Genomic DNA, 72,089 nt, shown 5'->3' on the forward strand with positions numbered 1-72,089 from the left:
AAAATCTAAAATTTTATTGTTATTAGGGATTTGAAATTAAACCCACACAAACAAATGATGAAATAAGTTAAGTATGTTTGAAAATAATGAATAAAGTGATATAAATTTTTTTATTAATTAAAAAAGTGAAGATGAAAAGTTGTGTGAAGTGTGGGCTTTATAAATACATAATATATTTATTGTGATGACATTGTACGATATTAATTTAATTTATTTTTAATATTAATATATATAGTCGATTTCACAAATCGGGTTCATTCCCGATTACCCACCTTCTCTTCTCAAAAAACATTACCTAATCTAAATACATTAATTAACCCACTAATTACACATTTCTCTATCTAAACACATATTATTTTATAAATATATATAATTAAAATTAATAATACTTAATTAAAATAATTTTAAATAAAATACATTATATAAATATTAAAATAACACAAATATTTTATCTTGATTTAATTTAATAAATATAATATAGATAATTAAAATTAAAAATATTAAATTAAATAATTTAAATAAATATTATAAACTAAATAAAATATCATACACAAAAATTAAATAATATATAAAATAATGTCAAAGTTTATCAATACATTTTGAAATGTGGAAATATAATTTTAACTATATTTTTAATCAAGCATAGTAGAGTACTCATAAATAATTGGGAAAAAATGGTGTTTTCATTCTGGATGAAAACATGAAGAAGACGAAAAAAACACGATGAGGGATCAAAGTTAGCGTATTCAAACTGAATTTAACCTTCTTAAAAAAAGTGAATTTGTGATGAAAAGACATACGAAACCAAAACGGAGTTCGTGATATACTTCTTATTTATTTTATTTTCTGTATGTTGTATTTCATTATAAGTGACATTTTGGTCTTTTTATGCCTACTCATGTTATTTTAATATTTATGAAATATATTTTATTTTAATATTTATATAATTGATTTGATTTTAATTATTTAATTTATTATTATTAATTTAAATTAAATATAATTTATATTTATAAAATGAGGTAATTAATGAGTGTAAACGATAAATGTGTAATTAATAACTTAATTAATGAATTTACAAAAAGATTTGGATATTTTGGAAAAATGAATGAGAAGATGGGTATGTTGGGAAGAAGTGTATGAAAAGTGGGTAGACATGGAAATGATTCTCGCATATTTTTCATCTTCGATCTCGAATCCGATTTTGTAACCATCTCTCCACCTCATCCAAACTCCAAATCTGAATCCGAACACAATTTAAAATACTCATATCCGACCATTAGATACCTATAAATATAGTGTACAAAGGTCCCAATTGTCATCCCCATTAACTAAATTGGAATTTTTTATATTATTTAAAACTCTGAAAACAAGATCAATTTCTTTAGCCAAAGTAGTAAAAGAAAAAAAGATTTGTGATAATATGATACATATTCTTCTTCTCTTTGCCATTTAGATAGAATTTTTTTTGAGTAATTAGGAACATAATCGTATCCAGGGAAGGTTGTTTTTTAAATATGCACATTATTCAAATAAGTTAAAGAGGTACAAACCCTAAATTGGGACGTTATTACCTCTTTTATTGTAGGATGTTAAAATAAACTCAATTACCATTTCATATTATTCAATATTAAAATATTAAAAGTAACTTATAAATTTTTTTTTCTTGAGGAAAAACGACTTAGCGTCATTTCATTAAAAATTTCCAAAAATGAAAATACCACGAGTTTAAGAGATTATTCTAGACGAGTTTAAGAGATTTTCTCCACGTTTCCGCGAGGGCGCTGTAATCCGATACAATATATTTCCATAACTCTTCAACGCTTCTACGGGTTCTTCCATATACCATTGCATTCAGTTCTTGCCAAATGTTATACACCACTGCTCCAAAGCCGCACTTAAACACGCTTGTTGCAAATCTATTTCTCTTGGCTTTGATTAGTGTTGCATCTTTGATTTCATTCCATTCGCTCGGGAAACTGATCAGCTCCGGGATTTAACAGAATCTGTCCCAAAACTCTGAAGCAATACTTCAGCTCCCGAATAGGTGATCTATGGTTTATTCATTTCTTCTACATAGAAGACAGCTCGCGTCCGGGATGCTCATATACTTGCTGATACAATCACGAGTGCTAGTCTTTCCTATAAGGCGAGCCATATGATGAATTGGTGTCTAGGAATAATCTTCGTTGACCATACAAGAGGAGCTCATTCTACTTTATGCGTTTTTTCCCGGGTTACCTCTCATATTTTCTTCGATACCAGTTTCCCATTGTCCTCAGCTTTCCATTCATGAATATCCGGTCTGTCGTGTAGTTGTATGTTATTTATATGATCAAGTATCCTCTGTCCTTTTGGATTTTTCTGAGGAGTGGGTCACAATTCCCGTCTTTAATGTCTCTGATTTTCACTTTTGTGCAGTCCCTTCTGATGCGGGTATTTTGAAACTCCTCTTTGTGGATGATAGGCTGATTTTTGAACTAGGAGTCGTGCCAGAATAGAGTGCCTTTCCCGTCCCCTAGCTGGATGTCATAAAAATCTGCAATATCGCTTCTTAGTTTAAGAATCTTTTTCAGAGACCAGCTCATACCTTCATGAATTTTGCAGGTCCAGATGCTGGTTTCATATTTCATAAACCTCGTGTGTACCCAATTAAGAATACAAAATTCTAACTCATATTAATGAATTTCAATTTGGGATTTTTCTTTATTTATGTTGTTTCAATACAATTCAACAATAAAGATGTTGAAGTAATCTTATGTTAAACATCTTTATTTATAAAAGTACATTAAAAATATAAATACTAAATTACCACTACTCCTAAGCTCATATATACAATATAAACTCAAATAAATATGAGCTCAAAACTAATTAGCAAGAAGCTTATTAATGAATGACATTATTTGAAAGTAGGTAAATAGATCTTAAGGCAAAGTGAAATCCCCTATATTGCCTCCAAGTAAAGTATACAATGCTTATTATGTAGATTGAAGATATTTTCTACTCACACATATTTGATTATCCACTCTTTATTAATAATATAATTAATTACTCAACTGTTTTAATATCTCAACCTTTAGACTTTATGTTTGTCATCTTTTGTAATCTTATTATCAACCAAAAGTAGTGAAAAGGTAATAATAAAACATGTTATGAATATTTTTATAATCAAGGACAAATAAGTAACACAATAATTCAATTGTATATATATATATTAGTAGGTTATTAGATGCCAATAAGAAAGAAGAAACAAGAGATCCATCACCATGGCCAAATTCTCTTCATTCACCATCATCACGGTCATTGTTGTATCATGTAAGTATGTACATACACATCCTCAATTACTTCCTCTTCCTCTTAATAGCATGTTTGACTAATAATAACAACATTGACCATGATCATTATTTTGTAATAGTACTTGGATTAATCCTGATAAAGGCTCAAACTTTACCCTATCGGAAGTCTTATATAAGTAAAGTGTCTAATGATAAATGTTCGACAATCAAGTGTTTAAAAGATTGTAGAAACATGGGCAAGGGTGCAATTGGAACATGTTCTCGTATTGCTACAGGTGAACACAACTTCAGGTGTGCATCTGCAGACTGTTCTAATTTGATTATCGATAATCCCAAGTGGGCATCTGAAAAGTTTATTACTATGATTATCGATAAACCCATCTGTGCATCTGGAAAATGTTCTCATATCATTAGTCCCATCATCACGTGTACATGCCTGATAAAAGATAAATCTATTTGACGAACTGTCTAATTTATTTATTTGTTTCTCTCTTAAACATTATTAATAATGTAACTTTGACCATCAAATAATAAATTTATAAAACTATCCAACGGTGGTAAAAAAAATGTTATCTATGCAAGCAAAATAATATGAGATATTATTGAGATTTACTTATTTGTTTTCCTATATTCCAACAAATAAACTATTAAAGATATAATATTATCAATGTTTAAGGACTAAAAGCCAAGACCATCATTTTTCAATCATCACTGTAGAGACTTGAATTTTTTTCTAAACACAAACCTTTTAAATTTAATATATTTGATAAACCTAAGAATCCATTATTAATCTTTTACTATTTTGTCTTATATAAATAATGTTATATTTAAATGTTGGTCATCAACAATACTAGTAAATCTGATAAAAAAAAATGTAAAGTTGAATTTATTATCAATTTGAGTAAATATTATTTAGTAATTATGTATTAGTTGTTATTATATTTAACACAATTAATGTGATTTATTAAAATATAAAGGTTATAAGTTTATTTGAAAATTCATAAACTCGTTAGAGCTTCAGTACGAGTCGAGCTAATAAATACTTAATCGAGTAGAACTCGAACACAAGTTGATTTGAGCTCGACTACGCTCATTTTCATCCCTAACTACGTGTATCCGACTATAAAAGCTGATGACAACATCAATGTAGAGAAAATAAATAATTAATATAAAAGTGGATGTCAATGATAAAAATCGATCATGAATGTAAAAATAAATGACGAAGGTTAAAGTTGAATAAATAAATACAAATTATAATTTTGATGCCCACAATAAAAATGAAGAAAATAATTACCAACTATAATTTTCAATTGTAAAAGTCGATGTCAAATCTAAAGGACGAGAATAATTACCAACGGTAAAGATGAATAAAATAATTAGAAAATAAAAATTCGAAGCCAACTATGAGCTCTTCATTCGTACCACACCATCACTTGGTCAGTCTAAATATCTCATCATTATATATATATATGGATGATTAACTAACTATTTTGTCTTATAAACCCATACATTAGGCCAAACTCCAAAACAAACAAATTTATCCAAATTTGACGTAGCTTATTTGAAAATGTAACTTAAACCAAAACTGAAATTCAGAAATCAGAAATTAAAGTATGGATCAACTAGTAGAAAAAGAGGTATCAGTAAAGGCGAAAACCTTTACTGAAAGCATCGAATGCCGTTACTGAAACATAATTGTAACGGCAAATAAATCCGTTACCAATCGTTACTAAAAAAATACGTTATAGAAACTTCACAGATATCAGTAACGGCTTTCGAAAGCCGTTACTGATAGTCAATGGACAACAACAACGGTTCTAGTCGACTTAAAACCATCACAGAAACTTCACAAGTATCAGTAACGGTTTTCGAAAACCGTTACTGATAGTAAAGGAACAACAGTATCTGTTCTAGCCGACTTAAAACCATTACCGAAAGGCATTAACATCAGTAACGGTTTTCGAAAACCGTTACTGATACCTGTGATGTTTCTGTGACGGTTTTTTATTTGTTAAACCGTTACAGAAAATTTTATTGTAACGGTTTTTTATTTCATTAAACCGTTATTAAACTATAATCATTTTTTTTAATCCAAATTTTTACCTATATAAAATCACAATCATCAATAACCAAAAAGCACAATCATCAATAACCAAAAACCCAAAACCACAATCATTAATTCAAAACAGTAATCATCCACAAACTACAATCCATCCACAAATTACAATCATATCACAAACTGCAATCATCTCACAAATCCACAAAAACCATTAATTAACATACTTCAAATAACATTTCAACTAACCAGAATTCAAGTGGGAAAGCGACAATCAAGTGGAAGGGGCATCATCTCTAGTGGGAGGGGCATCATCTCTAGTGGGAGGGGCAGGTGGACGTTGAGCACCGGGAATCATGGATAATAAGAAGTTCATCGTCTCCCTCATCTCAAGCATCTCATCCCGCATTCTATCACGCTCTACAAATGATTGTTGTCTCTCCCTTCGAGCTTCTTCACGTTCCTCTTCACGCTGCATTTGTAATTCTTCGCGCTCAATTTCACGCTGCCTTTGTGCTTCCTCACGCTCCATCTGACGCTCGAGTAAGGCTTCTTCGCGCTCTCTCCGTGACTGAAGCTTCTCCGCTTCACGCTCCTCTCGCATCCTCTACATCTCCTCAAGTAAAACTCGGTTTTCTTCACGAAAATGTTGCGTGTCACTGCGCAGTGTGCTAGAACCCCCCACGAGCATCTACTCTAAAACATGTAGGTGTGACACCTGAGCCCATACCCACGACTCGCCCATGTTCCTGAGACCCGAATACATACTCAGCCAACTACAGGTCATTCCTAGTCGGGTCTTCTTCTATAGCAGTTCGCAAGGCAGTCTACAAACACAAATTACATTTGATTACATACATAAAATAAATAAAATAAATAAAACTAATAAACACGACTTACCACTTTTTCTTTAATAATAGGGGGAACCTCTGGATTTGGATCTTGTAGAGTTGGTTTCTTTGTATGAGTGTGTAGAAATAATTCCGCAAAATTAGGCGACGTACCGATAGTCTTCTCCTGTACAAATTTAATAATTAATAAAAACGTAATTACATTATTAAATTTGTTATTCAATGATAAAACAAACCATTTGCTTCTCCACTTGGGAAAATGAGATGCTGCCCGCATGATTCTTGTACACAACACGCGACCTATTTTGCGCATTCACAGTACTTGTTTTCTGCAAATAAGAAAACATTTGTGTTTAATGAATTATTAATGTAAGATCTCTTTATAAAAAACTTTAATTTACCTTGAATTCCGGAGTGAGAAAGCGACGATCAAGAAGATAATGTCAATCACTTATTTCGATCTCGGGAGGGGGATTTGCCCTAATCGCTTACTCGTTACCTTCACGAGCTTTAATGTACATGGTGTTCCAATGACATCTCCATCTATCCCATAATTTGTTTGCTTGAAATAAACTTTGTCTTCGATAGTTGTTGATGTCCTCCCCCACAGCCACGAAAGGATCCTAAATAGTCAACATTAAAATACGATTATAGATTGTGATGAATACATAATGGACTTAATAATATAAAAAGTTACCGTGATAGCCATCCATATGTGATATAGTTGTGTAGAGCTCAGGTCCGACCAACGCAAAGTCCTGTGAGGTAGTGCATTAGAGTCTCGAATGACACTCCCAATATGCCTCGACCAAGCCGTCCTATTCTCGCACATTGGTTTACCATCTACCGGGTTAAATTGAAGAGTCATCTTTTGCCCCGCTTGCAATCTCCCAACTGCCATATTTTTTTTCTTGCCCCGTCTCCTCCTCGAAATAGATCCTAAAAATAAACACAATTATATAGGATCATAACAAAATACTTAAGCAAACACCAGTACCTCCATCTTGCTCCTCAGACGGGGGTTGTATCTCATCATCATCTTCGAGGTTAGTGTTTGATACACTATCAACATTCATCAAATCATCAAGGTCCAAATAAATTTCCCCGATAGAGTTAAGTAATTGCAAAGGATCTTCTAAATGTTCCTCGGTCCTCTATACAAGGTCGTTTAGCTGGCTGCTTAAACCCTTACCTTGCATTCTTTTAGGTGCCATGATAGCTGCAAATATTGAATGTAATGTTTATAAGAAAAATTTACAAGTAACCCTTCATAGAAAATAATTCAACTTTAATTAGAGTAACGGGGATTTATTGGTTTCAGAATTTTCCATTCAAGCCTTGATGCCATATCTGTAGAGTAAAATACTTGTTGTGCTTGGCTTGCCATTATGAATGGTTCATTTAATTGAGTCTGTAGAATCCTGTTAATATTTATACTAACATAACCATACTAATCAACTTTAATGCCCCGATCTTTGTGATAAACATCAAACCATTTGCATTTGAAGAAAATCACTCGTCTTCCACAAAAGAATATCACTTCTATTATTTCAATGATCACTCCATAGTAGTTAATAGTCTCGGCCCCATTATTACCAACAACCAAAACCCCGCTATTTTGGGTAGTCAAGCTCTCGTCATGTTTTTCAGTGTTAAACTTGTACTCATTTATTTTGCACAAGTTATATTTCTTTGCATATAATGTAGGCCCACGTCCTAAAATCTTAAGATTCGTTGTCCTATCAGATTGATCGGTTAATTGCTCCACCTATTAATTAAAAATTATTGTTAAAATAATTGTCATATACTAAAAAAGGAAATTGTTGAGACGATTACATACTCTTTCTTGGAAATATCTAAAATATTGTTTATCCCGAGCCTCATTGGAAATATTAGGAGGGCATGATTGAACGAAATCACTGCGCAAATGATAGATTAAATTATTACTTAAATCATACCTCATAATGAAATTAATGGACTTATTTATAATATTCTTCAGCTTCGCGACAATTTTTTAAAATGTACCAATGAGCACGCTCACGATCACCCGGTGATATGTGTAGGCTGTGCCATTAGATAAGTCTTCCATAGCGATGAATATGGAGAATGTTGTACTTGTATTTATCGATTCATCTTCTGACTCTTGATCGTCCAAATATCGGGCACACATGATCATACTCTCATTCAAAAGGTAACTCTCGCTGATTGAACCTTCTGGAAAGTTCCTGTTCCTAAGGTATTTCTTGAGTGTGCTCATATATTGTTCAACTGGATACATCCATCGATACTGAACCGGCCCTCCAAGACAAGCTTCAAAAGCTAAATGAACTAGCAAATGCACCATTATATCAAAGAAAGAAGGTGGAAAGATCTTCTCCAATTTGCAAAGTGTCAAGACAATGTCGTCATGTAATGTTTCCAATTGCCCGCGTTGTAAACTTTTTTGGCAAAGCAACCGAAAGAAACTTGCTAAATTCACCACAGCATCGTACACATATCGGGAAGTAGGCCACGTGTAGCTAGTGGAAGGAGATATTGTAATAGAATGTGACAATCATGACTCTTCAATCCTGAAATTTTTTTCTCCTCCATGTTTACACACACCCCAATATTTGAACAAAAACCGTCGGGCATTTTAATATCTTTCAAAAACTGGCATAAATGTTTCTTGTGTTCCGATGACAATGCATAAGGGGCCGGCGGACACCGAAGAACACCATCAACTTCAACCGGATGTAAGGAATGTTTTATGTTCAATATGACCAAATCTTTCCTTGCTTTAATTCCATCCTTGGTCTTTTCTTTGAAATTCATTAAAGTTCCCAACAAACTATCACATATATTCTTCTCAATATGTATTACATCCAAATTATGTCTCAACATCAAAGATTTCCAGTAAGGTAATTGAAAGAATATACTGACTTTATTCCAATTATCACCTCGGAATTCATGTATAACTTTCGTTTTCTTAGGCAGGTACTTTGTCAAACAAATTTCATTTAGATCTCGCGCCTGCAATTAAATTTCGGAACCCGATAATAGTACATGAGGACCTCTATGCTCAGTATGCCCGTCAAACGTATCGGTCTCTTTGCGCCATCGATGATTAGACGGGAGGATCGTCGATGATTCATGTAACACTCCTTTTGACAATTTGTTAACCTCAAAGACGCGGTGTTCTGATTACAAGACGGACATTCCAATTTCCCCTTTGTACTACATCCAGACAAATTTACATATGCCGGGAAATCATTAATAGTCCACATAAGAGCTGCCCGTAAATTAAAATATTGTTTTCTGCTTGCATCGTATGTCTTCACACCGGTATTCCACAATTCTGTCAACTCTTCAATAAGTGACTCAAGAAATACGTCAATACAATCACCGGGACTTTTTGGTCCTGGAATGAGCATTGAAAGAAGAAAATTGTTTTTGTCCATACATGAGGTAGGAGAGACGTTGTAAGGGATGAGAATAACTGGCCAAATGCTGTACGATGTTTTTCCGCTAGCAAAAGGTTAAAAACCATCACTTGCCAAACCAAGTCGCACATTTCGAGGTTCTGTTGAGAAATTTGGGTACAAGTTATCAAAGATCTTCCATGTCATTGAATTAGCATGATGCCTCAACACATCGTCTTCGAGAATGTTATCTTTATGCCAAGTCATGCGTGGAGCAGTTTTGGAACACATGTATAATCTTTGCAACCTCGGTTTTAATGGAAAATAGCGCAGCGACTTATTGGGTATATACTTACCATTCACCTTCGTTCGAATTGCACCATTAGATTTATTGACATTCCACCTAGAAAGCCCACAAACTTTACATTGCTGCAAATCCTTATCCTCTTTACGAAAAAGCATGCAATCATTCTTACATGCGTCAATTGTTTCGTACGATAGGTCCATGTCTATAATGAATTTCTTGCACACATAATACGAATTCGGTAGTTGATTATGAATTGGCAGTATTTTCTCCTTCAATAAACTCAACAATAAATCAAATGACGTGTTTGTCCACTGACCTACATTTTTTATGTGAAGAAGTTTAAGAAGAGTTGAGGCTTTGGAAATGCGAGAACCTTCATACAAAGGTAGTTTCGAATCGTCCAACAATTTTTAAAATGTAGCATCATCAACGAAAGGCTCATTTTCACTCGGATGTTCATTATAATTGTTGACATTAGGGTACAAATCAGCAATAATATCTTTCATTAGATGATCCTCAGCAATAATATCTTCCATTAGATGATCCTCACAAACTTCAACAGGTTCGTCTTCCATTATATTAGTCTCGTTATTTGGTGGTTCATTGATCGGTTCGTCTTCAATTTCATCATCTGATTCATCTTCCTCCACATTCTCGGTAACAACATTTACAAGTTGACGTCCAATTGATCTCTTTTCACCGTGAAATACCAAAAACCATAATTTTGTCTTATTCCGTATACAATTAGATGAGATCTAACCACACTCTTATTCTCATATACTCGATTTGCACACCTTACACAAGGACACGCAATCGATGATCTACCCGTAGACCTTTAAGCAAATTCTATGAATTTGTCAACCCCCTCACTATATTTAGGATCGGTACGAAGTATATAGTCATCCATGTTTTGTTTGGGATTTCCATCTAACCTAACATACAAATTAATAATTCAACAACCTAACATCAATAATCAAACATACATACAATTCATTTATTAATCTAATAATCTAAACATGCAATAATCTATCATACAAATAATCTAACTTAATATATTAATCCAATAATCTAACATACAATTAATCTAATAATCCAAACATGCAATAATCTAACATACAAATAATCTAACTTAATCTAATAATCCAAACATGCAATAATCTAACATCAAATAATCTAACTTAGCATTCAATATTATCTAACCTAACATACAAATTATCCACTAACCTAACATCAATAATCTACTTAGCATTCAATATTACAAATCTAACATACAAATAACAATCTAACTTTAGCATTCAATATTACTAATCTAACATACAAATAATATTGATTATAAATAAGAACTAACATGAACCTGAAAGGGAAAACTTCAAGCAGCGACAGGAAATACAAGGGCAAACGGTGAAAATTGAATTTTCTGCAAAATAGAATGAAAAAGAGTATTGATAAATAATGCACACAGTCCTATTTCAAATTACTCTTCAGCCAAACTATAAATAGAATACACGGTCCTCTTTTCTAATAAAAGAGTTGTAAAAAATCTATGATTGAATCAAATAAACAATCAATAGTAGCAACAATTTTGATAACCCATCAAACACCAAACTGAATCTATGATTACATACTAGCAGCAGTATTTCTTTCTAAGACAAAACTATAATAATCCATCAAACACCAAACTGAAATCTCAACTAGCAGCAATATTTCTTTCTAAGACATAACTAATAACCTATCAAACACCAAACTGAAATCTCAACTAGCAGTAGTATTTCCTTCTAAGACAGAACTAATATATAACTCATCAAACACCAAACTGATATCTCAATGTATTACCTACAAGATTGCAAAACAGTCCAAATTCAAACTTCAATTACCTCGAGGTACGCGCGCAGGATTGCAAAACAGTCCAAATTCAATCAGATCTTTGTGCTATTACCTATAGGATTGCATCTGCCAACAAACGAAATAAAAATTATTCACTTCAAGTTATTATAATTATCAGAGAAATTTTTGTGATTTAAAAACTGTTCTTAGCACTTAAAGAGTTATCCATATGTATAAACAAAGTAATGACTCAAAATCTACTGGGTAACATTAAACAACCTACCTGATAGATTGTAGACAGCGGCGTTGATGGTAGATAGCATTGCCGGAAATTGTGCGGATTGCGGACATGAACAGAAAGTCGCGATCGGGAGAAGAGGAGAAAAGAGAAGAGGGAGAAGACGGAACTTACCTGATGGCGGCGGATGATCGGCGTCTTCTACCGGCGGCGGATGATGGCGTCTTCAACCTGCGACGAATTGTTAATGAAGAACGGGAGCGTGGAACAAAACGGAAGAAGAAAGAAAGAAAGAAAGAAAGAAAGAGAAAGAAAAGAACTCGCGAGAGTTATTATATACTATCAGTAACGGTTATTCATAAAACCGTTACAGATAGATTATCTGTAACGGTTATTTAGAAAATCGTTACTGAAAACACTCATCAAAATCGTTAATTGAGGCGTTATCTGTAACGATTTAAATAACCGTTACTAAGGTACTTATAATAGTAACGGTTTAGTATAGCCTTTACTGATAAATAATATTAGTAAGGGCGTCCGACCGCCGTTACTATCAGTCGTTAAAAAAGAAGTTATTTTTATCCATACAAATTGTAAGAGAAATGTTGTAAGGGATAATAACAACATGTCAAATGTTATAAGAAGTCTTTAAATTTGCAAAAGGATGGAACCTGTCACTTGCAAGAGAAAATCTTACATTTCGAGGCTCGAAGGAGAAATCTTTAAGCTTTTCATTGAAGGACGTCCATGTCATTGAATTAACTAGATGCATTAAGACTTCATCTTCAACATTAATATTAACTTTATGCCAAGTCATATGAGATATCGGTGCAAGTGGTAAATATCATAAAATTTTATTTGGAATGAACTTCCCATTCACCTTTTTCCAAAGCGTACCACTTGATTGGTTGATCTTCGATCTAGACACACCACAAAATTTACACTCTTCCAAATCTTTATCTTTTTTATAGAATAGCATACAATCATTCTTACAATCATCAATTTTGTTATACGTCAAGCCGATGTCTATAATAAATTTATTGCACTCATAGTACGAACTAGGCAACTTATAATTAGCTAGTAATATTTCCTCTTTGAGCAATTTGAATAAAAAATCGAAAGACATGTTGGTCCATTGACCAACATTTTTTATGTGGAGTAATTTAAGAATGGTGGAGACTTTTGAAATTCAGGATTCTTCGTACAATGAAAGTTTTGAATCATCTAGAACTTGTAGAATACCTTAGCATCGTCAATAGGGTGTTCATTATTTAAAGTTTCAGCGGTTGGATACAAATCATTTATGATTTCTTCCAAAAATTGATCATTATTTTAATTAGTTTCTTCAGTCATTTCATCATTAACAGAATTATCTTCTACTCCACCCTAATTTTCATCTCTAAGTTCATCTAATTCATCATCCTCATCATCACCGTCGACCCTTACATTCAAAGATCTTCTTTCTCCATGACAGTACAAAAAAATTGTAATTTTGAAGGATTCCAAACAAATTAGATGATCCCTCACCACTGTTCTATTTTCGTAGGTTTGATTTGCATATTTTATACACGGACAAGCAATTGAAGTTCTGTTGGTAGACATAATCGCGAAGTCTATGAATATTTCAACCTCTTCGATATATTTTGGATCATGTCGGCGTAGAGTCATCCAATGTTTATTAGGGACTTCCATTTTAACTAGAAATGAACAACTAATTATAACGAAATTGACATCTACTTAAGTCATTTCTCTAAACATGCAATTCTAACAATCCAAAAAAAAGTCATTTCTCTAAACATGCAACCCTAATAATCTAAATAAGTCATTTCTCTAAAAATGCAACCCTAACAATCCAAATAAGTCATTTCTCTAAATATATGACTCTAATCACAACCAAATTTTTAGAACATACAAAATGGAGAATGACGACGAAGATTAAATGTCGAATACTTAGTTGATTCCGACCGGTAAAACTGAAAAAAAAAACAACAATCAATCATCAAACATTGATCAAAACAACCTAAATAAACCAAAATCAAACATATTTAACTTATCAAACATAATCAAACAACCTAAATATATCAATAAATCAAACATATCTAACTTATCAAACCTAATCAAACAACCTAAATCTATCAATAAATCAAACATATCTAACTTATAAAACTTAAATCAAACCTAAAACAAACCCAAATCAAACATATATCAAAACTAAATCAAAATCACAATGACATCCTAAATAAACCAAAATCAATCAACTTAAATTAAACAAATTAAAAAACAAACTTAAAACAAACCAAATCAAACATATATTGAAACTAAATAAAATCAAAACTACAATGGCATCCTAAATAAACCAAAATCAAATCAACTTAAATAAAAAAAATAAAAAATAAACCTAAAAAATATCAAATTAAACCGATATAAAAAATAAAACAGAACTAACCTCGCGGACGAACGGCGACGACGGCAAGCTGACGAACGACAGCGACAAACTAACGAACGACGAGAGCGGCAACGAGGAAGAATGAAGTAAAAAGAGAAAGAAAAGGTGTTTCAGTTTATTTAAGAAGATAATTAACGTCAGAATTATCGTGTTCCGACGTTAATATTCATTTAATGATTATTAACCACGACATTAAGGTAAAACCGTGGTTAATAAATAAACACATTAACCACGACTTTACCTAACGCCAATGTTAATGTGTAAAACATTTCGTTTTCCAATATGTTCACATTATTAACCACGACGTTAGGGTAAAACCCTTGTTAATAAATAATCACATTAACCACGGCTTTACCTAACGCCGACGTTAATGTGTATTAACCATGAAAATGTTTCGTTTTGTAGTAGGTTTACATTATTAACCACGTTGTTAGGGTAAACTATGGTTAATAAATAAACATAACCATAGTTTTACCTAGCGTCGTGGTTAATATGTATTCACCAAAACACATTAACCACGACATTAGGGATAGCCGACGTTAATAAATATTTGATTAAGGAAATATTTTCATCATACAAAGTCTAATGAGAATTTAATTAATTCTAACTATAGAAATTTGATAAATATTAAAAACTTGTGACAACATATAATTTTTATTATTTGTAAATGGTTACATCTTATTAATCAACAAAAGAATCATTGAATCTAACACCATATCATATCATATTTTTATTATCTTGTTAATTATGTGTTTTACAAAAAAATCAACCTGCTCCAAACATGTAACACCACATTCTTCAACAACATTCCTCAAAATCAAATATATAATCAAAGTAATTAAATAATTAAATTACATTGATATATATTGAACATCTTGAATAGACAATCAGGCTCATCTAAGATATCTTCATCTTTAATGTTTTTAAAGAACTAAAGATGGAGATATCTCAGATAAGATTAATGATCATTGAGTTAATTCTTTAAGGGGAATTGGTTTAATCAATAGACAATCAGACTCTTCTTGGAAGTCTCCATCTATAATTAATCATTCTAACTAATTAAAGATGATGGAAATTTAGAAGAAGAGATTGATGATCATTGTGAAAATTCTGTAAGGAACGTGCTAAGTGACTACAGGGTTTCTCCATGTGATCTTCAACCAATTAACTTCTAACCAATATGCAATCGGGTTCTTCTTAGATATCTTCAATTTCTTTATAACAAATTGAAGAATATCTCAAATGAATCTAGATTGCAAATTCGTTTGAAGAAAATCGCTAGTTTAAGAGAAGTGGTTTCATCAACAAAAAATCAGACACTTCTTGGAAATCTCCATCTTTAATTAAACATTCTAACTAATTAAAGATGATGGAAATTTCGAAGAAGAGATTGATGATCGTTGAGAAAATTCTATAAGAAACGTGCTAAGTTATTGTAGGAATTAAATTTTCCTTATGATCTTCGACCAATATGCAATCGAGTCCGTTCTTAGATATCTTCAATTTCCTACCAGGGATGAATGCAGATTGGTTAAGATTTATAATTTTTCCTATTACATTTTTAAATCGTTTAGAATTACTTTTGAAATTATTTTATAAATCACATTGCAGCAGGAAATTGGTCTAAAATCTTGTACTTTCTCGGATACCGTAGTTTTGGGGATTAAGGTTAGGACCGCTGTATTCCATTGCTTTAACATTTTCATATTCTTGAAAAACTCAAGAACCCCATTAGTAACGTCTTTACCCACAACCGACCAATTGTCTTTGAAGAACTGTGCATTAAACCCATCAGGACCCGGGCTTTTATCCCCATCAATACTAAATAGAGCTTCTTTAACCTCAACCCTCGTGACCACACTTATCAGCTCGCGATTTTCTTCTACAGAGATTTTCCGATCAATAACCTGATACAAGGTATTCATGTGACTTTGATGTTGCTTTCTTGTACCCATAAGCTGCTTATAGAAATCGATAGTCAAATCTTGTACACTCTTTTGACCATCAACATATTCACCATCATCATTCTTTAGCCTGTATACATTATTTTTCATTTTTTTAGCCTTACATTTTCTGTAGAAGAAAGCTGTGTTTTTGTCACCAACGAGAGTCAGCTCTGTCTTGATTTATGTCTAACAAAATTCTCTTCAAGCTGACTCAGCTTCCTGAAGTTTTGAAGCGCATCCTTTTCTGTTTAATTGAGTTGTTCATCACTATCATCCCTTAATATAAATAAATTTTAAAAAATAATAAAATAGAGCAGAAATGAGAGAGTGGAGAAAATAACCCATTATTACTTTATTTCTTCAATAAATATAATTAGATGAAAAATTAAATGAACCAAATTTTAATAACAATTACGTCCAGGTTAATTTTTAATAGTTAATTGAGGTGAATGAAATAATTATACAAGTACATTTAAAAAAAAATCCGCTAAATTAAATGTGAGTTCAGGTGGAAATATTGATTTTAGACTCATTCCAACTTTTCATATTAAAAATAATAATCTATATAAATTTGTCAGTTTAATTTATTTTATAATTTCTAAAAACAAAATATATATATTTAGTCCTTTTTTTTATCTCAACTAAAGTGCATAGGTAGATTATATAGATTTGATATAGGTAGATTATATAGATTTGATATATTTTTACTCACACTCATTTGATCATGAACTATTTTAATAATATGAATAATTACTTAACTATTTTTATTTCTCAAACTTCAAATTATAAACTTTTTTAATTTCTCAAACATTAAATTATAAATAAAATATAATATATTTTTTTAATTAAGGAGAACTAACACGAAACCCACCTCAATTATTACCTCGCTTCACAGTAAAAATGTAATAATATATAAAAAAAAAATCAGTAAACGGTAATAAATAATTAGCTTTTTTATATAAAAAAAAAGTAAAAGGTAATAAATAATTAGCTTTTTATATTTTGAAATTTTAGGTTTTATTAAAACATTTAATTAAAATTTAACAATAATATATATATATATATAATAATAATAATAATAATAATAATAATAATAATAATAATAATGCTAAAGATTTAAACTTATAACAATCTTTCATGTCATCAAAATAAATTACATATATATATAGAGAGGAGTGATAGAGTGAGGGAATTTAGTGATGAAATGACATGGCATCACCTTCATTGGTTAAAAATGTAAAAGTGAGAAGAAAGAGAAAAAAATAGAGAAATTATTTGATTTTTTCAGGATTATGCCACGTCATTCCCTTACCAAATTCCCTCACCTAATCATTTCTCATATATATATATATATATATAATTTTTATAAATAATAAATAAAAATAACTAATTTCACTTTCCTAATTATTTATTTTTCTCATTCTAATTAATTATATAATAAAAAAAATTATATATAATATATATTTACATATGAAGATTGAGAAATTAAAAAATATAATTTTTTTTTATCTTATATTATTTTTTCACTAATCATATAAAATAAATATTGTCTTATCAATAATTATATATTTAATAACACTAATATATATATATATATATTTATATATTTTTATTAAATAGTAAATAATAATAATTATTTTGTTTTTCTAATTATTTTTTCTCTTATTATTATTATTATTATTATTATTATTATATATATATATATATATAAATTAAAAAATATTTAAAAACAATTATCTTACATTTTTCTCTTTTTATATATATATATATATATATATATATATATATATATATATTATTTTCTTCATGAGTATAAATAGTTTTTTAGTTATTATAAAAATTAATAAATAAGTAATAAATATTAAATATATAATATATATATATATACAAAATAATAAAATTATTTCAACAATTTCAAGTGGTCTAGGTTCACATTTCAATATTAAGACAAGGGTTCGAATTCCAAAACATGCCAATTTAGATTTTCAAGAATACATATTTGACTAAAATATATGGTGGTATAACTTTTAAACAAATGATTCGAGTCATCTGAAATTCTGAAGTCGGAGTTAGTGGTTTGTTCAGTGAGCATTTAAAAGTGTGAGATCACGAGATTAGGTCGGGTGTTGGGTGATTTGTCGAGTGTGAGATCGGAATTATTGGTTGGTTTGGCGAGCATTTGAAAGTGTGTGGTCACGAGATGAAGGTCGGGGGTGGGTAATTTTTCAAGTGTGAGGTCGGAATTAGTAATTGGTTTGGCGAGATTTGAAAGTGTGAGGTCACGAGATAGAGGTCGGGTGGTAGGTGGTTTGTCGGCCGAGGGATAAAGAGGCATATGAAAAAATGTGAGTCACAAGATAAGGGTCAATTTGAGGTTAGTGGTTTATTTGACTTTGGATAAGAGGTTTGTGATCAATTCGGATTGGTTGTTGATTTGTTAAAGTGGGAGTAAAAGAGAGGTCAACTAAGATATGTGAGTGGTTTGTCAAGGGATAAAAAAACCTATGAAAAAGTGTGAGTCACAAAATTATGATTAGTGGGTGGTTTGTCGAGGGGATAAAGAGGAATATGAGGGGATAAAGAGACATGAAAAACTGTGAGTCACAAGATGAAAGTTAGTTGGGGGGTTAGTGGTTGTGTTTTTACGATGAATAAGAGGTGTGTGATCAATTGAGATTAGTTATTTATTTGTTGAAGTGAGAGAGTAAAAGAGAGATCGACTAAGATTGGTGAGTTGTTTGTAGAGAAATAAATAGGCATATGAAAAAGTGTGAGTCGTAAGATTAAGGTCATTAGGTGATTTGCCGAGAGGATAAAGAGACATATGAAAAAATGTGAGTCACAATATGATGGTCAATTGGGAGTTAGTGATTGAGTTTGACGAGAGATAAAATATGTGTCAGTAATTGAGATCGACTAAGATAAGTGGTTAATTGAGGTCGACTAAGATTGGTGGGTGATTTGCCGAGGGGATAAAAGATGCATATGAAAAAGTGTAAAACATAAGATGATGGTCAACTGAGAGTTAAGTGTGTGCCAAGGGGATAAAATATATGTTAACATTAAGTTTATATTAAATTTAATTTATACAAACCAAAAACCAATTTTAAATTAATTAGATTTGAATAATATTAATTTTATCTAAAATATTTATAGATAAACAATATTTTTTATATATTTTTTATCCGTACAAATACACATAATTTATTCTAGTTTCACAAATCAGGTTCATTCCCGATTGACCCACATTCTCTTCTAAAAAACATTACCTAAATCTAAATACATTAATTAACCCACTAGTTACACATTTCTATATCTAACTAAACACATATTATTTTATAAATATATAATTAAAATTAATAATACTTAATTAAAATAATTTTAAATATTAAAATAACACAAATATTTTATCTTTATTTAATTTTCTAAATATAATATAAATAATTAAAATTAAACGTATTAAATTAAATAATTCAAATTAATATTATGAACTAAATAAAATATCATACACAAAAATTAAAACAATATATATATATGAAATGATGTCAAAAGTTTATCAATACTTTTTGAAATGTGGAAATATGATTTTAATTATATTTTTAATCAAGCATATTAGACTACTCACAAATAATTAGGAAAACAATGGTGTTCTCAATCCGGATGAAAACATGAAAATGATGAAAAAAACAAGTTTGTGTATTCAAACTGAATTTAACCATCTTAACAAAAGTGAGAGTTTGTAATGAAACAGAGTTCATGATATACTTATTATTTATTTTATTTTCTGTATGATGTATTTGATTATAAGTGACATTTTGGTCTTTTTATACCTACTCGTGTTATTTTAATATTTATGAAATATATTTGATTTTAATATTTATATAATGTATTTAATTTTAATATTTTAATTATTTAATTTGGTATTATTAATTTAAATTAAATATATTTTATATTTATAAAATGAGGTAATTAATGAGTGTAAACGATAAATGTGTAATTAATAACTTAATTAATGAATTTAGAAAAAGATCCGGATATTTTGGAAAAATGAATGAGAAGATGGATATGTTGGGAAGAAGTGTATGAAACCTGAGTAGACATGGAAATGATTCTCGCAAACTTTTCATCTCCGATCTCGAACCCGATTTAGTAACCATCTCCCATCTCATCCCAACTTCAAATCTGAATCCAAACACAATTTAAAATACTCGTATCCAACCATTAAATACCTATAAATATAGGGTATAAAGGTACCAATTGTCATCCCCTTCATTAAATTGAAATTTTTTATATTATTCAAAACTCTGAAAACAAGATCAATTTCTTTAGCCAAAGTATTAATAGAAAAAAAGATTTGTGATAATATGATACATATTTTCTTCTCTTTTCCATTTAGATAGGATTTTTTTAGTAATCAGGAACATAATCGTATCCAGTGAAGGTTGTTTTTTAAATATACACATTATTCAAATAAGTGAAAGAGGCTACAAACCCTAAATTGGGTTGTTATTTCCTCTTTTATTGTAGGATGTTAAAATACTCAATTACCATTTTATATTATTCAATATTAAAATATTAGAAGTAACTTACAAACTATGAATTTCACCCAATTAAGAATACAAAATTCTAACTCATATTAATGAATTTCAATTTGTGATTTTTCTTTATTTAAGTTGTTTCAATACAATTCAACGATAAAAATGTTCAAGTATTCTTATGTTAAACATCTTTATTTATAAAAGTATATGAAAAATATAAATACTAAATTACTACTACTCCTAAGCTCATGTATACAACATAAACTCAAATAAAATATAAGTTCAAAACTAATTAGCAAGAAGCTTAGTAATGAAATCACTTGAAAGAAGGTAAACAGATCTTAAAGGAAAAGTGAAATCCCTAATTGCCTCCAAGTAAAGCATATTATGTAGATGGGAGATATTTTTCTACTCACACTGATCATCCACTCTTTATTAAATATATATAAATATATATATATATATATATATATATATATATATATAATTAATCAACTCTTTTAATATCTCAACTAGTCTTTATGTTTGTCATCTTTTGTAATCTTATTATCGACCAAAAGTAGTCAAAAGGTAATAATAAAACATGTTATGAATATTTTTATAATCAAGGACAAATAAGTAACGCGATAATTCAATTGTATATATATATATATAGTAGGTTATTTGATGCCAATAAGAAAGAAGAAACAAGAGATTCATCACCATGGCCAAATCCTCTTCATTCACCATCATCACGGTCATTGTTGTATCATGTAAGTATGGACATACACATTCTTAATTACTTCATCTTCCTCTTAACAGGACGTTTGACTAATAATAACAACATTGACCATGATTATTATTTTGTAATAGTACTTGGATTAATCCTGATGAAGGCTCAAGCTTTACCCTATCGGAAGTCTTATATAAGTAAAGTGTCTAATGATAAATGTTCACCAATCAAGTGTTTAAAAGATTGTAGAAACATGGGCAAGGGTGCAATTGGAACATGTTCTCGTATTGCTACAGGTGAACACAACTTCAGGTGTGCATCTGCAGACTGTTCTAATTTGATTATCGATAATCCCAAGTGGGCATCTGAAAAGTTTATTACTATGATTATCGATAAACCCATCTGTGCATCTGGAAAATGTTCTCATATCATTAGTCCCATCATCACGTGTACATGCCTGATAAAAGATAAATCTATTTGACGAACTGTCTAATTTATTTATTTGTTTCTCTCTTAAACATTATTAATAATGTAACTTTGACCATCAAATAATAAATTTATAAAACCTCCAACGGTGGTAAAAAAAATGTTATCTATGCAAGCAAAATAATATGAGATATTATTGAGATTTACTTATTTTTTTTCCTATATTCCAACAAATAAACTATTAAAGATATAATATTATCAATGTTTAAGGACTAAAAGCCAAGACCATCACTTGTCAATCATCTCTGTAGAGACTTGAATTTTTTTTCTAAACTCAAACCTTTTAAATATAATATATTTGATAAACCTAAGAATCCATTATTAATCTTTTACTATTTTGTCTTATATAAATAATGTTATATTTAAATGTTCGTCATCAACAATACTAGTAAATTTGATAAAAAACAATGTAAAGTTGAATTTATTATCAACTTGAGTAAATATTATTTAGTAATTATGTATTAGTTGTTTTTGGTCCTGGAATGAGCATTGAAAGAAGAAAATTGTTTTTGTCCATACATGAGGTAGGAGAGACGTTGTAAGGGATGAGAATAACTGGCCAAATGTTGTACGATGTTTTTCCGCTAGTAAAAGGTTAAAAACCATCACTTGCCAAACCAAGTCGCACATTTCGAGGTTCTGTTGAGAAATTTGGGTACAAGTTATCAAAGATCTTCCATGTCATTGAATTAGCATGATGCCTCAGCACATCATCTTCGAGAATGTTATCTTTATGCCAAGTCATGCGTGGAGCAGTTTTGGAACACATGTATAATCTTTGCAACCTCGGTTTTAATGGAAAATAGCGCAGCGACTTATTGGGTATATACTTACCATTCACCTTCGTTCGAATTGCACTATTAGATTTATTGACATTCCACCTAGAAAGCCCACAAACTTTACATTGCTGCAAATCCTTATCCTCTTTACGAAAAAGCATGCAATCATTCTTACATGCGTCAATTGTTTCGTACGATAGGTCCATGTCTATAATGAATTTCTTGCACTCATAATACGAATTCGGTAGTTGATTATGAATTGGCAGTATTTCCTCCTTCAATAAACTCAACAATAAATCAAATGACGTGTTTGTCCACTGACCTACATTTTTTATGTGAAGAAGTTTAAGAAGAGTTGAGGCTTTGGAAATGCGAGAACCTTCATACAAAGGTAGTTTGAATCGTCCAACAATTTTTAAAATGTAGCATCATCAACGAAAGGCTCATTTTCACTCGGATGTTCATTATCATTGTTGACATTAGGGTACAAATCAACAATAATATCTTCCATTAGATGATCCTCAGCAATAACATCTTCCATTAGATGATCCTCACAAACTTCAACAGGTTCGTCTTCCATTATATTAGTCTCGTTATTTGGTGGTTCATTGATCGGTTCGTCTTCAATTTCATCATCTGATTCATCTTCCTCCACATTCTCGGTAACAACATTTACAAGTTGACGTCCAATTGATCTTTTTTCACCGTGAAATACCAAAAACCATAATTTTGTCTTATTCCGTATACAATTAGATGGGATCTAACCACACTCTTATTCTCATATACTCGATTTGCACACCTTACACAAGGACATGCAATCGATGATCTACCCGTAGACCTTTCAGCAAATTCTATGAATTTGTCAACCCCCTCACTATATTTAGGATCGGTACGAAGTATAGTCATCCATGTTTTGTCTGGGATTTCCATCTAACCTAACATACAAATTAATAATTCAACAACCTAACATCAATAATCAAACATACATACAAATCATTTATTAATCTAATAATCTAAACATGCAATAATCTAACATACAAATAATCTAACTTAATATATTAATCCAATAATCTAACATACAATTAATCTAATAATCCAAACATGCAATAATCTAACATACAAATAATCTAACTTAATCTAATAATCCAAACATGCAATAATCTAACATCAAATAATCTAAGTTAGCATTCAATATTATCTAACCTAACATACAAATTATCCACTAACCTAACATCAATAATATACTTAGCATTCAATATTACTAATCTAACATACAAATAACAATCTAACTTTAGCATTCAATATTACTAATCTAACATACAAATAACATTGATTGTAAATAAGAACTAACCTGAACCTGAAAGGGAAAACTTCAAGCAACGACAGGAAATACAAGGGCAAACGGTGAAAATTGAATTTTCTGCAGAATAGAATGAAAAAGAGTATTGAGAAATAATGCACACAGTCCTATTTCAAATTAACTATTCAGCCAAACTATAAATAGAATACACGGTCCTCTTTTCTAATAAAAGAGTTGTAAAAAATCTATGATTGAATCAAATAAACAATCAACAGTAGAAACAATTTTGATAACCCATCAAACACCAAACTGAATCTATGATTACATACTAGCAGCAGTATTTCCTTCTAAGACAAAACTATAATAACCCATCAAACACCAAACTGAAATCTCAACTAGCAGCAATATTTCTTTCTAAGACATAACTAATAACCTATCAAACACCAAACTGAAATCTCAACTAGCAGCAGTATTTCCTTCTAAGACAGAACTAATATATAACCCATCAAACACCAAACTGAAATCTCAATGTATTACCTACAAGATTGCAAAACAGTCCAAATTCAAACTTCAATTACCTCGAGGTACGCGCGCAGGATTGCAAAACAGTCCAAATTCAATCGGCTCTTTGTGCTATTACCTATAGGATTGCATCTGCCAACAAACGAAATAAAAATTATTCACTTCCAGTTAGTATAATTATCAGAGAAATTTTTTGTGCTTTAAAAACTGTTCTTAGCACTTAAAGAGTTATCCATATGTATCAACGAAGTAATGACTCAAAATCAATCCATATGTATCAACAATCGGTCGACGTTATAACATTAAACAACCTACCTGATAGATTGTAGACAGCGGCGTTGATGGTAGATAGCATTGCCGGAAATTGTGCGGATTGCGGACAGGAACAGAAAATCGCGATCGGGAGAAGAGGAGAAAAGAGAAGAGGGAGAAGACGGAACTTACCTGATGGCGGCGGATGATCGGCGTCTTCTACCGGCGGCGGATGATGGCGTCTTCAACCGGCGACGAATTGTTAATGAAGAACGGGAGCGCGGAACAAAACGGAAGAAGAAAGAAAGAAAGAAAGAAAGAAAGAAAGAGAAAGAAAAGAACTCGCGGGAGTTATTATATACTATCAGTAACGGTTATTCATAAAATCGTTACAGATAGATTATCTGTAACGGTTATTTAGAAAATCGTTACTGAAAACACTCATAAAAAACGTTAATTGAGGCGTTATCTGTAACGGTTTAAATAACCGTTACTAAGGTACTTATAATAGTAACAGTTTAGTATAGCTTTTACTGATAAATAATATTAGTAAGGGCGTCCGACCGCCGTTACTATCAGTCGTTACAAAAGAAGTTATTTTTATCCATACAAATTGTAAGAGAAATGTTGTAAGGGATAATAACAACATGTCAAATGTTATAAGAAGTCTTTAAATTTGCAAAAGGATGGAACCTGTCACTTGCGAGAGAAAATCTTACATTTCGAGGCTCGAAGGAGAAATCTTTAAACTTTTCATCGAAGGACGTCCATGTCATTGAATTAACTAGATGCATTAAGACTTCATCTTCAACATTAATATTAACTTTATGCCAAGTCATATGAGATATCGGTGCAAGTGGTAAATATCATAAAATTTTATTTGGAATGAACTTCCCATTCACCTCTTTCCAAAGCGTACCACTTGATTGGTTGATCTTCCATCTAGACACACCACAAAATTTACACTCTTCCAAATCTTTATCTTTTTTATAGAATAGTATACAATCATTCTAACAATCATCAATTTTGTTATACGTTAAGCCGATGTCTATAATAAATTTATTGCACTCATAGTACGAACTAGGCAACTTAGAATTAGCTAGTAATATTTCCTCTTTGAGAAATTTGAATAAAAAATCGAAAGACATGTTGGTCCATTGACCAACATTTTTTATGTGGAGTAATTTAAGTATGGTGGAGACTTTTAAAATTCAGGATTCTTCGTACAATGAAAGTTTTGAATCATCTAGAACTTGTAGAATACCTTAGCATCGTCAATAGGGTGTTCATTATTTAAAGTTTCAGCGGTTGGATACAAATCATTTATGATTTCTTCCAAAAATTGATCATTATTTTAATCAATTTCTTCAGTCATTTCATCATTAACAGAATTATCTTCTACTCCACCCTAATTTTCATCTCTAAGTTCATATAATTCATCATCCTCATCATCACCGTCGACCCTTACATTCAAAGATCTTCTTTCTCCATGACAGTACAAAAAAATTGTAATTTTGAAGGATTCCAAACAAATTAGATGATCCCTCACCACTGTTCTATTTTCGTAGGTTTGATTTGCATATTTTATACACGGACAAGCAATTGAAGTTCTGTTGGTAGACATAATCGCGAAGTCTATGAATATTTCAACCTCTTCGATATATTTTGGATCATGTCGGCGTAGAGTCATCCAATGTTTATTAGGGACTTCCATTTTAACTAGAAATGAACAACCAATTATAACGAAATTGACATCTACTTAAGTCATTTCTCTAAACATGCAATTCTAACAATCCAAAAAAATGTCATTTCTCTAAACATGCAACCCTAATAATCTAAATAAGTCATTTCTCTAAACATGCAACCCTAACAATCCAAATAAGTCATTTCTCTAAATATATGACTCTAATCACAACCAAATTTTTAGAACATACAAAATGGAGAATGACGACGAAGATTAAATGTCGAATACTTAGTTGATTCCGACCGGTAAAACTGAAAAAAAAACAACAATCAATCATCAAACATTGATCAAAACAACATAAATAAACCAAAACCAAACATATTTAACTTATCAAACATAATAAAACAACCTAAATATATCAATAAATCAAACATATCTAACTTATCAAACATAATCAAACAACCTAAATCTATCAATAAATCAAACATATCTAACTTATAAAACTTAAATCAAACCTAAAACAAACCCAAATCAAACATATATCAAAACTAAATCAAAATCATAATGACATCCTAAATAAACCAAAATCAATCAACTTAAATTAAACAAATTAAAAAACAAACCTAAAACAAACCAAATCAAACATATATTCAAACTAAATAAAATCAAAACTACAATGGCATCCTAAATAAACCAAAATCAATCAACTTAAATAAAAAAAATAAAAAATAAACCTAAAAAAAATCAAATTAAACCTATATAAAAAATAAAACAGAACTAACCTCGCGGACGAACGGCGACGACGGCAAGCTGACGAACGACAGCGACAAACTAACGAACGACGAGAGCGGCAACGAGGAAGAATGAAGTAAAAAGAGAAAGAAAGGAGTTTCAGTTTATTTAAGAAGATAATTAACGTCAGAATTATCGTGTTCCGACGTTAATATTCATTTAATGAGTATTAACCACGGCATTAGGGTAAAACCGTGGTTAATAAATAAACACATTAACCACGACTTTACCTAAAGCCAATGTTAATGTGTAAAACATTTCGTTTTCCAATATGTTCACATTATTAACCACGAAGTTAGGGTAAAACCCTTGTTAATAAATAATCACATTAACCACGGCTTTACCTAACGCCGACGTTAATGTGTATTAACCAAGAAAATGTTTCGTTTTGTAGTAGGTTCACATTATTAACCACGTTGTTAGGGTAAACTATGGTTAATAAATAAACATAACCATGGTTTTACCTAGCGTCGTGGTTAATATGTATTCACCAAAACACATTAACCACGACATTAGGGATAGCTGACGTTAATAAATATTTGATTAAGGAAATATTTTCATCATACAAAGTCTAATGAGAATTTAATTAATTCTAACTATAGAAATTTGATAAATATTAAAAACTTGTGACAACATATAATTTTTATTATTTGTAAATGGTTACATCTTATGAATCAACAAAATAATCATTGAATCTAACACCATATCATATCATATTTTTATTATCTTGTTACTTATGTGTTTTACAAAAAAATTAACCTGCTCCAAACATGTAACACCACATTCTTCAACAACATTCCTCAAAATCAAATATATAATCAAAGTGATTAAATAATTAAATCACATTGATATATATTGAACATCTTGAATAGACAATCAGGCTCATCTAAGATATCTTCATCTTTAATGTTTTTAAAGAACTAAAGATGGAGATATCTCAGATAAGATTAATGATCATTGAGTTAATTCTTTAAGGAGAAGTGGTTTAATCAATAGACAATCAGACTCTTCTTGGAAGTCTCCATCTTTAACTAATCATTCTAACTAATTAAAGATGATGGAAATTTAGAAGAAGAGATTGATGATCATTGTGAAAATTCTGTAAGGAACGTGCTAAGTGACTACAGGGTTTCTCCATGTGATCTTCAACCAATTAACTTCTAACCAATATGTAATCGGGTTCTTCTTAGATATCTTCAATTTCTTTATAACAAATTGAAGAATATCTCAAATGAATCTAGATTGCAAATTCGTTTGAAGAAAATCGGTAGTTTAAGAGAAGTGGTTTCATCAACAAACAATCAGACACTTGTTGGAAATCTCCATCTTTAATTAAACATTCTAACTTATTAAAGATGATGGAAATTTTGAAGAAGAGATTGATGATCGTTGAGAAAATTCTATAAGAAACGTCCTAAGTTATTGTAGGAATTAAATTTTTCTTGTGATCTTCGACCAATATGCAATCGAGTCCGTTCTTAGATATCTTCAATTTCCTACCAGGGATGAATGCAGATTGGTTAAGATTTATAATTTTTCCTATGACATTTTTAAATCGTTTAGAATTACTTTTGAAATTATTTTATAAATCACATTGCAGCAGGAAATTGGTCTAAAATCTTGTACTTTCTTGGATACCGTAGTTTTGGGGATTAAGGTTAGGACCGCTGCATTCCATTGCTTTAACATTTTCATATTCTTGAAAAACTCAAGAACCCCATTAGTAACGTCTTTACCCACAACCGACCAATTGTCTTTGAAGAACTGTGCATTAAACCCACCAGGACCCGGGCTTTTATCCCCATCAATACTAAATAGAGCTTCTTTAACCTCAACCCTCGTGACCACACTTATCAGCTCGCGACTTTCTTCTGCAGAGATTTTCCGATCAATAACCTGATACAAGGTATTCAGGTGACTTTGATGCTGCTTTCTTGTACCCATAAGCTGCTTATAGAAATCGATAGTCGAATCTTGTACACCCTTTTGACAATGAACATATTCACCATCATCATTCTTCAGCCTATATACATTATTTTTCATGTTTTTAGCCTTGCATTTTCTGTAGAAGAAAGTTGTGTTTTTGTCACCAACGAGAGTCAGCTCTGTCTTGATTTATGTCTAACAAAATTCTCTTCAGGCTGACTCAGCTTCCTGAAGTTTTGAAGCGCATCCCTTTCTGTTTAATTGAGTTGTTCATCACTGTCATCCCTTAATATAAATAAATTTTAAAAACAATAAAATAGAGCAGAAATGAGAGAGTGGAGAAAATAACTCATTATTACTTTATTTCTTAAATAAATATAATTAGATGAAAAATTAAATGAACCAAATTTTAATAACAAATACGTCCGGGTTAATTTTTAATAGTTAATTGAGGTGAATGAAATAATTATACAAGTACATTTAAAAAAAATCCACTAAATTAAATGTGAGTTCAGGTGGAAATATTGATTTTAGACTCATTCAAACTTTTCATATTAAAAATAATAATCTATATAAATTTGTCAGTTTAATTTATTTTATAATTTCTAAAAACAAAATATATATATTTAGTCCCTTTTTTTTTATCTCAACTAAAGTGCATAGGTAGATTATATAGATTTGATATAGGTAGATTATATAGATTTGATATATTTTTACTCACACTCATTTGATCATGAACTATTTTAATAATATGAATAATTACTTAACTATTTTTATTTCTCAAACTTTAAATTATAAACTTTTTTAATTTCTCAAACTTTAAATTATAAATAAAATGTAATATATTTTTTTAATCAAGGAGAACTAACACGAAACCCACCTCAATTATTACCTCGCTTCACAATAAAAATGTAATAATATATAAAAAAAAAATCAGTAAAAGATAATGAATAATTAGCTTTTTTATATAAAAAAAAGTAAAAGGTAATAAATAATTAGCTTTTTATATTTTGAAATTTTAGGTTTTATTAAAACATTTAATTAAAATTTAACAATAATATATATATATATATAATAATAATAATAATAATAATAATAATAATAATAATGCTAAAGATTTAAACTTATAACAATCTTTCATGTCATTAAAATAAATTATATTTCTCTCCTAAATATATATATATATATATATATATATATATAATATATATATATATATATAATTTTTATAAATAATAAATAATAATAACTAATTTCACTTTCCTAATTATTTATTTTTCTCATTCTAATTAATTATATAATAAAAAAAATTATATATAATATATTTTTACATATGAAGATTGAAAAATTAAAAAAATATAAATTTTTTTTTATTTTATATTATTTTTCACTAATCATATAAAATAAATATTGTCTTATCAATAATTATATATTTAATAACACTAATATATATATATATATATATATATATATATATATATATATATATATATATATTATAAATAGTAAATAATAATAACTATTTTGTTTTTCTAATTATTTTTTCTATTATTATTATTATTATATATATATATATATATATATATATAAATTAAAAAATATTTAAAAACAATTATCTTACATTTTTCTCTTTTTATATATATATATATATATATATATATATTATTTTCCTTATGAGTATAAATAGTTTTTTAGTTATTATAAAAATTAATAAATAAGTAATAAATATTAAATATAATATATATATATATACAAAATAATAAAATTATTTCAACAATTTCAAGTGGTCTAGGTTCACATTTAGACAAGGGTTAGAATCCCAAAACATGACAATTTAGATTTTCAAGAATACATATTTGACTAAAATATATGGTGGTATAACTTTTAAACAAATGATACGAGTCATTTGAAATTTTGAAGTCGGAATTAGTGGTTTGTTCGGTGAGCATTTAAAAGTGTGAGATCACGAGATTAGGTCGGGTGTTGGGTGATTTGTCGAGTGTGAGATCGAAATTATTGGTTGGTTTGGCGAGCATTTGAAAGTGTGTGGTCACGAGATGAAGGTCGGGTGGTGGGTGATTTTTTAAGTGTGAGGTCGGAATTAGTGATTGGTTTGGCGAGATTTGAAAGTGTGAGGTCACGAGATAGAGGTCGGGTGGTAGGTGGTTTGTCGGCCGAGGAATAAAGAGGCATATGAAAAAATGTGAGTCACAAGATAAGGGTCAATTTGAGGTTAGTGGTTTATTTGACTTTGGATAAGAGGTTTGTGATCAATTCGGATTGGTTGTTGATTTGTTAAAGTGGGAGTAAAAGAGAGGTCAACTAAGATATGTGAGTGGTTTGTCAAGGGATAAAAAAACCTATGAAAAAGTGTGAGTCACAAAATTATGATTAGTGGGTGGTTTGTCGAGGGGATAAAGAGGCATATGAGGGGATAAAGAGACATGAAAAACTGTGAGTCACAAGATGAAGGTTAGTTGGGGGTTAGTGGTTGTGTTTTTACGATGAATAAGAGGTGTGTGATCAATTGAGATTAGTTATTTATTTGTTGAAGTGAGAGAGTAAAAGAGAGGTCGACTAAGATTGGTGAGTTGTTTGTAGAGGAATAAATAGGCATATGAAAAAGTGTGAGTCATAAGATTAAGGTCATTGGGTGATTTGCCGAGAGGATAAAGAGACATATGAAAAAATGTGAGTCACAATATGATGGTCAATTGGGAGTTAGTGATTGAGTTTGACGAGAGATAAAATATGTGTCAGTAATTGAGATCGACTAAGATAAGTGGTTAATTGAGGTCGACTAATATTGGTGGGTGATTTGCCGAAGGGATAAAAGAGGCATATGAAAAAGTGTAAAACATAAGATGATGGTCAACTGAGAGTTAAGTGTGTGCCAAGGGGATAAAATATATGTTAACATTAAGTTTATATTAAATTTAATTTATACAAACCAAAAACCAATTTTAAATTAATTAGATTTGAATAATATTAATTTTATCTAAAATATTTATAAATAAACAATATTTTATATATATTTTTATCCGTGCAAATGCACATAATTTATTCTAGTTTCACAAATCGAGTTGATTTCCGATTGATCCACATTCTCTTCTCAAAAAACATTACCTAATCTAAATACATTAATTAACCCACTAGTTACACATTTCTATATCTAAACACATATTATTTTATAAATATATAATTAAAATTAATAATACTTAACTAAAATAATTTTAAATATTAAAATAAAATACATTATATAAATATTAAAATAACACAAATATTTTATCTTTATTTAATTTTCTAAATATAATATAAATAATTAAAATTAAACATATTAAATTAAATAATTCAAATAAATATTATAAACTAAATAAAATATCATACACAAAAATTAAAATAATATATATATATGAAATAATGTCAAAAATTTATCAATACTTTTTGAAATGTGGAAATATGATTTTAATTATATTTTTAATCAAGCATATTAGACTACTCACAAATAATTAGGAAAACAATGGTGTTCTCAATCCGGATGAAAACATGAAAATGATGAAAAGAACAAGTTTGTGTATTCAAACTGAATTTAACCATCTTAACAAAAGTGAGAGTTTGTAATGAAACAGAGTTCATGATATACTTATTATTTATTTTATTTTCTGTATGATGTATTTGATTATAAGTGACATTTTGGTCTTTTTATACCTACTCGTGTTATTTTAATATTTATGAAATATATTTGATTTTAATATTCATATAATGTATTTAATTTTAATATTTTAATTATTTAATTTGGTATTATTAATTTAAATTAATTATATTTTATATTTATAAAATGAGGTAATTAATGAGTGTAAACGATAAATGTGTAATTAATAACTTAATTAATGAATTTAGAAAAAGATCCGGATATTTTGGAAAAATGAATGAGAAGATGGATATGTTGGGAAGAAGTGTATGAAACCTGAGTAGACATGGAAATGATTTTCGCAAACTCTTCATCTCCGATCTCGAACCCGATTTAGTAACCATCTCCCATCTCATCCCAACTTCAAATCTGAATCCAAACACAATTTAAAATACTCGTATCCAACCATTAAATACCTATAAATATGGGATATAAAGGTACCAATTGTCATCCCCTTCATTAAATTGAAATTTTTTATATTATTCAAAACTCTTAAAACAAGATCAATTTCTTGAGCCAAAGAATTAATAGAAAAAAAGATTTGTGATAATATGATACATATTTTCTTCTCTTTTCCATTTAGATAGGATTTTTTTAGTAATCAGGAACATAATCGTATCCAGTGAAGGTTGTTTTTTAAATATACACATTATTCAAATAAGTGAAAGAGGCTACAAACCCTAAATTGGGTTGTTATTTCCTCTTTTATTGTAGGATGTTAAAATACTCAATTACCATTTTATATTATTCAATATTAAAATATTAGAAGTAACTTACAAACTATGAATTTCACCCAATTAAGAATACAAAATTCTAACTCATATTAATGAATTTCAATTTGTGATTTTTCTTTATTTAAGTTGTTTCAATACAATTCAACGATAAAAATGTTCAAGTAATCTTATGTTAAACATCTTTATTTATAAAAGTATATGAAAAATATAAATACTAAATTACTACTACTCCTAAGCTCATGTATACAACATAAACGCAAATAAAATATAAGTTCAAAACTAATTAGCAAGAAGCTTAGTAATGAAATCACTTGAAAGAAGGTAAACAGATCTTAAAGGAAAAGTGAAATCCCTAATTGCCTCCAAGTAAAGCATATTATGTAGATGGGAGATATTTTTCTACTCACACTGATCATCCACTCTTTATTAAATATATATATATATATATATATATATATATATAATTAATCAACTCTTTTAATATCTCAACTAGTCTTTATGTTTGTCATCTTTTGTAATCTTATTATCGACCAAAAGTAGTCAAAAGGTAATAATAAAACATGTTATGAATATTTTTATAATCAAGGACAAATAAGTAACGCGATAATTCAATTGTATATATATATATATAGTAGGTTATTTGATGCCAATAAGAAAGAAGAAACAAGAGATTCATCACCATGGCCAAATCCTCTTCATTCACCATCATCACGGTCATTGTTGTATCATGTAAGTATGGACATACACATTCTTAATTACTTCATCTTCCTCTTAACAGGACGTTTGACTAATAATAACAACATTGACCATGATTATTATTTTGTAATAGTACTTGGATTAATCCTGATGAAGGCTCAAGCTTTACCCTATCGGAAGTCTTATATAAGTAAAGTGTCTAATGATAAATGTTCACCAATCAAGTGTTTAAAAGATTGTAGAAACATGGGCAAGGGTGCAATTGGAACATGTTCTCGTATTGCTACAGGTGAACACAACTTCAGGTGTGCATCTGCAGACTGTTCTAATTTGATTATCGATAATCCCAAGTGGGCATCTGAAAAGTTTATTACTATGATTATCGATAAACCCATCTGTGCATCTGGAAAATGTTCTCATATCATTAGTCCCATCATCACGTGTACATGCCTGATAAAAGATAAATCTATTTGACGAACTGTCTAATTTATTTATTTGTTTCTCTCTTAAACATTATTAATAATGTAACTTTGACCATCAAATAATGAATTTATAAAACCTCCAACGGTGGTAAAAAAAATGTTATCTATGCAAGCAAAATAATATGAGATATTATTGAGATTTACTTATTTTTTTTCCTATATTCCAACAAATAAACTATTAAAGATATAATATTATCAATGTTTAAGGACTAAAAGCCAAGACCATCACTTGTCAATCATCTCTGTAGAGACTTGATTTTTTTTTTCTAAACTCAAACCTTTTTAATTTAATATATTTGATAAACCTAAGAATCCATTATTAATCTTTTACTATTTTGTCTTATATAAATAATGTTATATTTAAATGTTCGTCATCAACCATACTAGTAAATTTGATAAAAAACAATGTAAAGTTGAATTTATTATCCACTTGAGTAAATATTATTTAGTAATTATGTATTAGTTGTTATTATATTTAACACAATTAATATAATTTATTAAAATATATAAGGGTTATAAGTTTATTTGAAAATTCATAAACTCGTTAGAGCTTCCGTACGAGTCAAGCTAATAAATACTTAATCGAGTAGAACTCGAACACAAGTTGATTTGAGCTCGACTACGCTCATTTTCATCCCTAACTACGTGTATCCGACTATAAAAGCTGATGACAACATCAATGTAGAGAAAATAAATAATTAATATAAAAGTGGATGTCAATGATAAAAATCGACCATGAATGTAAAAATAAATGACAAGGTTAAAGTTGAATAAATAAATACAAATTATAATTTTGATGCCCACAATAAAAATTAAGAAAATAATTACCAACTATAATTTTCAATTGTAAAAGTCGATGTCAAATCTAAAGGACGAGAATAATTACCAACGGTAAAGATGAATAAAATAATTAGAAAATAAAAATTCGAAGCCAACTATGAGCTCTTCATTTGTACCACACCATCACTTGGTCAGTCTAAATATCTCATCATTATATATATATATGGATGATTAACTAACTATTTTGTCTTATAAACCCATACATTAGGCCAAACTCCAAAACAAACCAATTTATCCAAATTTGACGTAGCTTATTTGAAAATGTAACTTAAACCAAAACTGAAATTCAAATTAAAGTATGGATCAACTAGTAGAAAAAGAAGTATTAGTAAAGGCGAAAACCTTTACTGAAAGCATCGAATGCCGTTACTGAAACATAATTGTAACGGCAAATAAAACCGTTACCAATCGTTACTAAAAAATACGTTATAGAAACTTCACAGATATCAGTAACGGCTTTCGAAAGTCGTTACTGATAGTCAATGGACAACAACAACGGTTCTAGTCGACTTAAAACCATCACAAAAACTTCACAAGTATCAGTAACGGTTTTCGAAAACCGTTACTGATAGTAAAGGAACAACAGTAACGGTTCTAGCCGACTTAAAACCGTTACCGAAAGGCATTAACATCAGTAACGGTTTTCGAAAACCGTTACTGATACTTGTGATGTTTCTGTGACGATTTTTTATTTGTTAAACCGTTACAGAAAATTTTATAGTAACGGTTTTTTATTTCATTAAACCGTTATTAAACTATAATCATTTTTTTTAATCCAAATTTTTACCTATATAAAATCACAATCATCAATAACCAAAAAGCACAATCATCAATAACCAAAAACCCAAAACCACAATCATTAATTCAAAATAGTAATCATCCACAAACTACAATCCATCCACAAATTACAATCATATCACAAACTACAATCATCTCACAAATCCACAAAAACCATTAATTAACATACTTCAAATAACATTTCAACTAACCAGAATTCAAGTGGGAAAGCGACAATCAAGTGGAAGGGGCATCATCTCTAGTGGGAAGGGCATCATCTCTAGTGGGAGGGGCAGGTGGACGTTGAGCACCGGGAATCATGGATAATAAGAAGTTCATCGTCTCCCTCATCTCAAGCATCTCATCCCGCATTCTATCACGCTCTACAAATGATTGTTGTATCTCCCTTCGAGCTTCTTCACGTTCCTCTTCACGCTGCATTTGTAATTCTTCGCGCTCCATTTCACGCTGCCTTTGTGCTTCCTCACGCTCCATCTGACGCTCGAGTAAGGCTTCTTTTCTCTCTCTCCGTGACTGAAGCTTCTCCGCTTCACGCTCCTCTCGACACCTGAGCCCATACCCACGACTCGCCTATGTTTCTGAGACCCGAATGCATACTCAGCCAACTACAGGTCATTCCTAGTCGGGTCTTCTTCTATAGCAGTTCGCAAGGCAGTCTACAAACACAAATTACATTTGATTACATACATAAAATAAATAAAATAAATAAAACTAATAAACACGACTTACCACTTTTTCTTGAATAATAGGGGGAACCTCCACATTTGGATCTTGTAGAGTTGGTTTCTTTGTATGAGTGTGTAGAAATAATTCCGCAAAATTAGGCGACATACCGATAGTCTTCTCCTGTACAAATTTAATAATTAATAAAAACGTAATAACATTATTAACTTTGTTATTCAATGATAAAACAAACCATTTGCTTCTCCACTTGGGAAAATGAAATGCTGCCCGCATGATTCTTGTACACAACACGCGACCTATTTTGCGCATTCACAGTACTTGTTTTCTGCAAATAAGAAAACATTTGTGTTTAATGAATTATTGATGTAAGAGCTCTTTATAAAAAACTTTAATTTACCTTGAATTCCGGAGTGAGAAAGCGACGATCAAGAAGATAATGTCAATCACTTATTTCGATCTCGGGAGGAGGATTTTCCCTAATCGCTTGATTGTTACCTTCACGAGCTTTAATGTACATGGTATTCTAATGACATCTCCATCTATCCCATAATTTGTTTGCTTGAAATAAACCTTGTCTTCAATAGTTGTTGATGTCCTCCCCCACAGCCACGAAAGGATCCTAAATAGTCAACATTAAAATACGATTATAGATTGTGATTAATACATAATGGACTTAATAATATAAAAAGTTACCGTGATAGCCATCCATATGTGATATAGTTGTGTAGAGCTCAGGTCCGACCAACGCAAAGTCTTGTGAGGTAGTGCATTGGAGTCTCGAATGACACTCCCAATATGCCTCGACCAAGACGTCCTATTCTCGCACATTGGTTTACCATCTATCGGGTTAAATTGAAGAGTCATCTTTTGTCCCACTTGCAATCTCCCAACTGCCGTATTTTTGTTCTTGCCCCGTCTCCTCCTCGAAATAAATCCTAAAAATAAACACAATTATATAGGATCATAACAAAATACTTAAGCAAACACCAGTACCTCCATCTTGCTCCTCAGACGGGGGTTGTGTCTCATCATCATCTTCGAGGTTAGTGTTTGATACACTATCAACATTCATCACATAATCAAGGTCCAAATCAATTTCCCCGATAGAGTTAAGTAATTGCAAAGGATCTTCTGAATGCTCATCGGTCCTCTATACAAGGTCGTTTAGCTGGCTGCTTAAACCCTTACCTTGCATTCTTTTAGGTGCCATGATAGCTGCAAATATTGAATGTAATGTTTATAAGAAAAATTTACAAGTAACCCTTCATAGAAAATAATTCAACTTTAATTAGAGTAACGGGGATTTATTGGTTTCACAATTTTCTATTCAAGCCTTGATGCCATATCTGTAGAGTAAAATACTTGTTGTGCTTGGCTTGCCATTATGAATGGTTCATTTAATTGAGTCTGTAGAATCCTGTTAATATTTATACTAACATAACCATACTAATCAACTTTAATGTCCCGATCTTTGTGATAAACATGAAACCATTTGCATTTGAAGAAAATCACTCGTCTTCCATAAAAGAATATCACTTCTATGATTTCATTGATCACTCCATAGTAGTTAATAGTCTCGGCCCCATTATTACCAACAACCAAAACCCCGCTATTTTGGGTAGTCAAGCTCTCGTCATGTTTTTCAGTGTTAAACTTGTACCCATTTATTTTGCACAAGTTATATTTCTTTACATATAATGTAGGCCCACATCCTAAAATCTTAAGATTCGTTGTCCTATCGGATTGATCGGTTAATTGCTCCACCTATTAATTAAAAATTATTGTTAAAATAATTGTCATATACTAAAAAAGGAAATTGTTGAGACGATTACATACTCTTTCTTGGAAATATCTAAAATATTGTTTAACCCGAGCCTCATTGGAAATATTAGGAGGGCATGATTGAACGAAATCACTGCGCAAATGATAGATTAAATTATTACTTAAATCATACCTCATAATGAAATTAATGGACTTACTTATAATATTCTTCAGCTTCGCGACAATTTTTTAAAATGTACCAATGAGCACGCTCACGATCACCCGGTTGATATGTGTAGGCTTTGCCATTAGATAAGTCTTCCATAGCGATGAATATGGAGAATGTTGTACTTGTATTTATCGATTCATCTTCTGACTCTTGATCGTCCAAATATCGGGCACACATGATCATACTCTCATTCAAAAGGTAACTCTCGCTGATTGAACCTTCTGGAAAGTTCCTGTTCCTAAGGTATTTCTTGAGTGTGCTCATATATTGTTCAACTGGATACATTCATCGATACTCAACCGGCCCTCCAAGACAAGCTTCAAAAGCTAAATGAATTGGCAAATGCACCATTATATCAAAGAAAGAAGGTGGAAAGATCTTCTCCAATTTGCAAAGTGTCAAGACAATGTCGTCATGTAATGTTTCCAATTGCCCGCGTTGTAAACTTTTTTGGCAAAGCAACCGAAAGAACCTTGCTAAATTCACCACAGCATCGTACACATCATCGGGAAGTAGGCCACGTGTAGCTAGTGGAAGGAGATATTGTAATAGAATGTGACAATAATGACTCTTCAATCATGAAATTTTTTTCTCCTCCATGTTTACACACACCCATATTTGAACAAAAACCGTCGGGCATTTTAATATCTTTCAAAAACTGGCATAAACGTTTCTTGTGTTCCGAGGACACCGAAGAACACCATCGACTTCAACCGGATATAAGGAATGTTTTATGTTCAATATGACCAATCTTTCCTTGCTTTAATTCCATCCTTGGTCTTTTCTTTGAAATTCATTAAAGTTCCCAACAAACTATCACATATATTCTTCTCAATATGTATTACATCCAAATTATGTCTCAACATCAAAGATTTCCAGTAAGGCAATTGAAAGAATATATACTGACTTTATTCCAATTATCACCTCGGGATTCATGTATAACTTTCGTTTTCTTAGGCAGGTAATTTGTCAAAAAAATTTCATTTAGATCTCGCGCCTGCAATTAAATTTCGGAACCCGATAATAGTACATGAGGACCTCTATGCTCAGTATGCCCGTCAAACGTATCGGTCTCTTTGCGCCATCAATGATTAGACCGGAGGAATCGTCGATGATTCATGTAACACTCCTTTTGACAATTTGTTAACCTCAAAGACGCGGTGTTCTGATTACAAGACGGAAATTCCAATTTCCCCTTTGTACTCCATCCAGACAAATTTGCATATGCCGGGAAATTATTAATAGTCCACATAAGAGCTGCCCGTAAATTAAAATATTGTTTTCTGCTTGCATCGTATGTCTTCACACCGGTATTCCACAATTCTGTCAACTCTTCAATAAGTGACTCAAGAAATACGTTAATACAATCACCAGGAATTTTTGGTCCTGGAATGAGCATTGAAAGAAGAAAATTTTTTTTGTCCATACATGAGGTAGGAGAGACGTTGTAAGGGATGAGAATAACTGGCCAAATGTTGTACGATGTTTTTCCGCTAGTAAAAGGTTAAAAACCATCACTTGCCAAACCAAGTCTCACATTTCGAGGTTCTGTTGAGAAATTTGGGTACAAGTTATCAAAGATCTTCCATGTCATTGAATTAGCATGATGCCTCAACACATCATCTTCGAGAATGTTATCTTTATGCCAAGTCATGCGTGGAGCAGTTTTGGAACACATGTATAATCTTTGCAACCTCGGTTTTAATGGAAAATAGCGCAGCGACTTATTGGGTATATACTTACCATTCACCTTCGTTCGAATTGCACTATTAGATTTATTGATATTCCACCTAGAAAGCCCACAAACTTTACATTGCTGCAAATCCTTATCCTCTTTACGAAAAAGCATGCAATCATTCTTACATGCGTCAATAGTTTCGTACGATAGGTCCATGTCTATAATGAATTTCTTGCACTCATAATACGAATTCGGTAGTTGATTATGAATTGGAAGTATTTCCTCCTTCAATAAACTCAACAATAAATCAAATGACGTGTTTGTCCACTGACCTACATTTTTTATGTGAAGAAGTTTAAGAAGAGTTGAGGCTTTGGAAATGCGAGAACCTTCATACAAAGATAGTTTGAATCGTCCAACAATTTTTAAAATGTAGCATCATCAACGAAAGGCTCATTTTCACTCGGATGTTCATTATCATTGTTGACATTAGGGTACAAATCAGCAATAATATCTTCCATTAGATGATCCTCAGCAATAACATCTTCCATTAGATGATCCTCACAAACTTCAACAGGTTCGTCTTCCATTATATTAGTCTCGTTATTTGGTGGTTCATTGATCGGTTCGTCTTCAATTTCATCATCTGATTCATCTTCCTCCACATTCTCGGTAACAACATTTACAAGTTGACGTCCAATTGATCTCTTTTCACCGTGAAATACCAAAAACCATAATTTTGTCTTATTCCGTATACAATTAGATGAGATCTAACCACACTCTTATTCTCATATACTCGATTTGCACACCTTACACAAGGACATGCAATCGATGATCTACCCGTAGACCTTTCAGCAAATTCTATGAATTTGTCAACCCCCTCACTATATTTAGGATCGGTACGAAGTATAGTCATCCATGTTTTGTCTGGGATTTCCATCTAACCTAACATACAAATTAATAATTCAACAACCTAACATCAATAATCAACCATACATACAAATCATTTATTAATCTAATAATCTAAACATGCAATAATCTAACATACAAATAATCTAACTTAATATATTAATCCAATAATCTAACATACAATTAATCTAATAATCCAAACATGCAATAATCTAACATACAAATAATCTAACTTAATCTAATAATCCAAACATGCAATAATCTAACATCAAATAATCTAACTTAGCATTCAATATTATCTAACCTAACATACAAATTATCCACTAACCTAACATCAATAATATACTTAGCATTCAATATTACTAATCTAACATACAAATAACAATCTAACTTTAGTATTCAATATTACTAATCTAACATACAAATAACATTGATTGTAAATAAGAACTAACCTGAACCTGAAAGGGAAAACTTCAAGCAGCGACAGGAAATACAAGGGCAAACGGTGAAAATTGAATTTTCTGCAAAATAGAATGAAAAAGAGTATTGAGAAATAATGCACACAGTCCTATTTCAAATTAACTATTCAGCCAAACTATTAATAGAATACACTGTCCTCTTTTCTAATAAAAGAGTTGTAAAAAATCTATGATTGAATCAAATAAACAATCAACAGTAGAAACAATTTTGATAACCCATCAAACACCAAACTGAATCTATGATTACATACTAGCAGCAGTATTTCCTTCTAAGACAAAACTATAATAATCCATTAAACACCAAACTGAAATCTCAACTAGCAGCAATATTTCTTTCTAAGACATAACTAATAACCTATCAAACACCAAACTGAAATCTCAACTAGCAGCAGTATTTCCTTCTAAGACAGAACTAATATATAACCCATCAAACACCAAACTGAAATCTCAATGTATTACCTACAAGATTGCAAAACAGTCCAAATTCAAACTTCAATTACCTCGAGGTACGCGCGCAGGATTGCAAAACAGTCCAAATTCAATCGGCTCTTTGTGCTATTACGTATAGGATTGCATCTGCCAACAAACGAAATAAAAATTATTCACTTCCAGTTAGTATAATTATCAGAGAAATTTTTGTGCTTTAAAAACTGTTCTTAGCACTTAAAGAGTTATCCATATGTATCAACGAAGTAATGACTCAAAATCAATCCATATGTATCAACAATCGGTCGACGTTATAACATTAAACAACCTACCTGATAGATTCTAGACAGCGGCGTTGATGGTAGATAGCATTGCCGGAAATTGTGCGGATTGCGGACAGGAACAGAAAGTCGCGATCGGGAGAAGAGGAGAAAAGAGAAGAGGGAGAAGACGGAACTTACCTGATGGCGGCGGATGATCGGCGTCTTCTACCGGCGGCGGATGATGGCGTCTTCAACCGGCGACGAATTGTTAATGAAGAACGGGAGCGCGGATCAAAACGGAAGAAGAAAGAAAGAAAGAAAGAAAGAAAGAAAGAGAAAGAAAAGAACTCGCGGGAGTTATTATATACTATCAGTAACGGTTATTCATAAAACCTTTACACATAGATTATCTGTAACGGTTATTTAGAAAATCGTTACTGAAAACACTCATAAAAAACGTTAATTGAGGCGTTATCTGTAACGGTTTAAATAACCGTTACTAAGGTACTTATAATAGTAACGGTTTAGTATAGCTTTTACTGATAAATAATATTAGTAAGGGCGTCCGACCGCCGTTACTATCAGTCGTTACAAAAGAAGTTATTTTTATCCATACAAATTGTAAGAGAAATGTTGTAAGGGATAATAACAACATGTCAAATGTTATAAGAAGTCTTTAAATTTTCAAAAGGATGGAACCTGTCACTTGCGAGAGAAAATCTTTAATTTCGAGGCTCGAAGGAGAAATCTTTAAACTTTTCATCGAAGAACGTCCATGTCATTGAATTAACTAGATGCATTAAGACTTCATCTTCAACATTAATATTAACTTTATGCCAAGTCATATGAGATATCGGTGCAAGTGGTAAATATCATAAAATTTTATTTGGAATGAACTTCCCATTCACCTCTTTCCAAAGCGTACCACTTAATTGGTTGATCTTCCATCTAGACACACCACAAAATTTACACTCTTCCAAATCTTTATCTTTTTTTATAGAATAGTATACAATCATTCTTACAATCATCAATTTTGTTATACGTTAAGCCGGTGTCTATAATAAATTTATTGCACTCATAGTACGAACTAGGCAACTTAGAATTAGCTAGTAATATTTCCTCTTTGAGAAATTTGAATAAAAAATCGAAAGACATGTTGGTCCATTGACCAACATTTTTTATGTGGAGTAATTTAAGTATGGTGGAGACTTTTGAAATTCAAGATTCTTCGTACAATGAAAGTTTTGAATCATCTAGAACTTGTAGAATACCTTAGCATCGTCAATAGGGTGTTCATTATTTAAAGTTTCAGCGGTTGGATACAAATCATTTATGATTTCTTCCAAAAATTGATCATTATTTTAATCAATTTATTCAGTCATTTCATCATTAACAGAATTATCTTCTACTCCACCCTAATTTTCATCTCTAAGTTCATCTAATTCATCATCCTCACCATCACCGTCGACCTTTACATTCAAAGATCTTCTTTCTCCATGACAGTACAAAAAATTGTAATTTTGAAGGATTCCAAACAAATTAGATGATCCCTCACCACTGTTCTATTTTCGTAGGTTTGATTTGCATATTTTATACACGGACAAGCAATTGAAGTTCTGTTGGTAGACATAATCGCGAAGTCTATGAATATTTCAACCTCTTCGATATATTTTGGATCATGACGGCGTAGAGTCATCCAATGTTTATTAGGGACTTCCATTTTAACTAGAAATGAACAACCAATTATAACGAAATTGACATCTACTTAAGTCATTTCTCTAAACATGCAAATCTAACAATCCAAAAAAATGTCATTTCTCTAAACATGCAACCCTAATAATCTAAATAAGTCATTTCTCTAAACATGCAACCCTAACAATCCAAATAAGTCATTTCTCTAAATATATGACTCTAATCACAACCAAGTTTTTAGAACATACAAAATGGAGAATGACGACGAAGATTAAATGTCGAATACTTAGTTGATTCCGACCGGTAAAACTGAAAAAAAAAACAATCAATCATCAAACATTGATCAAAACAACATAAATAAACCAAAACCAAACATATTTAACTTATCAAACATAATCAAACAACCTAAATATATCAATAAATCAAACATATCTAACTTATCAAACATAATCAAACAACCTAAATCTATCAATAAATCAAACATATCTAACTTATAAAACTTAAATCAAACCTAAAACAAACCCAAATCAAACATATATCAAAACTAAATCAAAATCACAATGACATCCTAAATAAACCAAAATCAATCAACTTAAATTAAACAAATTAAAAAACAAACCTAAAACAAACCAAATCAAACATATATTGAAACTAAATAAAATCAAAACTACAATGGCATCCTAAATAAACCAAAATCAATCAACTTAAATAAAAAAATAAAAAATAAACCTAAAAAAAATCAAATTAAACCTATATAAAAAATAAAACAGAACTAACCTCGCGGACGAACGGCGACGACGGCAAGCTGACGAACGACAGCGACAAACTAACGAACGACGAGAGCGGCAACGAGGAAGAATGAAGTAAAAAGAGAAAGAAAAGGAGTTTCAGTTTATTTAAGAAGATAATTAACGTCAGAATTATCGTGTTCCGACGTTAATATTCATTTAATGATTATTAACCACGACGTTAGGGTAAAACCGTGGTTAATAAATAAACACATTAACCACGACTTTACCTAAAGCCAATGTTAATGTGTAAAACATTTCGTTTTCCAATATGTTCACATTATTAACCACGACGTTAGGGTAAAACCCTTGTTAATAAATAATCACATTAACCACGGCTTTACCTAACGCCGACGTTAATGTGTATTAACCAAGAAAATGTTTCGTTTTGTAGTAGGTTCACATTATTAACCACGTTGTTAGGGTAAACTATGGTTAATAAATAAACATAACCATGGTTTTACCTAGCGTCGTGGTTAATATGTATTCACCAAAACACATTAACCACGACATTAGGGATAGCTGACGTTAATAAATATTTGATTAAGGAAATATTTTCATCATACAAAGTCTAATGAGAATTTAATTAATTCTAACTATAGAAATTTGATAAATATTAAAAACTTGTGACAACATATAATTTTTATTATTTGTAAATGGTTACATCTTATGAATCAACAAAAGAATCATTGAATCTAACACCATATCATATCATATTTTTATTATCTTGTTAATTATGTGTTTTACAAAAAAATTAACCTGCTCCAAACATGTAACACCACATTCTTCAACAACATTCCTCAAAATCAAATATATAATCAAAGTAATTAAATAATTAAATCACATTGATATATATTGAACATCTTGAATAGACAATCAGGCACATCTAAGATATCTTCATCTTTAATGTTTTTAAAGAACTAAAGATGGAGATATCTCAGATAAAATTAATGATCATTGAGTTAATTCTTTAAGGAGAAGTGGTTTAATCAATAGACAATCAGACTCTTCTTGGAAGTCTCCATCTTTAACTAATCATTCTAACTAATTAAAGATGATGGAAATTTAGAAGAAGAGATTGATGATCATTGTGAAAATTCTGTAAGGAACGTGCTAAGTGACTACAGGGTTTCTCCATGTGATCTTCAACCAATTAACTTCTAACCAATATGTAATCGGGTTATTTTTAGATATCTTCAATTTCTTTATAACAAATTGAAGAATATTTCAAATGAATCTAGATTGCAAATTCGTTTGAAGAAAATCGGTAGTTTAAGAGAAGTGGTTTCATCAACAAACAATCAGACACTTCTTGGAAATCTCCATCTTTAATTAAACATTCTAACTAATTAAAGATGATGGAAATTTCGAAGAAGAGATTGATGATCGTTGAGAAAATTCTATAAGAAACGTCCTAAGTTATTGTAGGAATTAAATTTTTCTTGTGATCTTCGACCAATATGCAATCGAGTCCGTTCTTAGATATCTTCAATTTCCTACCAGGGATGAATGCAGATTGGTTAAGATTTATAATTTTTCCTATGACATTTTTAAATCGTTTAGAATTACTTTTGAAATTATTTTATAAATCACATTGCAGTAGGAAATTGATCTAAAATCTTGTACTTTCTTGGATACCGTAGTTTTGGAGATTAAGGTTAGGACCGCTGCATTCCATTGCTTTAACATTTTCATATTCTTGAAAAACTCAAGAACCCCATTAGTAACGTCTTTACCCACAACCGACCAATTGTCTTTGAAGAAATGTGCATTAAACCCACCAGGACCCGGGCTTTTATCCCCATCAATACTAAATAGAGCTTCTTTAACCTCAACCCTCGTGACCACACTTATCAGCTCGCGACTTTCTTCTGCAGAGATTTTCCGATCAATAACCTGATACAAGGTATTCAGGTGACTTTGATGCTGCTTTCTTGTACCCATAAGCTGCTTATAGAAATCGATAGTCAAATCTTGTACACCCTTTTGACCATGAACATATTCACCATCATCATTCTTCAGCCTGTATACATTATTTTTCATGTTTTTAGCCTTGCATTTTCTGTAGAAGAAAGTTGTGTTTTTGTCACCAACGAGAGTCAGCTCTGTCTTGATTTATGTCTAACAAAATTCTCTTCAAGCTGACTCAGCTTCCTGAAGTTTTGAAGCGCATCTCTTTCTGTTTAATTGAGTTGTTCATCACTGTCATCCCTTAATATAAATAAATTTTAAAAATAATAAAATAGAGCAGAAATGAGAGAGTGGAGAAAATAACCCATTATTACTTTATTTCTTAAATAAATATAATTAGATGAAAAATTAAATAAACCAAATTTTAATAACAAATACATCCGGGTTAATTTTTAATAGTTAATTGAGGTGAATGAAATAATTATACAAGTACATTTAAAAAAAAATCCACTAAATTAAATGTGAGTTCAGGTCGAAATATTGATTTTAGACTCATTCCAACTTTTCATATTAAAAATAATAATCTATATAAATTTGTCAGTTTAATTTATTTTATAATTTCTAAAAACAAAATATATATATTTAGTCCCTTTTTTTTATCTCAACTAAAGTGCATAGGTAGATTATATAGATTTGATATAGGTAGATTATATAGATTTGATATATTTTTACTCACACTCATTTGATAGTATGAATAATTACTTAACTATTTTTATTTCTCAAACTTTAAATTATAAACTTTTTTAATTTCTCAAACTTTAAATTATAAATAAAATGTAATATATTTTTTTTAATTAAGGAGAACTAACACGAAACCCACCTCAATTATTACCTCGCTTCACAATAAAAATGTAATAATATATAAAAAAAAATCAGTAAAAGGTAATAAATAATTAGCTTTTTTATATAAAAAAAAAGTAAAAGGTAATAAATAATTAGCTTTTTATATTTTGGAATTTTAGGTTTTAGTAAAATATTTAATTAAAATTTAACAATAATATATATAATAATAATAATAATAATAATAATAATAATAATAATAATAATGCTAAAGATTTAAACTTATAACAATCTTTCATGTCATTAAAATAAATTATATTTCTCTCCTAAATATAAATATATATATATATATATTTATATAATATATATATATAATTTTTATAAATAATAAATAATAATAACTAATTTCACTTTCCTAATTATTTATTTTTCTCATTCTAATTAATTATATAATAAAAAAAATTATATATAATATATATTTACATATGAAGATTGAGAAATTAAAAAAATATAATTTTATTTTATTTTATATTATTTTTCACTAATCATATAAAATAAATATTGTCTTATCAATAATTATATATTTAATAACACTAATATATATATATATATATATTTTATAAATAGTAAATAATAATAACTATTTTGTTTTTCTAATTATTTTTTCTCTTATTATTATTATTATTATATATATATATATATATAAATTAAAAAATATTTAAAAACAATTATCTTACATTTTTCTCTTTTTATATATATATATATATATATATATATATATTATTTTCTTTATGAGTATAAATAGTTTTTTAGTTATTATAAAAATTAATAAATAAGTAATAAATATTAAATATAAAATATATATATATATATACAAAATAATAAAATTATTTCAACAATTTCAAGTGGTCTAGGTTCACATTTAGACAAGGGTTCGAATCCCAAAACATGACAATTTATATTTTCAAGAATACATATTTGACTAAAATATATGGTGGTACAACTTTTAAACAAATGATACGAGTCATCTGAAATTTTGAAGTCGGAATTAGTGGTTTGTTCGGTGAGCATTTAAAAGTGTGAGATCACGAGATTAGATCGGGTGTTGGGTGATTTGTCGAGTGTGAGATCGAAATTATTGGTTGGTTTGGCGAGCATTTGAAAGTGTGTGGTCACGAGATGAAGGTCGGGTGGTGGGTGATTTTTTAAGTGTGAGGTCGGAATTAGTGATTGGTTTGGCGAGATTTGAAAGTGTGAGGTCACGAGATAGAGGTCGGGTGGTAGGTGGTTTGTCGGCCGAGGAATAAAGAGGCATATGAAAAAATGCGAGTCACAAGATAAGGGTCAATTTGAGGTTAGTGGTTTATTTGACTTTGGATAAGAGGTTTGTGATCAATTCGGATTGGTTGTTGATTTGTTAAAGTGGGAGTAAAAGAGAGGTCAACTAAGATATGTGAGTGGTTTGTCAATGGATAAAAAAACATATGAAAAAGTGTGAGTCACAAAATTATGATTAGTGGGTGGTTTGTCGAGGGGATAAAGAGGCATATAAGGGGATAAAGAAACATGAAAAACTGTGAGTCACAAGATGAAGGTTAGTTGGGGGTTAGTGGTTGTGTTTTTACGATGAATAAGAGGTGTGTGATCAATTGAGATTAGTTATTTATTTGTTGAAGTGAGAGAGTAAAAGAGAGGTCGACTAAGATTGGTGAGTTGTTTGTAGAGGAATAAATAGGCATATGAAAAAGTGTGAGTCATAAGATTAAGGTCATTGGGTGATTTTCCGAGAGGATAAAGAGACATATGAAAAAATGTGAGTCACAATATGATGGTCAATTGGGAGTTAGTGTTTGAGTTTGACGAGAGATAAAATATGTGTCAGTAATTGAGATCGACTAAGATAAGTGGTTAATTGAGGTCGACTAAGATTGGTGGGTGATTTGCCGAAGGGATAAAAGAGGCATATGAAAAAGTGTAAAACATAAGATGATGGTCAACTGAGAGTTAAGTGTGTGCCAAGGGGATAAAATATATGTTAACATTAAGTTTATATTAAATTTAATTTATACAAACCATAAACCAATTTTAAATTAATTAGATTTGAATAATATTAATTTTATCTAAACTATTTATAGATAAACAATATTTTATATATATTTTTATCCGTGCAAATGCACATAATTTATTCTAGTTTCACAAATCGGGTTCATAATTTATTCTAGTTTCACAAATCGGGTTCATTTCCGATTGATCCACATTCTCTTCTCAAAAAACATTACCTAATCTAAATACATTAATTAACCCACTAGTTACACATTTCTATATCTAAACACATATTATTTTATAAATATATAATTAAAATTAATAATAATTAATTAAAATAATTTTAAATATTAAAATAAAATACATTATATAAATATTAAAATAACACAAATATTTTATCTTTATTTAATTTTCTAAATATAATATAAATAATTAAAATTAAACATATTAAATTAAATAATTCAAATAAATATTATAAACTAAATAAAATATCATACACAAAAATTAAAACAATATATATATGAAATAATGTCAAAAGTTTATCAATACTTTTTGAAATGTGGAAATATGATTTTAATTATATTTTTAATCAAGCATATTAGACTACTCACAAATAATTAGGAAAACAATGGTGTTCTCAATCCGGATGAAAACATGAAAATGATGAAAAAAACAAGTTTGTGTATTCAAACTGAATTTAACCATCTTAACAAAAGTGAGAGTTTGTAATGAAACAGAGTTCATGATATACTTATTATTTATTTTATTTTCTGTATGATGTATTTGATTATAAGTGACATTTTGGTCTTTTTATACCTACTCGTGTTATTTTAATATTTATGAAATATATTTGATTTTAATATTTATATAATGTATTTAATTTTAATATTTTAATTATTTAATTTGGTATTATTAATTTAAATTAAATATATTTTATATTTATAAAATGAGGTAATTAATGAGTGTAAACGATAAATGTGTAATTAATAACTTAATTAATGAATTTAGAAAAAGATCCGGATATTTTGGAAAAATGAATGAGAAGATGGATATGTTGGGAAGAAGTGTATGAAACCTGAGTAGACATGGAAATGATTCTCGCAAACTTTTCATCTCCGATCTCGAACCCGATTTAGTAACCATCTCCCATCTCATCCCAACTTCAAATTTGAATCCAAACACAATTTAAAATACTCGTATCCAACCATTAAATACCTATAAATATGGGGGTATAAAGGTACCAATTGTCATCCCCTTCATTAAATTGAAATTTTTTATATTATTCAAAACTCTGAAAAGAAGATCAATTTCTTTAGCCAAAGTATTAATAGAAAAAAAGATTTGTGATAATATGATACATATTTTCTTCTCTTTTCCATTTAGATAGGATTTTTTTAATAATCAGGAACATAATCGTATCCAGTGAAGGTTGTTTTTTAAATATACACATTATTCAAATAAGTGAAAGAGGCTACAAACCCTAAATTGGGTTGTTATTTCCTCTTTTATTGTAGGATGCTAAAATACTCAATTACCATTATATATTATTCAATATTAAAATATTAGAAGTAACTTACAAACTATGAATTTCACCCAATTAAGAATACAAAATTCTAACTCATATTAATGAATTTCAATTTGTAATTTTTCTTTATTTAAGTTGTTTCAATACAATTCAACGATAAAAATGTTCAAGTATTCTTATGTTAAACATCTTTATTTATAAAAGTATATGAAAAATATAAATACTAAATTACTACTACTCCTAAGCTCATGTATACAACATAAACTCAAATAAAATATAAGTTCAAAACTAATTAGCAAGAAGCTTAGTAATGAAATCACTTGAAAGAAGGTAAACAGATCTTAAAGGAAAAGTGAAATCCCTAATTGCCTCCAAGTAAAGCATATTATGTAGATGGGAGATATTTTTCTACTCACACTGATCATCCACTCTTTATTAAATATATATATATATATATATATATATATATATATATATATATATATAATTAATCAACTCTTTTAATATCTCAACTAGTCTTTATGTTTGTCATCTTTTGTAATCTTATTATCGACCAAAAGTAGTCAAAAGGTAATAATAAAACATGTTATGAATATTTTTATAATCAAGGACAAATAAGTAACGCGATAATTCAATTGTATATATATATATATATAGTAGGTTATTTGATGCCAATAAGAAAGAAGAAACAAGAGATTCATCACCATGGCCAAATCCTCTTCATTCACCATCATCACGGTCATTGTTGTATCATGTAAGTATGGACATACACATTCTTAATTACTTCATCTTCCTCTTAACAGGACGTTTGACTAATAATAACAACATTGACCATGATTATTATTTTGTAATAGTACTTGGATTAATCCTGATGAAGGCTCAAGCTTTACCCTATCGGAAGTCTTATATAAGTAAAGTGTCTAATGATAAATGTTCACCAATCAAGTGTTTAAAAGATTGTAGAAACATGGGCAAGGGTGCAATTGGAACATGTTCTCGTATTGCTACAGGTGAACACAACTTCAGGTGTGCATCTGCAGACTGTTCTAATTTGATTATCGATAATCCCAAGTGGGCATCTGAAAAGTTTATTACTATGATTATCGATAAACCCATCTGTGCATCTGGAAAATGTTCTCATATCATTAGTCCCATCATCACGTGTACATGCCTGATAAAAAGATAAATCTATTTGACGAACTGTCTAATTTATTTATTTGTTTCTCTCTTAAACATTATTAATAATGTAACTTTGACCATCAAATAATAAATTTATAAAACTATCCAACGGTGGTAAAAAAAATGTTATCTATGCAAGCAAAATAATATGAGATATTATTGAGATTTACTTATTTGTTTTCCTATATTCCAACAAATAAACTATTAAAGATATAATATTATCAATGTTTAAGGACTAAAAGCCAAGACCATCACTTGTCAATCATCTCTGTAGAGACTTGAATTTTTTTTCTAAACTCAAACCTTTTAAATTTAATATATTTGATAAACCTAAGAATCCATTATTCATCTTTTACTATTTTGTCTTATATAAATAATGTTATATTTAAATGTTCGTCATCAACAATACTAGTAACTTTGATAAAAAAAAATGTAAAGTTGAATTTATTATCAACTTGAGTAAATATTATTTAGTAATTATGTATTAGTTGTTTTTGGTCCTGGAATGAGCATTGAAAGAAGAAAATTGTTTTCGTCCATACATGAGGTAGGAGAGACGTTGTAAGGGATGAGAATAACTGGCCAAATGTTGTACGATGTTTTTCCGCTAGCAAAAGGTTGAAAACCATCACTTGCCAAACCAAGTCGCACATTTCGAGGTTCTGTTGAGAAATTTGGGTACAAGTTATCAAAGATCTTCCATGTCATTGAATTAACATGATGCCTCAACACATCATCTTCGAGAATGTTATCTTTATGCCAAGTCATGCGTGGAGCAGTTTTGGAACACATGTATAATCTTTGCAACCTCGGTTTTAATGGAAAATAGCGCAGCGACTTATTGGGTATATACTTACCATTCACCTTCGTTCGAATTGCACCATTAGATTTATTGACATTCCACCTAGAAAGCCCACAAACTTTACATTGCTACAAATCCTTATCCTCTTTACGAAAAAGTATGCAATCATTCTTACATGCGTCAATTGTTTCGTACGATAGGTCCATGTCTTTAATGAATTTATTGCACTCATAATACGAATTCGGTAGTTGATTATGAATTGGCAGTATTTCCTCCTTCAATAAACTCAACAATAAATCAAATGACATGTTTGTCCACTGACCTACATTTTTTATGTGAAGAAGTTTAAGAAGAGTTGAGGCTTTGGAAATGCGAGAACCTTCATACAAAGGTAGTTTCGAATCGTTCAACAATATTTAAAATGTAGCATCATCAACGAAAGGCTCATTTTCACTCGGATGTTCATTATCATTGTTGACATTAGGGTACAAATCAGCAATAATATCTTCCATTAGATGATCCTCAGCAATAATATCTTCCATTAGATGATCCTCACAAACTTCAACAGGTTCGTCTTCCATTATATTAGTCTCGTTATTTGGTGGTTCATTGATCGGTTCGTCTTCAATTTCATCATCTGATTCATCTTCCTCCACATTCTCGGTAACAACATTTACAAGTTGACGTCCAATTGATCTTTTTTCACCGTGAAATACCAAAAACCATAATTTTGTCTTATTCCGTATACAATTAGATGGGATCTAACCACACTCTTATTCTCATATACTCGATTTGTACACCTTACACAAGGACATGAAATCGATGATCTACCCGTAGACCTTTCAGCAAATTCTATGAATTTGTCAACCCCCTCACTATATTTAGGATCGGTACGAAGTATAGTCATCCATGTTTTGTCTGGGATTTCCATCTAACCTAACATACAAATTAATAATTCAACAACCTAACATCAATAATCAAACATACATACAAATCATTTATTATCTAATAATCTAAAAATGCAATAATCTAACATACAAATAATCTAACTTAATATATTAATCCAATAATCTAACATACAATTAATCTAATAATCCAAACATGCAATAATCTAACATACAAATAATCTATCTTAATCTAATAATCCAAACATGCAATAATCTAACATCAAATAATCTAACTTAGCATTCAATATTATCTAACCTAACATACAAATTATCCACTAACCTAACATCAATAATCTACTTAACATTCAATATTACTAATCAAACATACAAATAACAATCTAACTTTAGCATTCAATATTACTAATCTAACATACAAATAACATTGATTGTAAATAAGAACTAACCTGAACCTGAAAGGGAAAACTTGAAGCAGCGACAGGAAATACAAGGGCAAACGGTGAAAATTGAACTTTCTGCAAAATAGAATGAAAAAGAGTATTGAGAAATAATGCACACAGTCCTATTTCAAATTAACTATTTAGCCAAACTATAAATAGAATACACGGTCCTCTTTTCTAATAAAAGAGTTGTAAAAAATCTATGATTGAATCAAATAAACAATCAACAGTAGCAACAATTTTGATAACCCATCAAACACCAAACTGAATCTATGATTACATACTAGCAGCAATATTTCCTTCTAAGACAAAACTATAATAACCCATCAAACACCAAACTGAAATCTCAACTAGCAACAATATTTTGTTCTAAGGCATAACTAATAACCTATCAAACACCAAACTGAAATCTCAACTAGCAGCAGTATTTCCTTCTAAGACAGAACTAATATATAACCCATCAAACACCAAACTGAAATCTCAATGTATTACCTACAAGATTGCAAAACAGTCCAAATTCAAACTTCAATTACCTCGAGGTATGTGCGCAGGATTGCAAAACAGTCCAAATTCAATCGGCTCTTTGTGCTATTTCCTATAGGATTGCATCTGCCAACAAACGAAATAAAAATTATTCACTTCAAGTTAGTATAATTATCAGAGAAATTTTTGTGCTTTAAAAATTGTTCTTAGCACTTAAAGAGTTATCCATATGTATCAACGAAGTAATGACTCAAAATCAATCCATATGTATCAACAATCGGTCGACGTTATAACATTAAACAACATAGTTGATAGATTGTAGACAGCGGCGTTGATGGTAGACAGCATTGCCGGAAATTGTGCAGATTGCGGACAGGAACAGAAAGTCGCGATCGGGAGAAGAGGAGAAAAGAGAAGAGGGAGAAGACGGAACTTACCTGATGGCGGCGGATGATCGGCGTCTTCTACCGGCGGCGGATGATGGCGTCTTCAACCAGCGACGAATTGTTAATGAAGAACGGGAGCGCGGAACAAAACGGAAGAAGAAAGAAAGAAAGAAAGAAAGAAAGAAAGAAAGAAAGAAAGAAAGAGAAAGAAAAGAACTCGCAGAAGTTATTATATACTATCAGTAACGGTTATTCATAAAACCGTTACAGATAGATTATCTGTAACGGTTATTTAGAAAACCGTTACTGAAAACACTTATCAAAAACGTTAATTGAAGCGTTATCTGTAACGGTTTAAATAACCGTTACTAAGGTACTTATAATAGTAACGGTTTAGTATAACCTTTACTGATAGATAATATTAGTAAGGGCGTCCGACCGCCGTTACTATCAGTCGTTACAAAAGAAGTTATTTTTATCCATACAAATTGTAAGAGAAATGTTGTAAGGGATAATAACAAAATGTCAAATGTTATAAGAAGTCTTTAAATTTGCAAAAGGTTGGAACCTGTCACTTGCGAGAGAAAATCTTACATTTCGAGGCTCGAAGGAGAAATCTTTAAACTTTTCATCGAAGGACATCCATGTCATTGAATTAACTAGATGCATTAAGACTTCATCTTCAACATTAATATTAACTTTATGCCAAGTCATATGAGATATCGGTGCAAGTGGTAAATATCATAAAATTTTATTTGGAATGAACTTCCCATTCACCTTTTTCCAAAGCGTACCACTTGATTGGTTGATCTTCCATCTAGACACACAACAAAATTTACACTCTTCCAAATCTTTATCTTTTTTATAGAATAGCATACAATCATTTTTACAATCATCAATTTTGTTATACATTAAGCCGATGTCTATAATAAATTTATTGCACTCATAGTACGAACTAGGCAACTTGAATTAGCTAGTAATATTTCCTCTTTGAGCAATTTGAATAAAAAATCGAAAGACGTGTTGGTCCATTGACCAACATTTTTTATGTGGAGTAATTTAAGTATGGTGGAGACTTTTGAAATTCAGGATTCTTCGTACAATGAAAGTTTTGAATCATCTAGAACTTGTAGAATACCTTCGCATCGTCAATAGGGTGTTTATTATTTAAAGTTTCAGCGGTTGGATACAAATCATTTATGATTTCTTCCAAAAATTAATCATTATTTTAATCAATTTCTTCATTCATTTCATCATTAACAGAATTATCTTCTACTCCACCCTAATTTTCATCTCTAAGTTCATTTAATTCATCATCCTCATCATCACCGTCGACCCTTACATTCAAAGATCTTCTTTCTCCATGACAGTACAAAAAAATTGTAATTTTGAAGGATTCCAAACAAATTAGATGATCCCTCACCACTGTTCTATTTTCGTAGGTTTGATTTGCATATTTTATACACGGACAAGCAATTGAAGTTCTGTTGGTAGACATAATCGCGAAGTCTATGAATATTTCAACCTCTTCGATATATTTTGGATCATGTCGGCGTAGAGTCATCCAATGTTTATTAGGGACTTCCATTTTAACTAGAAATGAACAACCAATTATAACGAAATTGACATCTACTTAAGTCATTTCTCTAAACATGCAATTCTAACAATCCAAAAAAAAGTCATTTCTCTAAACATGCAACCCTAATAATCAAAATAAGTCATTTCTCTAAACATGCAACCCTAACAATCCAAATAAGTCATTTCTCTAAATATATGACTCTAATCACAACCAAATTTTTAGAACATACAAAATGGAGAATGATGACGAAGATTAAATGTCGAATACTTAGTTGATTTCGACCGGTAAAACTGAAAAAAAAACAACAATCAATCATCAAACATTGATCAAAACAACCTAAATAAACCAAAATCAAACATATTTAACTTATCAAACATAATCAAATAACCTAAATATATCAATAAATCAAATATATCTAACTTATCAAACCTAATCAAACAACCTAAATCTATCAATAAATCAAACATATCTAACTTATAAAACTTAAATTAAACCTAAAACAAACCCAAATCAAACATATATCAAAACTAAATCAAAATCACAATGACATCCTAAATAAACCAAAATCAATCAACTTAAATTAAACAAATTAAAAAACAAACCTAAAACAAACCAAATCAAACATATATTGAAACTAAATAAAATCAAAACTACAATGGCATCCTAAATAAACCAAAATCAATCAACTTAAATAAAAAAAATAAAAAATAAACCTAAAAAAACTCAAATTAAACCTATATAAAAAATAAAACATAACTAACCTCGCGGACGAACGGCGACGACGGCAAGCTGACGAACGACAGCGACAAACTGACGAACGACGAGAGCGACAACGAGGAAGAATGAAGTAAAAAGAGAAAGAAAAGGAGTTTCAGTTTATTTAAGAAGATAATTAACGTCAGAATTATCGTGTTCCGACGTTAATATTCATTTAATGATTATTAACCACGACGTTAGGGTAAAACCGCGGTTAATAAATAAACACATTAACCACGACTTTACCTAACGCCAATGTTAATGTGTAAAACATTTCGTTTTCCAATATGTTCACATTATTAACCACGACGTTAGAGTAAAACCCTTGTTAATAAATAATCACATTAACCACGGCTTTACCTAACGCCGACGTTAATGTGTATTAACCAAGAAAATGTTTCGTTTTGTAGTAGGTTCACATTATTAACCACGTTGTTAGGGTAAACTATGGTTAATAAATAAACATAACCATGGTTTTACCTAGCGTCGTGGTTAATATGTATTCACCAAAACACATTAACCACGGCATTAGGGATAGCCGACGTTAATAAATATTTGATTAAGGAAATATTTTCATCATACAAAGTCTAATGAGAATTTAATTAATTCTAACTATAGAAATTTGATAAATATTAAAAACTTGTGACAACATATAATTTTTATTATTTGTAAATAGTTACATCTTATGAATCAACAAAAGAATCATTGAATCTTACACCATATCATATCATAATTTTATTATCTTGTTAATTATGTGTTTTACAAAAAAATCAACCTACTCCAAACATGTAACACCACATTCTTCAACAACATTCCTCAAAATCAAATATATAATCAAAGTAATTAAATAATTAAATCACATTGATATATATTGAACATCTTGAATAGACAATCAGGCTCATCTAAGATATCTTCATCTTTAATGTTTTTAAAGAACTAAAGATGGAGATATCTCAGATAAGATTAATGATCATTGAGTTAATTCTTTAAGGAGAAGTGGTTTAATCAATAGACAATCAGACTCTTCTTGTTAGTCTCCATCTTTAATTAATCATTCTAACTAATTAAAGATGATGAAAATTTAGAAGAAGAGATTGATGATCATTGTGAAAATTCTGTAAGGAACGTGCTAAGTGACTATAGGGTTTCTCCATGTGATCTTCAACCAATTAACTTCTAACCAATATGCAATCGGGTTCTTCTTAGATATCTTCAATTTCTTTATAACAAATTGAAGAATATCTCAACTGAATCTAGATTGCAAATTCGTTTGAAGAAAATCGGTAGTTTAAGAGAAGTGGTTTCATCAACAAACAATCAGACACTTCTTGGAAATCTCCATATTTAATTAAACATTCTAACTAATTAAAGATGATGGAAATTTCAAAGAAGAGATTGATGATCGTTGAGAAAATTCTATAAGAAACGTGCTAAGTTATTGTAGGAATTAAATTTTCCTTTTGATCTTCGACCAATATGCAATCGAGTCCGTTCTTAGATATCTTCAATTTCCTACCAGGGATGAATGCAGATTGGTTAAGATTTATAATTTTTCCTATTACATTTTTAAATCGTTTAGAATTACTTTTGAAATTATTTTATAAATCACATTGCAGCAGGAAATTGGTCTAAAATCTTGTACTTTCTCGGATACCGTAGTTTTGGGGATTAAGGTTAGGACCGCTGTATTCCATTGCTTTAACATTTTCATATTCTTGAAAAACTCAAGAACCCCATTAGTAACGTCTTTACCCACAACCGACCAATTGTCTTTGAAGAACTGTGCATTAAACCCATCAAGACTCGGGCTTTTATTCCCATCAATACTAAATAGAGCTTCTTTAACCTCAACCCTCGTGACCACACTTATCAGCTCGCGACTATCTTCTGCAGAGATTTTCCGATCAATAACCTGATACAAGGTATTCAGGTGACTTTGATGTTGCTTTCTTGTACCCATAAGCTGCTTATAGAAATCGATAGTCAAATCTTGTACACCCTTTTGACCATGAACATATTCACCATCATCATTCTTCAGCCTGTATACATTATTTTTCATGTTTTAGGCTTGCATTTTCTGTAGAAGAAAGATGTGTTTTTGTCACCAACGAGAGTCAGCTCTGTCTTGATTTATGTCTAACGAAATTCTCTTCAAGCTGACTCAGCTTCCTGAAGTTTTGAAGCGCATTCCTTTATGTTTAATTGAGTTGTTCATCACTATCATCCCTTAATATAAATAAATTTTAAAAAATAATAAAATAGAGTAGAAATGAGAAAGTGGAGAAAATAACCCATTATTACTTTATTTCTTAAATAAATATAATTAGATGAAAAATTAAATGAACCAAATTTTAATAACAAATACGTCCAGGTTAATTTTTAAGGGAAATTTGAGGAAATGACCCCAAAATAGGGGCAAATAGCGGATGGTGCGGGCCCATGTTTTTTTATAGCGCTGGTGACCCCCAAACATTTTTATGCCGAAAATACCCCCGTTGCGTCACGCACCCTCCGGTTGCGTGACGCACCTGGGGGCATTGTGAAAAATCCACAATGCCCTTACTATATAATAAAAAAAATGTCAGTTCTTTTCATTTCTTTCTTTCTTCTTCTCTTTCTTCACTTCCCTTTCTCCTCCTTCTCTCTAAAAAAGACAACCACCGACGAAGACGACGGCGGAATCCCTTTCTCTTCCTTCACAATGTCTCTTTCTGCTGCTACGGGTATTCTTCTCCTTCCTTTATTTCTCTTTCCACGCTATGTTTGTTAGGGTATAGTGATTAGGGAATGAGTAGGTGGAATGCCACCGTCGCGGCGGAAACCGGGTGCGTAACGCAGTTGCGTCACGTAGTTGTGTAACGCAGTTGCGTCACGTAGTTGCGATACGCAGATGCATAACGCACCCCAGACCATTTATAACTATTACTTGCATTTCATTGTTACGGTGTCTCTCTATTGATACTATCATTTTTTCAATTACAGCTGAAGTATTTGTTGACGTATTTGTTGTGTACAATGGAGAGTGGCAAATTGCAGCCAATGGTACCACGTCTTTCTCTGCACAATCATGCAAAACCATGGATATACCCCAATGTACTACATTTGCTGAATTAGTTGATATAATCTATGAGACGATTAACGTGCAAAAGTCTGCATATGATTTAGTGATTAAAGTCATGTATGATCCTTCTTCAAAACTTCCCCCTGTTGTTATTGAGGGAGATAAAGATGTGGGCATGTATTTATCACGGTTGATATCGGGTCGAAGTTCGTCATCTTCGTCACCACTTTGTGTCTCATTAGTAGAGAAGTACCCAAGTCAAGATAATACACTACCAATCATTACTCAAAAAACTATACCCGGCGTTGTTTCTCGAGTTGTTTCTCAACAGATTTTATTTGAAAGTGAAAATGAAGGAGGAGGAGAAGAAGATGAACGGGCTCATCATGAACTGATTAATCATGAACGCGTTATTGACTTTAATTATGAACGGGTTAGTGATTTCCAAGCTACTACTAGTCCTGCATCAGCAGTTGCACGCACGCCGCACCGGTCAATACCTACACCAATGGGTACACCATCTAGTGCAAGAGCGTCAATGTGTACACCATCTAGTGCAAGAGCGTCAATGGGTACACCATCTAGTGCAAGAGTGTTAATGGGTACACCATCTAGTGCAAGACCATCAATGGGTACACCATCGACAGACCCTACAGACGTATCACCGACAGACCCTTCATTTGCATTGGCGTTAACTAGTGAAACCGTATTGGAAGTCGGTACGTTATTTGATACTAAAAAAGAACTTCAACTGACGCTATATAAATATGCGATGACTTATCATTTTGAATTCAAAGTGAAAAAGTCTCGAAAACATCTTTGGTATGTGAAATGTATGGATGAGACATGCAAGTGGAGCTTACGTGCTGTGAAAGGTAAGTTTTCCGAGATGTTTGAGATTTGGAAATTCAATCGACAACACTCATGCTCAGTTTTGTCGAGGCCGGAAAAAAAAATGCAAACACCGGCATGGGTTATTGGGCAGTGCATGAAGGGTAAGTACATGGACCATCACCATAACCACTTGCCTAAAAAATAATTGAAGACATGCAGTCAGCTTATGGGATGTTTTTGACTTATAATAAGGCTTGGAGGGCAAGGGAAACGGCTTTAACGGCGGTGCGAGGAATGGTAGAGGATTCCTATGGAAAATTGCTTTCATACTTATACATGTTGGAGAAGAATAATCCGGGTACCATAACAGATATTCAGACAGACGAGCACGGCCACTTCAAGTATATGTTCATGTCTCTAGGCTTCTCAATTAGGGGTTTCAAAGCCTTCTATCGTCCCGTATTGTGTGTTGATGCAAGTTTTCTCAAGCACAAGGTGGGAGGTCAACTATTGGTGGCTGTTGCATTGGATGCCAATGAGCAACTGTATCCTGTTGCATTCGGCGTTGTTGATTCAGAGAATAATAACTCGTGGACTTATTTTATGCAAAAACTTAGAGAAGCAATTGGATTAGTTGATGATCTCGTCTTCGTATCCGATAGACACCCAAGCATAGCCAATGCCTTGTGTGCTGTTTTTCTAGAAGCAGACCACGGTGCGTGCACATATCACATAAAGATGAATATTAATGCCAAATTCAAAACTGATAATTGTCATGTAGACATAATCGCGAAGTCTATGAAAATTTCAACCTCTTTGATATATTTTGGATCATCTACGCGTAGAGTCATCCAATGTTTATTAGGGACTTCCATTTTAACTAGAAATGAACAACCAATTATAACGAAATTGACATCTACTTAAGTCATTTCTCTAAACATGCAATTCTAACAATCCAAAAAATGTCATTTCTCTAAACATGCAACCCTAATAATCTAAATAAGTCATTTCTCTAAACATGCAACCCTAACAATCTAAATAAGTCATTTCTCTAAATATATGACTCTAATCACAACCAAATTTTTAGAACATACAAAATGGAGAATGACGACGAAGATTAAATGTCGAATAATTAGTTGATTTCGACCGGTAAAACTGAAAAAAAAAAACGACAATCAATCATCAAACATAGATCAAAACAACCTAAATAAACCAAAATCAAACATATTTAACTTATCAAACATAATCAAACAACCTAAATTTATCAATAAATCAAACATATCTAACTTATCAAACCTAATCAAACAACCTAAATTTATCAATAACATATCTAACTTATAAAACTTAAATCAAACCTAAAACAAACCCAAATCAAACATATATCTAAACTAAATCAAAATTACAATGAAATCCTAAATAAACCAAAATCAATCAACTTAAATTAAACAAAATATAAAACAAACCTAAAACAAACCAAATCAAACATATATCGAAACTAAATAAAATCAAAACTACAATGGCATCCTAAATAAACCAAAATCAATCAACTTTAATAAAAAAAATAAAAAATAAACCTAAAAAAACTAAAATTAAACCTATATAAAAAATAAAACAGAACTACCTCGCGGACGAACGGTGACGACGGCAAGCTGACGAACGATAGCGACAAACTGACGAACGACAGCGACAAACTGACGAACGACAAGAGCGGCAACGAGGAAGAATGAAGTAAGAAGAGAAAGAAAAGGAGTTTCAGTTTATTTAAGAAGATAATTAACGTCATAATTATCGTGTTCCGACGTTAATATTCATTTAATGATTATTAACCACGACGTTAGGGTAAAATCGTGGTTAATAAATAAACACATTAACCACGACTTCTCCTAACGCCAATGTTAATGTGTAAAACATTTTGTTTTCCAATAGGTTCACATTATTAACCACGACGTTAGGGTCAAACCCTTGTTAATAAATAATCACATTAACCACGGCTTTACCTAACGCCGACGTTAATGTGTATTAACCAAGAAAATGTTTCGTTTTGTAGTAGGTTCACATTATTAACCACGTCGTTAAGGTAAACTATGGTTAATAAATAAATATAACCATGGTTTTACCTAGCGTCGTGGTTAATATGTATTCACCAAAACACATTAACCACGGCATTAGGGATAGCCGACGTTAATAAATGTTTGATTAAGGAAATATTTTTATCATACAAAGTCTAATGAGAATTTAATTAATTATAACTATAGAAATTTGATAAATATTAAAAACTTGTGACAACATATAATTTTTATTATTTGTAAATGGTTACATCTTATGAATCAACAAAAGAATAATTGAATCTTACACCATATCATATCATATTTTTATTATCTTGTTAATTATGTGTTTTACAAAAAAATCAACCTGCTCCAAACATGTAACACCACATTCTTCAACAACATTCCTCAAAATCAAATATATAATCAAAGTAATTAAATAATCAAATCACAATGATATATATTGAACATCTTGAATAGACAATCAGGCTCATCTAAAATATCTTCATCTTTAATGTTTTTAAAGAACTGAAGATGGAGATATCTCAGATAAGATTAATGATCATTGAGAAAATTCTTTAAGGAGAAGTGATTTAATCAATTGACAATTAGACTCTTTTTGGAAATCTCCATCTTTAATTAATCAATCTAACTAATTAAAGATGATGGAAATTTAGAAGAAGAGATTGATGATCATTGTGAAAATTCTGTAAGGAACGTGCTAAGTGACTACAGGGTTTCTCCATGTGATCTTCAACCAATTTACTTCTAACCAATATGCAATCGGGTTCTTCTTAGATATCTTCAATTTCTTTATAACAAATTGAAGAATATCTCAAATGAATCTGGATTGCAAATTGGTTTAAAAAAAATGAGTAGTTTAAGAGAAGTGGTTTCATCAATAATCAATCAGACACTTCTTGGAAATCTCCATCTTTAATTAAACATTCTAACTAATTAAAGATGATGGAAAATTCGAAGAAGAGATTGATGATCGTTGAGAAAATTCTATAAGAAACGTGCTAAGTTATTGTAGGAATTAATTTTTCCTTGTGATCTTCAACCAATATGCAATCGAGTTCGTTCTTAGATATCTTCAATTTCCTTATAACAAATTGAAGAATATCTCAAATGAACCCGGATTGTATATTGATTTGAAGGAAATCAGTAGTTTGGGAGAATATATCTCAAATTGCTTATGGAGAGGAACGAAAGTATTATATTTATTGACCTCAAGAATGATTTAGAAAAGATTATCAGTAACGACATTTGTCGGTGGGTCGTTAATAGTCTGAATATTAATTATTAAGGACAGTGTTAGCATAAAGTCGTGGTTAATAAAAAAATTATTAACCACGACTTTATACTAACACCGTCCTTAATAATTAATAATCAGGAATTTATCAGTGAACGATTATTAAGGACGACGTTATCATCAAGTCGTGGTTAATAATGTTTGTATTAACAACGACTTTATGATAACACCATCCTTAATAATCAATATTCAGGAATTTGTTGGTGGACGATTATTTGGGACGGTGTTATCATAAAGCCGTGGTTAATAAAAAAGATTATTAACCACGACTTTATAATAACGTCGTCCCTAATAATTTTGAAATATCAGCCACGACTATGTTATTGTCGTGGCTAATATTATTGATTATTAGCCACAACATAATGTTATCACCGTGGCTATTAATATTATCCAAAAAGGCAGGGAAAACGTGGAAAAATATGACTCTTAGCCACGACGTTCATCACAAAACCGTAGATAATAATAATGGCGGGAAAGACAAAATATTAGCCACGACGAATACAATGAAAGCCATGGTTAATAATATATATTAGTGTCTGTGTTACATCGCTAACACTAATAAGTATTATTAATCATGGAGAATTGATCGTCGACACTAATAAATATTATTAATTACGGTGAATGTTCGTCGTAATTAATGTTCTTGTTGAAAATACATTTTCTAGTAATATGCATATATAATTAGAGATTGAGTGATCGCATCGAAAAGAGTCAAATACTAAGGATATAGATACCTAAAGGTAATATAAATGTATAAGTTTTATTATATTACTCAATAACATGGATATGGATTAAACGAAAACGTTTATGTTTATATTTATATATATATATATATATATATATATATATATATATAATAAAAATAATTAATGAAAGAATTATATAATTCAGTTATTATAATTAATTAAGAATTCAGATTTTAGAAAAAAAAAGGATAATTAAGAAGATATTAATTAATATCTTAATTATATTTCCTGTTCAAATTCTAATTTGAAGTCAATAATTATCTCTCTAAATATAACTTATTAATATATTCTTATACAATTTTGTTTAAAGAAACTTATTGTTTATTTTAGATACATAAAAATTAAAGACTAAGGAAATAAATAAATAAATAAAACGATCATACGAAGTTGTTTTAAATAAATTGATATATAAATAAATAATTAAGATATTAATATATATATATATATATATAATTAAGGGATAAAGATAAAGTTAATTTCTGAATTAGAATTATTAATTAAAACAATATTATATACATATGTATTAAGACATTGAGTTTTTATAACTTAATTAAGATATTAATTGTTTATAATAATTAATTTATATGTCATAAAAGAAATTAAAGATAACTTCAAGGATATAAAAAAGAAAATAAAATCAAGAATTATATGTATATAATTATTAGTAAGGAGCTAGGAAGCATGGGTGCTTCGTTTCTGTAGCGCACTTCGCACCGAGTGCTTTGGGGGTGCGGGGTGCGGCTGGGAGTGCGTACGGGGTGCGTCACGTGGCGTATCCCAGAATCGAAGGTGAGGGGTACGGGGGTGCGGGAATGGCATATTCAGTAAATATGAGTTTCAAAATATTAAAAAAAACCCCAAATTAAAAAACCCCCCAAATATTAAATATGACTATGAGCCCCCAGCCCCCAAATTAAAAAACCTAATCTTTGGAACCACGAATGTGGTGGATTGTTCGTGGAGCTTCAGCACCAAATCTCCAAAAAATAGCTTTGAAACTATTATGCCAACCTTGTTCTTCTTCTTGTTGTGAGCGAAATTGGAGCACATATTCCTTTATTCGCTCAATTCGAAGGAATAAGATACTACCAAAACGAGCGGAAGATTTAGTTTTTGTGCACAACAATCTTAGGCTTCTTTCAAGAACGAATGAACATTACAAGCAAGGGCAATCAAGGTTGTGGGATGTAGGAGGTGACCGATTTGATCCGCTTGATGGTGCCGAAGAAATTGAAGTATCTAGCATTTCACTAGATGAGCCGGAGTTTGAAACAATGTTTTTACAAGATAATTAAGATTGTTGGCAATATGGAAGTCAAATTGTAACTTTGTGTACTTATAATTTATATAATTATATAATTATATTTTATATGACGTAATCCCGCACCCGAATCCTTGTTTTATATAATTATATTTTATATGACGTATCCCCGCACTGCGCACCCGCACTCACGCACCCGTATCCGTGCTTCCTAGGTAAGGAGATTTGAAGAGTTATATATATATATATAATTAAAAAAATAAAAATTTATACATGAATAATTAAGGAATTAAGAAAATAAATATTTATTGAGAAATTAAGAAAAAATTAAGAATAAAGAATAAAAGAAATAAAATATTCATTATTATTTTATTAATAATAATTTATAATTAAAAAAGAAATAATTTATATTCTTTATTTACATATTTTGATTAATATATATATATATATATATGGTTAATTAACAACTAACAAAATATCCTAACATACGTACTACAAGAAAAATTTTAATAATATTTTTATAAAATATTTAATTTAATAAAAGAAAATATATTTATATGAAGAAAAAATATATAATTTATTATTAGTAATTGTTTCACACACTATATGAAAATATATATATATATATATATATATATATATATATTAATTTTTTAATTAAATAAACAAATATATATTTATATGAATAGAAAATATATAATATAAATATATAATTAATTATTAGTAGTTGTTTTAAAATATGAGTAAATTGTATGAAAATAATTAAATATGTAATATTATATATATATATATATATATGGAAAAAATGATGAATAAATCTTTTATGAATTAAATATTTTTATATACATATAAATATGGATTTTCAATATTTTTATATTTATTTTTATAATTTTTAAATTTTAATATTTGATAATAATTTTTTTAATATAATATTAGTGGTGTTTGTTTTTTTAAAATTAATAGTCAAATAAATTATATATTCATATATATATATATAAATATATATATATATAATATAAATAGTGGGAAACAAATTATGTGAAAGAAAATATATTTATATAAAGTTAATTATATATATATATATATATATATATTTACTGTGAGAAAATAAAAAGAGGTTAATTTGAACTGGTAATAATAATAATAATAAAAAATATAAAAATATGAATTATTTTATCATTCTAAATTCTAAAAGACCATATATAAAATTTAAAGATAATATTAAATTATCATTAATAAAAGTAGATGGATTAACTCTGATATAGTTTATGATATAGTTTAAGATATCTTATATTATATTATAGAAAGAAAAACAAAAAGACATGTATAATGTATATTGATAAATAAAACAATTTTCATAAAACAAAATTAAAAAATATAAAAATAAAAAGAGAAAATAAATCTTCTTTCTTTTTCGTCTTAGTCATTCGAGTTAGTATCTACAAATTTGTTTGTATTTTTAACAACTTAATTTAAATTATTAAATAATAATAAAAAACAATTTATTTGATCACAAAATTTTAAAAAGTATATCTTCAACAATTTTGTCCGAATTTAATGCTACTCCATAATAAAATTTAACTTAATATATAAAACATGTTTCAAAAACATAAATAAATGATGATAGAATTAACAACGGACGAGGATTAAATTCAAACTAAATTACATTATTATTAATATAATATAAATATATTAAATATGATAATAAGACAAATATTATAAAATAATGTGAATAATAAATAAATTAATTAAACGTTATAATAAATAATAATAATATTTCAAAAAAATTGAAAAATAGTAAAAAATCTTCTTATGCTAAGAATATAGAGATAATATGCATTTAAAAAATTTATTTTATTTTATTAATCATTCATAAAATTTAATCATTACTCATACTTTGTCCAAAATCGGATTCAAAAGAAGATCGATGAAATGCGTAGGATGTTGTTGCAGCTTCCTGAAACGATCAAATTCTTGATAAAAAATGTGAAACAGTGAACAACGGATTGTTGAAACATAAAATAATACAAATTCAATTATTGAAAACATTATATTGATAGAGAAATTAAAAAGAATACGAGATAGCACGCTTAGAGTTAGAAGCGACAAAAGGAGACCGATGATATAGTTGTAGCTGCCTGAAACGATCAAATTTCTGGAAAAAATGCAAAATAATGAACAACAGATTGTTGAAACATAACATAATGCAAATTCAATTATTGAAAGCATGATATTGATATAGAAATTGATAAGATTATAAGTTAATACAGAGATAGCACGCTTAAAGTATTTTTTTTGGGAAAAACGACTTAACGTTATTTTATTAAAGATTCCTAAAAACGGGAAAAAACCCACAAGTTTAAGAGATCATTCTAGATAGGCCTAGAATGATTTTGAAGTCGTAACATTTTGAATAAAAGTTAAAAAGCTAAAAACGTAAATAAATTATCTGATTACATTGCTTTTAATTTTAGTGAGTTCAAAAAACGATAAATTCCAATTCTTGCAGATATTTCAGTTCTAGCACACTTAGGGCATTTGTACCAGCTTCCCTATTTTGTATCCCTAAAAATAATATAAAATAATAATATCCATATTTTAGAGAATCAAAATATAAATTATTCTACATCAGCTTCCTTATCTTTATCCATATATCATTTAAATATTCATTAAAACAACCAATTTTTCAGCCACCTCAACCACTTAATTACTTATTCATATATATTTAAATATTTATTGTTAGCCATGAAAGAGAAAATATATTATTTTATTATTTAGGGATGCTACAGTAATCCCTAAATATAAGAATTCACTGTTCATCATCCCTAAAAAATTATAAGGATAGGGAATTTGATAAAGCATTTTTTTTACAATTTTTATGTTATTTATCTTTATAATAGAGATAGAACACATTTTAAGGATTCTGCTACAAATTCCCTCAAAGTTAAAGCGACAAAAGAAAACCGACGAATTAAAACGCTCTGGATATGGAGATATCACTCTTCTCTCTTAAATTTAACCTTGTTGATCTAAGATTATTTATAGGAAGAAAATATTTGGGTGGAGAAGAAAATGAAAAGTCGATTTGATTTAATATATTGGTTTAATTGTAATGATATACGTTGATATAATTAATATTTAATGCTAAATTCAATTAATAGATAATTATAATACGATAAATGAAACTATTTTTATTCTTGTATATTTTCATATTGAATATTTAATGATAAATTAAATTAATATGAATAAAAAAATTTATAATTAATATAATATGATAACTGAAATTCTTATTATTATTGTAATTAATATATATAAATAGAAGAGTAATAGACCTAGAATAATTAATAATGAAATTTCGTTAATAGAATTTAGTGTGAATATATATATATATATATATATATATATATATATATATATATTTATATATATATATATATATATATATATATATAATAGTTATATATATATAATAGTTATATATAAATAAGACATATTTGGATAATCTCAAACAAATTACCTACCTCTCCTATCAATACTTAACCCAATAATTAACCAATTGGGTATATTTTTTTTTTATTTTATAAATATTATATAAATAATTAAAATTAAACTTATTAAATTAAATAATTCAAATAAATATTATTAACTAAAATAAAATAAAATACAAAAAAGTTAAAATAATATATATGAAATAATGTCAAATTTTATTAATCCTTTTTAAAATGTGAAAATATGATTTTAACTATATTTTTAATCAAGCGTATTAGTTGTTTTCACTCGCAAATAATTGGGAAAATTATGGTGTTCTCATTCCGGTTGAAAACATGAAGAAGACAAGAAAAACGCGATGAGGAGATCAAAGTTTGTGTATTCGAACTGAATTTAACCATCTTAAAAAAGTGAGTTTATGACGAAAAGACATATGGATTTGGTGATATACTTATTACCTATTTTATTTCTGTATAAATGTATTTTATTATAAGTGACATTTTGGTCTTTTTTATGTTGACTATTATTAATTATTCACTCTCGAATTATATATATTATATTTATAAAATTAAGTAAACATAAAATATGTGTTATTTTAATATTTATGTAATATATTTGATTTAATATTTATATAATGTATTTTATTTTAATATTTTAATTATTTAATTTAGCATTATTAAGTTTAATAAAAATATATTTTATCTTTATAAATGAAGTAATGAATGAGTTTAAACAATAAATCGTGTAATTAATTAGTTAATTAATAAATTTAGAAATATCTTGATATTTTGGAAAAATGAATGAGAAGATGGTATGTTGGAAAGAAATGTATGAAATGTTGGTAGACATGGAAAAAATTCTCGCAAACTTTTCATCTCTGATCTCGAACCCTATTCGGTAACCATCTCCCCACCTCATCCGTCTCTAAATCTGAATTCGAACTATCCGACCATTAGATATTTAAAATAACAGGTATAAGGGTACAC

The sequence above is a fragment of the Impatiens glandulifera genome, chromosome 1 (genome assembly GCF_907164915.1).
Source record: "Impatiens glandulifera chromosome 1, dImpGla2.1, whole genome shotgun sequence".
Lineage (NCBI taxonomy): Eukaryota > Viridiplantae > Streptophyta > Magnoliopsida > Ericales > Balsaminaceae > Impatiens > Impatiens glandulifera.